General features: G+C 38.9%; 1 non-coding gene across 1 annotated transcript; it reads right to left on the bottom strand.

Moving 5' to 3' along the window:
* Positions 1-35,758: 35,758 nt before the first annotated feature.
* Positions 35,759-35,865, bottom strand: LOC131234167 (small nucleolar RNA R71). The gene has a single exon (XR_009165575.1). It is a non-coding gene; the product is annotated as a small nucleolar RNA R71 (small nucleolar RNA).
* Positions 35,866-72,089: the final 36,224 nt, after the last annotated feature.

Below are 72,089 nucleotides of genomic sequence, written 5' to 3'. Positions count from 1 at the left end.
TTTATAATAGGCTTACTTTTATATATTCTTTGGCTAGTTGTATTGGTTGTAGTTGTACTTGTAGGGTGAGGGGTGTGAGAAGTCTTCGTATTAGAATCGAGAATGGCTCTAAATAAATCTCGGACCTCCTGAGAAGCTTTGCTACATGGTGTGGTGTCTCCTCCTTGACAAGCCAAATGTAATTTGAGTCGATTTGTTTTGTTGACAAACTATTTTACTCACAACTTACATTTTAATTTTATCTTTCCATACTGGGAGTAGGTTTGGACTCCATAATCCCAAATATCGGCCGATACATCATTTTTCGATGACAAATCTAGTGTATATCTGGTTAGCTTAGGACAAAAAAATTAAAATTAAAGTTTTGAATGAACGCAATTACTCAACAATATAATAAGAGATTTAAACAACATTATCCAATTGAATAGTACTAATGAAAAAGGTGAAATATTCATCCACCCATAAGACATAACCATAAAACTTCAATGTAACTATTTTAATAAAATTACAAATAACATGATATAACAAAATTAGAAGGCATCAAAATCATATTACAGCTGCAGGTACTGTCTCATCAATCTTGTCACTCTCCTCTTCATCGAACTCCTCATCAATAGAGGTCTCTTTCCCCCACATCGGACGTAGCCAATCCTAAGTACAAATGAACACTTCAACCGATTCAGGTGTAAGTGAGCTTCTATACTTGCTTACAACCCTACTCCTCGTACTAAAAGTGGATTCTGAAGCCACAATTGAAATTGAAATTGATAATATGTCGTGTGCCATTAACGAGAGCACAAGGTACTGTAACTTACCAGATCTCGTCCTCCATCACTCCAAAATATCAAAATCATCGCCTTTGTTTAGAACTAGAAGATCCTCCTTGAGATAGACTTCAAGTTTTGATCTATGCATCTGTACTTGAGTCCTTTTCAGCTATGCGTAGTAAGACATGAAATCATCTACCGTGTCTTCTTGCGATTTATCAACAATAGAACTAGAACCCACATGAGGAGATTGTTCTTTTGCAGCACACGCATACAAATTGTACAATTTACTGGCTGCACTAGAAATCGTTTCGGCCTCAGCAACACCCATCACACCATACAACTTATTAAATATGAAGCCAACTATAATCTTGTATCGGGGATCAAGAACGACTGCAACACTAATTATCGGACTACACTCAGACCAAACTTGTCAAACTTTACCTGCATACCTATGGTCATGAAGTGTAAAAAAGTCTTGTCCACTACTGCTTTTGCGCAAGGCATCTTTTACCTTCCAAAGTTCAGGCAGAAATATATTTACTGTTGGATACTTGCAGCCTGAAAATTTCTTCGTGCTGTTGTAAAAAATAAAAAGGAAGTTACGAACTGATTCATCTCTTGACCAATCATCTTTAGGAGGCAGCCAAACATACGCACTATCACGCTCTGCATAGTGAGAGAATGCAGGTCTCAAAACTATCGTTAAATCTAACATTTCAAAAGTTGAATTCCAACGTGTCATGACGTCCAACTTCATCGTTCTCTGAGTTGACAAATTCAACCACTTTACGATCTCATTCCATGCATGTAATCGTGAAGGTGACCCTCATATGTACTTCACACTCTCTCTTATATTTTCGATCGTGGTCTCTCTTATGTTTTCGATCGTGGGATCGATTGTTTTAAGGCCTTCTTGTATAATCAAGTTTAAGATGTGGGCACAACACCTAGCATGAAATATCTTTCCACCAAAATACAGGTCACTGGTGACCTTAAACTGGTTGTGCAAATTTATTATCACGCTATCATTTGCAGAGGCATTTTCTAGTGTAATTGTCGAAATCTTCTTCTCAATTCCCCACTCCATTAGACATATGTGTATGTAGTCTGAAATCATCAAACCACTATGAGGAGGTGCAAGATAATGGAAGTTTATTATTCTCTTGCAAAGTCTCCATTCGGCATCAATGTAGTAAGCAGTTAGGGACATATACCCCTTTCGTTGATTGGATGCCGTCCACAAATCTGATGTCAGGCTAATTCGAGAAATCATGGCCAACTCTCTTTTCAACTTGACCTTCTCGCATTCATACATCTTTATACACACCCTCCTGATTGTTGTACGAGAGACCTTCTCGTATCTGGGGTTAAGGCATTTGGCTAGTCCAATAAAAGCAGGACTCTCTACCATCTGAAATGGTCTTTTATCTGAAATAATTAACTTGGCCCTCTACTCATTCACCGACTCTTTGTTATACTTGTAGATGGACACTGACGGACCCCCTGCAGATTACAAAAATGAAAGTGTTTGTTGCCTTGCCGCACTTCTCACTTTTTAAAAACACTTTCCTAGATGTTTCTTCAACGTTGTGGTCGAACTATCTGCTTGCTTAGTGTACTGACTCTTGCAGTGCTTGCATTGTATCTTTACTTGGCCGTTCTTCAGGCTTACTTCTTTAAAATCTTCCCACACTGCTGACCTCTTTTTCGTATTTCTCCCAATATGTGACTGTGTGGTTCCATCGATGGGCACCTCTTTATGTTCAAGACCTAATCCTTCATCTTCAAGGATCATCGGTGATGTAATTGACCAACCACCAAGGGCCGGGGATAGGTTATTGGAAAGACCCTCACTTTTCATCTGATAATTAAAATATACTAAATCATATTAGCATTAACAATCTAATGTTAACAGAGTTATACTAAATCTTAAATTAGTTATCCATCCAAGGTTGGATAGATTGTAATACTTTCATATTCCCATTTAAATGTCCACACCAAAAATCTGGCAGCATCTCCCCATACCTCTCCAGATAAGTTAATCTTACATTACATTCCGATGCCAAATATCGAAAACAATGTATGTTACATTCCGATGCCAAATATCTAAAGTAATGTAATGATATTTGGCATTGGATATGAAATGAAAGAAGCATATCTAGAGAGAAACGAGGAGATGGACTGTGGATCAGGCATGAACATTTAAATAGGTTATATGAAAGCATATTATCCATATAACCTTGAACTGTCCAAAAAGGGACAATTTGAGCGATTTCTATGCTACCAAAAATATACTATATCTATGTATGGCCACATAGAAATCCTCAAACGGGTAACTAATTATCTAACTCATAAATCAAAATCATAACTAAGCTAAGTATACAATGTACAATAATTAACTAAGCAATGCACATATTAAGCTAAGTATACACATTACAATGCACAATAATTAACTAAGCACTGCACATATTAACCTAAGTATACAAATTACAATGCATAATAAGACAATAAACATAAGATAAATGGACAGATTCAAGCTAATTCAAAGCACAAATAATGAATAGAAACAATCACAATTACCAAGCTCTCTAGAGAGAGGACTACAAACACAGAGTGTTTTCAGAAAAATAAAAAATAGAAAATAAAATCAAACAGGTATTGTCCCAGTATGTCGCTGCATTTGAGCAAACCTCACAATCCAATAACATCTCTTTTTTAAGGCATCTCACAAGTTTGGGACTAACCCTTATCCAAGAGGCCAACCATATAGTGTACGGTCTGGATGGATGAACACATCAATAATAACATGGTTCAACAATGTGGCCAACACTACTAAGACTAAATAGACATGCGCACACACTCATAGATAGGTCTCACACACAACTATGGATGATAGTGTAATCTTCCTATAGATCATGATTGTATGACATGCAACCACTCCCACAAGTTGGCCCCAACATGAACATTACTTAGCATGAAAATCAGGTCAATCCACCAACCAGGTTGGCCACATGCATACATCAGGTGATACCAGCGTTGTCCATTGCTTTCTATGGTGTGGCCCACTTGATGAGTGGAATTCCCTAAATTTTACACTAAGTTCTTCATGGTGCAGATAAACTTTCAGACAGGTTTATGTTGTGCAAACTTAACACGTTCAACATTTTGGTGCTTTGGATGATAACACTAGCACACTTACCACGTGGGTCCCAACATGAAGATTACTAAGCACAAAAATCAGGTATATGCACCAATCAGGTTGAACACATAATTCAGGCAAAATGGGCATTTTCATTGTTTTCTATGGAGTGGCTCACTTGGTGAATGGAATGTGCTGATTTTTGCATTTTCATTATATGTTGTGCACACTTGATACATTTAAATTTTGGTGCTTTGGATGATGCACACTAGTACACTTAACAAGTTGGACCCAACAAGAATATTACCTGGCACAAAAAATAGGTCAATCCACACTTAACAACTTTCAGACAGGTTTTTTATGGTGTGGCCCACTTGATGAGTGGAATGCCCTAATTTTTGCACTAGGCTCTTCATATGTAGGCTTTCGGATAGGTTGTATGTTGTGCACACTTAACACATTTAAATTTTGGTGCTTTGGATGATAGCATTATCACCCAACTAATGTTTGAGATTCCATATAAGGGGGATGCTAATCTCCCTACTTCATGGGGATGATGTCCCATTTTTTAGGGTTATATGAGAGGCCTAATGAAAAATGTAAGGCCATTGATTCATTTACACAACTAGGGGAAGTATGCGAGAGGCCTAATTATCATCTTATCCATCATGTTTGTATGACATTGAACTGCTCCAACAAGTTGGCTCCAACATGAAGATTACAGTGGGCCCCAAAAATCAGGTCAATCCACCAATCAGGTGGGCCACACACATGATTTAGGCAATATGGGCGTTATCTAAATCCCACCAATTGAGAGCGCCATCTGCTCGGCAGGACTAGGTCCTGGTCTCCTGGCAATAGCTTTATGGGGCCCACTATAATGTACGTGTTACTGTCCATCCATTTTTTCCTATCACTAATTTAGGATGTGATTCCAAAAACCACGCAGATCCAAAGCTCAAGTGAACCACTTAACAGGAAGTAGTGGATTAAGTTTCTCAGGGCCTTAAGTTTCTGATCAAGCTCATGTTTATTTTCTGCCTTCATCAAGGTATACGTGACCTTATCAGTAGGTTGAATGGCAATTAAACATCATGGTGACCTTATTATCACTACTGCTTCCACGACCTGGCCAATGAGCAAAGGGCAGTGGGCCATGACTGGCCTGGCCGACGATCCACGACTGCATACTGGCATAGCAAGCCATGACTGGCACACCCAACAGTCTATTCTGTACATCCATTGGGATTTGAGCTCTTAACAAAAAAATAAATAAATTTAAATGGAGTGGCCGAGTGGGTCCTACTTGATCGGGATCTGGAGTGGTGTGTCGTGCTGTGGAGTGAAGACTCTGAACTTTGGGTAGAGATCGGGCTCAGGATCGAGATCTTTGGGTAGAGATCAGGATCGGGACGATTTGGGGATTCCGGATCCGGCACGACGAAGGTTCTTTGGGTGCAGGTAAGGACAGGGTAGGGTAAAAACAGGCCGGGTATTAGGGTTTCGAGATCTTCGCGTGGGTGCGGGTAGGGTAGAGAAGGGATTTAGGGATATATATATATATATATATATATATATATATATATATATATATATATATATATATATATATATATATATATATATAAAAGCTACTAGATGACATTTACAAGTGCACTAAAATTGAGGAGGAGATTCCGGATCGGATCAGTTCGGAACATAACATATCCGGATTCGACCCGAAATTATTTCAGATCTGGATGGGGCTACCCGATCTTGACCGATCGTGATCGTTGGTTCTCTTTGAATCGGGTCGCATCCACCGGTTCGGGTCTGAAATGCCCATCTCTAATTGTAATACACTTGGCCCTTTAAGTAATGATCCATATCATGATCAAGGACATGATGACTATGAAATTGCGGTAATGACCGCTTTAATTGAAGTGAGAATATGTCAATATGTCCTAGCGGGGGGTGAATAGGACTTTTTAAATATTTTATAATAATTTAAAATCCTATCAATCTTATCCTGAGAAATTATGCATGCATCAGGATTTCTTCAAAGAAACTCTAATGGCTTCCTAGCCAAATAAAGGATCCAGTTATAAAAACTATTTGAAAGATAAACAAAATGTAAATCATAGTTTATGATGGATATGACTATGTGTGAGGTGTGATCTCAGATAATCAAATATGAAAACATCTAAGGAAATCATACAAGCAATAGAAGACGATAGCAATCTCAAACACAATATTTTTATAGTGGTTCAACTACTTGTCTACTCCACTTCCAGCAGACGCACTCAACCTTTGAGTGTACCAGATCTCATTAAAGGAGGTTTCACAATAGGTTCACCTCAAACCGAAGGTTTTAAATCAGGTTCACCTCAAACCAGTACAACTTACACTAGGCTGACTCTAACGTGTCTACATGACACAGTTTATGCCCCACACAGGAGCAAGGGTAAACACAGTACCTGAATTTTAGGCCACATAGGCCAAGGATCCACACAAGGAACCTCACCAGTTTATGTTCCCATGAGCAAGTGTTAACACACAACACCTGACTTTTAAACCACACAGGTTAAGGACCTACAAAAGGACCTAAGAGTTTATGCTCTCCACAAAGCAAGGGTCAATACAAATCACCCCCATGTACACTCCCGTCGGAGGCCTCATATGAGGACTTGCAAGGGGTGAGAAACACCTTGGACCCAATCCTACACAAGGAATGATCACAAGGGTCCTCTGAACTTTAATGACTTACAAATAAGTAGATGAGGCTCATTCAGCACATTGATGAAGATCTCCTCCTTTGACGACAAAAAATCTTTAGCTCCCATGAATTATAACTCAGATGATGTGCCAATATACATCGATGGGTTGGGTCAAGGTTATGATGGAATTCTACTCTATTGAATGTTTTCCTATAGAGGAGACAGAGCGATTCCAATCATCTATGCATTCAAGGCATCCCAGCTTAATAATTTTCCATTAAGTTGGTAGCTGTAGGATCCTTAAATGTGGAAGTTCATTCCCCAATCCACTCTATTGAATGTCAATGATGAGGGTGGATTGGAGGATGAACTTCCATGAGAGAAAAGGCTTAGGGTATATGATCTAGGGTTAAACACACAAAAGCACTCTCTATTTTCTCTGCCAACAACTAAGGGCAAGCTCTCATTAAATAGGCAAAAGGTTCCAACGGATATAAAACGGTCACATTTTTGATAGAGTTCGATATCATCGAGCAGGGTCAATATCATCTAGCGTATACTCTCGATAGCATCGACTGACCGCTTGATGACACGAACTCAACTATCAAACGCTTTTGAAATATTTTGCCAATTGGTCGAGGAAATCGAACGTGCATCGATGTCATCGGATTATGAACTCCGATTTCATCGACACGAGGTTCGATCCCTCGACATTTGAAAATGTGAGAGCACTTGCCTTTGAAATATTTTAGGTATATAATATGATCGAGCATCACTCGATATCATCGGAATTTGAATATCGATGATATCGAGGGCAGTGTCGATTCATCGATAATTCCAAGGAATTTTCCTATAAGCTTGCTGGACAGTTTATGTCCACTTTCGATGACATCGACCATGCCTCGATATGATCGATATTTGAATATCGATTTTATCGAGTGACCCTCGATCCAAGAAAAGCAACCTGAAAACTTGCTAGATAAATTTATGTCTCAATCCGATATCATCGAATGGCTTCCGATATCATCGATATTTGAATTTTGAGGATATCGAGAAGCCCTTCGATATATCAAGGATTACATGATTTACCTTAGCAGTACTTTGGACACAACAAACCAGATGTCGATTTTATCGAGTCGACTCGATGGACTCGAGATTCAAACTTCGATAATATCGATGAGTCCATCGATCCATCGATAATTTAGTCTAGATATCTTTGTGGTTGCTGGACATTTTAGTTCCTCTTTTTAATAAGATTGAGTGAGCTTCGAGGACATTGACAAGAGGGTCTGATTTCATCGAACCACTTATCGATAAATCGACAAAGGTAGAAAACTTAAGATTTTCCTGAAGTTTGAAAAAGTTTTCTAGCCAAAAACCCTAGGGTGTTCTGTTCATTTTTAAGGGTTTTATTTACCTGGTGTTTTGGGACATGGGATGTGAGGCTAAGATTTACCTATGGTGAGTTCAGGCACACATCCAGTTGAGGCAGACGCTTGATCATTCTTCCGATGGGACTCCTTTGTCTAACTGGATCAACGATCATGCTAATTGACAAACCGGGCACTTTCAATTATATGACTCATGGACTTGTCAGTATTTCTACTTACTTTGTTATCATATGACTCGTGGACTTGCCAATATTTTCGATATTGTATAAAGCTATCTAGTTCATACGCACAAATGACAATGTCGTTCAGTAGCTGCTCCCCCTAACACCTGTACCACCATTCAGAAACAGATACACATAATTTTTCCTTCGGGGTGTGGATTTGTTCTCCCCCTTTTGTCAGTCATTGGCAAAGGATAATATAACAATGGATATTGACTGAAGTTGAAGCATATGGGAGAACCAAGACCCAAATAAAATGCATAAGAGGTAAGACAAATAAAGACAGGTATGCATATTAGGTCAAGGGAGAGTATGAATAGAAGGATCAAACATCATAAACCAATCAAGAAATATGCAGGAGGAGGCATTCTCAGTTAATATCATCATTCAAGCCAGACCAGTAATTATACCAGATAAACAGGGCAGTGAATATGAATTAGAATCAGCCATGAAACAAAATATCCAAAATATGTACTGCCCAAGGTTGGCAGTTTTATAACATCCATCCTAAAATAACAACATAAGTATCTAGCCCATCCATGGGCATAAAAGAAAGTATGTTCCTCACGTAGAGGATATCCCAACCAAAACCAAAAAAAACTTGTCAGACTTTGCAAATTAGTAATCTATCACATACACTCATACGATCGTAGGGCATTCAAAAAGATACTAATGCCGTGAGTCACCTTTCATAGTTGTACAAACGTTCCTCCATACCAGTCATCCCATTAAGAAGGTGACGTTCTAGGTGATGAGCCTGACGATTGCTGATAGACTTTGGACTGAGCAGCGGCGTCCGATTGGATCCCCAAGGTGTAGGAGGATATGAGGGTTGATCATTGTGGTTAGCCGGCTGTATGGGAGGACTATTCTCTGGGAGAGAAGAAGCGAGACACAACTGTTGTGCCTCTTGGACTGCGTCACCATCAAACCATGCCTCTGGATGAATGGCGTCAGATGTGGCACGGAGGCGCACATAATGAGTGATTTACATATGAGTGCAGGAAAGGGTAGTGTATCCCAATGATCGCCTCGGATTATACGAATGAGCTGCCTGAGAAGAAGAGTTAGAAGGCACACTTGGATTTCTTGATACACATCATAAAGAACATTTAGCACAAAGGGAGGAAGGTGATTACCCTTTACATCACATGGATATACATTAGACCCTAGAATGCTATGAAGAATTTTAAAAGAGGGTCCAAGATGATTGATGTGAAGAGAATTTTCATCATTTTGGGGGACAGTGGTGCCATGACATAATGCGCGAGTTATCTCACCCCAAACACCTAACCCATTTAGATTCCGATTTCTTACAGGGATTCGGGTGACTTCGAGGTTTAGAAGACGTGCAAGAATGATGGGGCTAATGAGTTTTGTGTGATGCACAAGCTCTATTCGAATACACGGAGGATTATCACGAATAATATGGCAGTTATTGAAGAATGTATGAATCAATCCAAGTTGATAGGGTCCATCAAGATTAAGTATGTTTTGCCACCTATCACTTCCAAGAGAAGATCCACCCCAAATGGTTCAATGACACTGTTAAGGATAAGGCGTTTAGCTTCTTTAACTGGACCCCCTTCCACCGGATTGAGATGAGACTGACTGGATTCTAGTTGCTTGTTTTTTAATTGGATGATTGAGTAAGATTCTTACCTTTGCTTTTCACCATGGTTTGTCTTGGACAGGAGCTCAAAAAGATAGGTAGAGATAGGGAGAAACAACCAGAGGAGAAGGAATAAGTTGATACAATCGGATGCCCGCTTCTTCTTTTATAGCAGAGTCTTCGATGATATTGATACCTCATCGATGTCATCGGAATCAGGCTCATAAAGGTATCGAAGACTGTGCCAACGACCGTTGGGAAGACGCAAATATTCATCAGATATTGAGGCAGTCTAACTGTTGGGAAGGACCGACGGTTATATCATTACATTCCCAAGAGACGTCGATTTCATCGACATTTGAATATCGATGATATCGAAAACAACTAGATATTATCGAGTATGTGAAGATGTAGCATTTTTGTTCCCATAGCTAACATGGTTAATTCATGAAGTTTAGACTTGTTGCTGATAATTAACCATGAATATCTCAATTTGAAGATTTACCTATTTAGACCATTTTTATCGAGACATCATCAAAGAGCACATATTCCAATTAATTTTTGAAGATCACTAAACCTGTTTGCATCAAGAGGTTTTGTTAGGATATCGGCAAGTTGCTTTTTTGTGGACACATAATCCAACACAATAATCTTATCTTCAACAAGTTCTCGGATAAAATGATGACGGATGTTAATATGTTTGGTCCGAGAGTGTTGAACGGGATTTTTTGAGATGTTGATAGCACTTGTGTTGTCACAGAAAAGACTCATTGTGGGTTGCTTAATCCCATAATCCAACAACATTTGTTTCATCAAAGGAGTTGTACACAGCAACTACCTGCAACAATATATTCAGCCTCGGCAGTGGACAAGGATATTGAATTTTGTTTTTTGCTCTACCAAGAGACCAGACAATTTTCAATATAAAAACATCATCCACTTGTTGATTTGCGATCATCCAAGTTTCCAGCCCAATTGGCGTCAGAGTATCCAGCAATGGTGGTGGATGTTTCAAATGGATACTATAGGCCGAAAGAGGTAGTTCCTGCTATGTATTTGATGATTCTCTTAACAGCCGCTAGGTGGGATTCCTTAAGATCTGCCTGATACCGAGCACACACTCCCACACTAAAAGATATATCTAGACAACTAGCTGTGAGATACAGTAGGCTACCTATCATACTCCGATAGAGATGATGATCCACACTTTTGCCATTAACATCTTTGGAAAGTTTAAGTGTGGTGCTCATAGGAGTATGATAAGTACGACCAAATTCGAGCCCAAATCTTTTCACCAAGTCATTTAGATATTTAGTCTAACATATGAAGATCCCATCATTTAATTGCTTCACTTATAAGCCTAAAAAGAAGTTCAATTCGCCGACCATACTCATTTCAAATTCTGATTTCATGAGATCGGCAAATTTGTATGTAGTATCTTCACATGTTGAACCAAAGACTATATCATCCACATAGATCTGTGCAATGAGCAATGAATTCTTTGTCTTTTGAGTGAAAGTGTTTTATCTACACTTCCCTTACAGAATTTATGAACCAAAAGGAATTTCGTTAATCGTTCATACCAAGCACGTGGTGCTTGTTTGAGACCATAAAGTGCTTTGTTCAGGCGATAGACATGATGAGGATACTTAGGATCTGAAAATCCCTTAGGTCTTCTTCATCAAGATCCCTATTAAGAAATGCACTTTTTACATCCATTTGAAATAGTTTAAATTTCAACGCACATGCAACAGACATGAGAATTCTGATAGACTCAAGACGAGTTACAGGAGCAAATTTTTCATCAAAATCAATGCCTTTTATCTATGAATACCCTTGAGCTACTAGCCTTGCTTTATTTCTAATCACATTACTGGTTCATTGGATTTGTTCTTAAAGACCCATTTGGTTCCAATGACATTTGTATTGAGTGGCCTGGAAACCAATTATTATACCTCATTTCTCTGGAATTGTTGAAGTTCTTCTTGCATAACATTTATCCAATGTTCATCTTGAAGAGCTTCCACAATATTCTTAGGTTCAATCTTTGAGGTAAAGTAGAAATGGCTATAGATATTTTCTATCTGCCGTTGAGTTCTTATACCATCATTAGGATCTCCAATGATTTGCTCTCAAGGGTGATCCTTAATGATGGGTATGTTGGATGACGGTTGTAATTCATTAGATGATGGAGATTTGTTATCTGATTTATCTAGAATACATGAATCTACATTATCTTCTAACTCATTCAAGGGGATATCTTCTTCATGAGGATGGTCATCTATCACCACATTGACTGATTCTTGAAAAATGAGGGTCCTTAAATTGCACACTCTATAAGCACGACTATTCGAGGCATACCCCAGAAAGATACCATCAGCACTTTTAGACTTAAATTTCCCTAGGTGATCTCTGTCTCTTAAGATATAACATTTACTTCTAAAAACATGAAAGTATTTCACACTAGGTTATTTTCCATATCATAGTTCGTAGGGAGTTTTGTTCAGACATGCTCTAAGATAAACTCTATTTATGATGTAGTAGGAAGAGTTGACAGCTTTAGCCCAGAAACTCTTCGCCATATCTTTTCCATTTAACATAACTAACCCCGTTCCCTGCAGCACTTGATTTTTCCTTTCAACGACTCCATTTTGTTGTGGGGTTTTTGGGGCTGAGAATTCATAACGGATTCCTTTCTCATCACAGTACCTTTCAAATCGCTCATTTTCAAATTCGCCACCATGATCACTCCCAATGCGATTTATGCAATATCATTTTTCATTTTGAAGTCGTTTTGCCGAAATTACAAATTCATCACAGGCATCTAAATTCTCTCGAAGAAATGCAACCCAAGTAAATCTGGTGTAATCATCTACTACCACCAGGAAGTATCTTTTCTTGCCATGGCTTTCCACTTTAGTTAGACCAACTAGGTCCATATGTAACAGATCCAAAGGTTTTGTTGTTGCTATGGTGGTTATCTTTTTGTTACTAACTTTTATCTATTTTCCTTTAAGACAATCACCACATATAACTTTTTCTTTTTTTCTAATCTTGGGAAGTCCTCTAACCAAATTTTTTGAACTTAGCTTGGCTAAATTTCGGTAGTGAACATGTCCCAACCTTTGGTGCCATAATTTAGATTCACTCTTTACGGCCATATTACATTATGTGGATACTACACTCTCATTCGTGCTTTCAATAACGTAACAGTTATCACTAGTGCATAAGCCTTTTATGATAGAATTTCTTGTATGGTCTAAGATCCTACACACATCCTTTGAGAAGGTGACCAGATGTTCTCTGTCACAGATTTGGGAGATATTAAGGAGAATATGTTTTAGACCTTCTACACAAAGAACTTGTTTGATTTTTGAAAGACCTAGTACAGTTATTATTCCTTGGCCAATAATTCTGGCGGAGCTACCCTCCAATTGAGACAGATCCACCATCAAAGTCCGAATACTCATAAAAATGAGTTTGATCACCAATCATGTGTCCGGAGCATCCACCTGTCAAGATACCATTTTGAATTGTTGCCGACTTTCAGAGCAATATGGATTACTAGGCAATTATTCGATATTTCACACCCTCTAATATAGTTTTGAACATGATTCCAACTTCAGCAAGATCACTCTCTGGCGGTGAAGCCCTTAAGAGAGACTTGCTTTGATACCAATTGAAATTGCGGTAATGACCACTTTAGTTGAAGTGGGAATATGCCAATATGTCCTTATGGGGGGTGAATAGGACTTTTTAATATTTTATGATAATTTAAAATCCTATCAATCTTATCCTAAGAGAATATATATGTATTAGGATTCCTTCAAAGTAACTCTAATGGCTTCCAAGCCAAATAGAGGATCCAGTCATAAAACTATTTGAAAGATAAACAAGATGTAAATCATAGTTTATGATGGATATGACTGTATGTTAGGTGTGATCTCAGATAAATAAATACGAAAGCATTTAGGGAAATCACACAAGCAATCCAAGAAATATCAATCTCAAACACAGTTCTTTTTATAGTGGTTCGACTACTTGTCTACTCGACTTCCGGTGGACGCACTTAACCCTTGAGTGTACCGGATCTCACTAAAGGAGGTTTCACAACAAGTTCACCTCAAACCGGAGGTTTCAAATCAAGTTCACCTCAAACCGGTACAACCTACACTAGGCTGACTCTAACGTGTCTACACGACATAGTTTATGCCCCACACAGGAGCAAGGGTCAACACACAACACCAAAATTTTAGGTTACATAGGCCAAGGATTCACACAAGGAACCTCACCAGTTTATGCTCCCAAGAGCAAGGGACAAAACATAACACCCGACTTTTAGATCACACAGGTCAAGGACCTACACAAGGACCTAAAAGTTTATGATCTCCACAGAGTAAGGGTCAACACAAAGCACCCCCATGTACACCCCTGCTGGAGGCCTCCTATGAGGACTTGTAAGTGGTAAGAAACACCTTAGACCCAATCCTATATAAGGAATGATCACAAGGGTCCTCTAGACTCTAATGACTTACAGATAAGTAGATGAGCCCCATTCAGCGCGTTGATAAAGATATCCTCCTTTGACGACAAAGAATCTTCAGCTCTCTTGAACCGCAACTCAGATGATTTACCAATGTAAAGCGATGGGTTGGTTCAAGGTTATGATGGAATCCTACTCTATTAAATGTTTTCCTATAAAGGAGACAGAGCGATTCCAATCATCTATGCATTCAAGGCATCCCAGCTTAATAATTTTCCATTAAGTTGGTAGCTGTAGGATCCTTAAATGTGGAAGTTCATTCCCCAATCCACTCTATTGAATGTCAATGATAAGGGTGGATTGGAGGATGAACTTTCATGAGAGAAAAGGCTTAGGGTCTATGATCTAGGGGTTAAAGACTCAAAAACACTCTTTATTTTCTCTACCAACAACCAAGGGCAAGCTCATTAAATAGGCAAAAGGTTCCAACGGATATAAAATGGTCATATTTTTGACAGAGTTCGATATCATCGAGCAGGGTCGATATCATCGAGCGTATACTCTCGATAGCATCGACTGGCCGCTCGATGACATGAACTCAACTGTCAAATGCTTTTGAAACTTTTTGCCAACTGGACGAGGAAATCAAACATGCGTCGATGTCATCGGATTTCGAACTCCGATTTCATTGACACGAGGTTCAATTCCTTGACATTTAAAAATGTGAGAGCACTTGCCTTTGAAACAATCAGGTATATGATATGATCGGGCATCACTCGATATCATCAAAATTTGAATGTCGATAATATCAATGACTGTGTTGATTCATCGTTAATTCGAAGGAATTTTCTTATAAGCTTGCTGGACAGTTTTATGTCCACTTTCGATGACATCGACCCTGCCTCGATATGATCGATATTTGAATATCGATTTTATCGAGTGACCCTCGATCCAATAAGAATTAATCTGAAAACTTGCGAGATAAATTTATGTCCCAAACCAATATCATCGAAGGTCTTCCGATATCATCGAGATTTGAATTTCAAGAATATCGAGGAGCCCTTCGATATTTCAAGGATTACATGATTTTCCTTAGCAGTACTTTGGACACAACAGACCAGATGTTAATTTTATCGAGTCAGCTCGATGGACTTGAGATTCAAATTTCGATGATATCAATAAGTCTATCGATTCATTGATAATTCAGTCCAGATATCTTTGTGGTTGTTGGGCATCTTAGGTCCTTATTTCAATAAGATCAAGTGTGCTTTGAGGACATCGACAACAGGGTTTGATTTCATCGAGCCATGTATCGATAAATCGACAAAGGTAGAAAACTTAAGGATTTTCCTGAGTTTGAAAAAAGATTTTCTAACCAAAAATCCTAGGATATTCTATATAATTTTAAGGGTTTTAATTACCTAGTGTTTTGGGACATGGATGTGAGGCTAAGATTTACCAATGGCGAGTTCAGGTACATATCTTGTTGAGGCAGACGCTTGATTAATCTTCCTATGAGGCTCCTTTGTCTAGCTGACTCAACGCTCACACTAATTGACAAACCAGGGCACTTTCAGACTATGATATACCTAGCCCATTAAGTAATAATAGATATCATAATCGAGGACTCGACGATTGCGATATACTCGACCCTTCAAGTAATGATCAATTTCAAGGAACAACTGACGATTGCAATCTCCAAATCCATTCTGTCAATGACACATCTTTTGATCCCTCTGTGCAGTTCAATTTACAGCTTATAAACTTAAATTTACCCATATTGGTCAATGAAGTTAATGAAGATATTCATAGATCACTGTATACTGTCTTTGTTCCATCTGATGAAGCTTTTATTAATTTAGATCATCAACGATGTCCGGAATGGGTAGAAGATGCAATTGAAATATCTGTCAGACAAGTGTTTAAGGACAAAGGCCGGTTACAACATTTTCTAAGTAAATATGTGATGCACCACATCTTCTAGTATAAGGTCTTGAAATCTAACAAGCTGAGATAGACGATTAGGTGCATTATAGGAAATTGTAGTTGGAGGATGCACGCTTCAAAATTGGACGGCGCATGGATGTTCGAAATAAAGGTTTACAACTCCAAGCATACTTGTAGCATGTCGTTTGAGGCGATACGTCGCTCTGAGTCAATGATTATGGAGGATGGACGTGATATAGTAACTTTAAAGAGGAAGGGAAGAGATCATCGCCAAGCCACCAGTCTTATATGTAGTGAATTTGGCATTAGTCGTATGAGTTCGGGACTAACTTGCACGCCAAAAGAAATTCAATATCAAATGAGTGAGAAGTACGAGGTTGAGATCAGCTACAAGAAAGCATAGAAAGGTAAAGAGATTTCAATGGACTAAGTCTTGGGATCTTACGAGGGTTCTTATAATGAACTTCTGGCCTATCTTCATGAGTTGAGAAATGCCAATTTAGGGCCTGTGGCAGAGTTACAGGTGAATGAAGAAACAAATAGTTTTGAAAGATGCTTAATTACAATTAGACAATGCATTAGAAGCCTATATTTGCATATTAAAAGGGTTTTGTGTGTTGATGCGACACATTTGATAAGAAGGTACAAGGGTTTTCTTTTCATATCTACTACATTGGATGGATATAATCACAACCTCCCTGTAGCATATGGGATCAGAGAATTGGAGAACAATAGTAGATGGAGGTGGTTCCTTGGGAATTTATCCAAAGCAATCAAGATTCTTCCAGGACTAATTATAATGTCAGATCGTCACAAAGGGTTGGTCAGTGAAGTCCCTAAGATCTTCTCCTATGCAATCCATGGATATTGTGCTCATTATATTCTGAGAAACATGAAGAAGGTATATTTGAATGATTCTATGAGGGAATACTTTTGGGTTACTATTAAGATATGCAGGACATCCACGTTTTGGGAGATAATGCGTTGCATTCAAACGGTGAACTCCACAGCATATCAGTTCCTTAATGGTATATAAAAAGGAAAGATGGGCATCCATATTCTTTCCTGACATGAGGTATAACATGGTAACCACTAAAATCATCGAAAGCATGAATGCATTATTCATAGATACATGAGAGTACCCCGTTACAAAATTTCTTGAAGCAATAAGGAGTAAAATCCAAGACTTCTTACTCTGCAGAAGAGACGAGGCCTCGACTTGCAAAGGAATTTTGACTCATTGGGTAGAAAAAAGATTGAGCGAACTTTATCACTTGGAAGTATGAAAGACAATGTATTGCGATTTTAGCGGATGAGTTCTAAGTGATAGCATGGGGAATGGCCGATGTAGTGAAGCTAAGAGGAATGAAGTGTACATACGGTGAGTTTAGTTCTATATTGCTGCCTTGTGTTCATGTGATAACGGCTTGTGATAAGTATCAACTTCATATTTATGAATACTGCTCTCCATTTTACTTAAAAGAATTATTCGTAAAATATACCAAGATTCAGTTTACCCAGTGCTTAATAAGACACAATGGAACATTTCAGATGAAGTGAACATTTTATGTGAGAATATGAAATCTCTACAAATGAGAAGATCTGATAGAAGACTGAAAAAGGTTCGAATTACATCCTAAGGAGAAGATAGGCCAACACCTAAATGCTCAAGATGCAATTGAATAGGTCACAATCGACATTGATGCACTTTCGTTTCTGCAGGCAAAGGCTGATGAGGACTTATTACTTTCCAATTTTTTTTTTGTCATAATGTAATATAATTACACTAATGAGAATTTTGAGCTTTTGAATTGTATCTACTTATTGATGTTGGCATTTAAGTATATGATGCATGTGTATTAACCACGACCCAGTGTGGATGATAATCACGTTCCGTACAAAGGGTCATGGTTCACATGCACAATGGATCGTTGTTGTCATTAACAAAGGATCGTGGATGACAACCACGACCCAATGTCGACGACAAAGGATCGCAGTTTACAACCACGATCCATTGTGGATAACAACCACGACCCATATAACATGACAAACACGACCCATGACAACTGACAACCACGACCCTTATCAAATGACAACCACGACCCTTACCACATTACAACCATGATCCCAAATTATTTGGTATTAGTCGTGGTTGTAATGTGGTAAGGGTCATGCTTGTAATGTAGTAAAGGTCTTGGTTGTAAAGGTTAATGTAATTAATAACATTATTATAATACTAGGATCAGGCTGATATTATGTTCCCTAGCCCTGATATTAATAGTATTATTATAATATTAAGTAATTATGTGGCCCACATTAGCTCTGGATTAGGCTGATATTTGGGCCCTAGCCCTAGGGGTGCACATCGAACTGGTAGAACCATGGAACCCGACCGAAACCGATCTAATGGTCCAATTTTAGACTACTCCGGTTCTGGATCCGGTTTCAAAATTCTAAGAACCCTTGAATACGGTTCGGTTCTGGTTTAGGGGCATGTAGAACTGAATCGAATCGTGAATCGAATTGTAGATCCGATCTGTTGATCCGAACCATGGATCCGAACCATTGATCTGAACCTTGGATTTGAACCATTGATCCGAAATTGAGATTAAAATAAAAAAATAAAAACCCTAATCTATTTCTCCCACCTTCTCCCTCTCTCTCGCCATCTCTCAAGTCTCAGTGAGTGTGTGCGTGCGGCTGCCTAGCCCATATTTAATCTCTTTCTCTCGCTGTCTGCGTGCAATCGCCCAGGGCCTAGGCCCTTGCCCCCCCTCTCTCTCACCGTCTCTCACTCTATCTGGGTACTGCTACCAGTTGCCCTGGCCCCTGCCCTCTCTCTGTATCCCTGTGGCACCGTGATTCACCTCCATAAGCTGACCAGCCCCTGCCCTCACTCTATATCTCTCTCTCTCTCTCTCTCTCTGTTTCTTTCTCTGGCTGTCCCTCTCTCACTGACCGTCCGACCCATCCCTCTCTCACTGGACATCCCTCACTAGCTGTCCCTCTCTAGCCATCCCTCACTAGCCGTCCCTCTATCTCTCTCTCGTCGTTTCTCTCTCTCTCTCTCTCTCTCTCTCTCTCTCTCTCTCGCCATTCACCACCGCAGCACCACCGGTTTGTTACAGCAACTCTCTCTCTCCATCTCTCCATCTTTCTCTCTCAATCTTTATTTTCCACAGTGGCCAGTCGCCATCGGCCCCCTTACCGCTGCTGACTTCTTTGGATCTCTCTATCATCTCGTTGTGAACTTCAACAACAGCTTCATAATTATTCTCTACGACGGTAATTACTAATTATCAATTTTATTGATTTTTTGTAAATATTTTATTGAATGTTGGGTGCTTTATTGATTTTTGCTTTTTTTTTTTCGTATATCGTAATTCTTATTAGATGTCAAGTACTAGAGAGACAAATAATCATCAGGAGCTCTCTATTACTAATTCTCCCTCATATAAATTTAAGTCTTCTTAAAGAAAAGGGTCGTAAATCTGACATTTGGGATCATTTTATCAAAATTGTAAATGACGGGGATGGAAGAGCAAAAGGGTCTAGATGTAACTACTGTAATTCATCCTATGCATGGTTGAGTGAGAATGGGACTAGCTCTTTGAGAAAACATATATCAAAGTGTCCCAAGATTTCCCAAAATAATTATAAGAAATACAAATTTTGTCAATGCATTCAATATCAAAAGATGGTGGTAGTACCCTTGGTGTTTGGAAATTTGACCAAGATCTATATAGAGAAGCACTTGTAAAAATGATAATCGTAGATGAGTTACCTTTTAAGTTTGTTGAGCATGAAGGATTTCGTAACTTTTGTAGCGTGATGCAACCTAATTTTAAAATATTATCACGTACTATAATGGCAAGGGATTGTATAGCATTATATGTGAGTGAGAAAAAAATTGAAGGATTTATTAGTGAACTCAAATCAAAGAATTTGTCTCACTATGGATTCATGGACCTCAGTGCAGAATCTTTCTTACATGTGCCTTACAACTCATTTTATTAAAGACTGGAAATTGCATAAAAGAATTTTAAACTTTTATGTGATTTCTAGTCACAAAGGTGAGGAAATTGGTCTAGCGGTGGAGGCATGTTTGATGGAATGGGGTGTAGAAAAACTATGCATGCTTACTATGGATAACGCAAGTTCCAATGATGTTGTTATTTCATATATGAAGAGAAAGATGTCTAAGAAGAGTGATACTTTCATTTTATACAGTGAATTCTTTCACATGAGGTGTTGTGCACATATTCTTAATTTAATTGTGAAAGATGGATTAATTGAATTAAAAGATTCATTAACTCGAATTCGTGGGGCAGTAAGGTATGTTAGGAGTTCTTCTCAAAGATAACAATGCTTCAAGGCATGTGTAGAGGAAGAGATGATAACATATAAAAGTTCTTTGTGCCTAGATGTTCAAACTAGGTGGAACTCCACATATCTCTTGCCAGATGCTACACAAAAAGCATTTGAGAGATTAGAAGAGGAAGATCCACATTTCACCATAGAACTTCATGATGGACCTCCTCCCACTAGTGATTGGGGTGATGCTCGAATTTTTACAAAATTTTTACAGAAATTCTATGATGCGATTGTTCGCATGTTTGGTTCTTTATACGTCACTTATAATTCATATTTTCATGAAGTTTGTGCCATTGAAAGTTTCTTATCCGAATGGTCAATCGGTATGGATTCTACTTTAAATACCATGGCTAAGAAAATGAAGATTAAATTTGAGAAGTATTGGGGAAATATTGAAAAGGTGAATATGATGTTATTGCTTGTTGTTGTGTTGAATCATCATTATAAATTAAAATATATAAAGTTTTGTTATTCTAAAGTTTACGAACCTACCATGGTGATTGAGCTCACTAAGAAGATAAGAGAGGCATTTAATCCTATTTATGATGAGTATCAAAAGCTTCAGTAAGTTGATTCTTCTTCAAGTCAAACCATTGTTGACATGGATGTTGACCAACCAATTATTTATACAAGTGAGCAATTAATTTCTCTCAAATCAAAGTTTCAAAAACATTTGGAAGAAGAAGAGAGTAATTGAGGCAAATCTGAAGTGGAAAAATATTTGGATGAATCTTGTGAAAAGGATGATCTAAACTTTGAAATTTTGAATTGGTGGAAGGTGAATAACTCAAAGTATAGAGGTCTTTCTCAAGTTGTAGGGGATATTTTAGCCATTCCTGTATCTACGGTTGCTTCTGAATCGGCTTTTAGTACTGGAGGTTGTGTTCTAGATCAATTTCGTAATTCTCTTACCCCTAGGCTTGTGGAATGCTTAATTTGTACACAAGATTGGTTATGTGCTTCGCCTCTCCCGATTCAAGTTAAAGAAAATATGGATAAAATTGAGGCACTTGAATCAGGTAAATATTTATTTGATCAATTTAATTTTACCATATAATTAACTTCTAGTTATTGTGTTCTTATTAATTTTAATAAATATTATATTTTTATAGCCCTAACTTCTATTTGAGGACTTTTATATCGAGTTTACTTAAGTTTATGCATCCAGCAATATTGAATATTTTTTAGTATTGTTAGTTCTTCCTCTCTTCTTGGCTTGCATTGTTTTAGTATTACTATTTTTGATGTGTTGCTGTACTTTTTTATTCTAAGATAAGAGATTGCGTTTAGAGTTCATTGCATAAGATGTAATAAGAGTATAAGTGTAGATGTATTAGAACTTTAGTTCCTTAAATTACATCTTTATGATTGGAATTTTTTGCTACTACGTTTGTTCTTGCTTATTATATTCTTGTGGAATGCTCAAGAACGCTATTCTTGTGTGGAATGCTCAAGAATACTATTCTTGTGATTGGAATGCTACACTGAAAGGAAACAAGTCACCAAATTGAAATAAAACCGAAATGAACCGATACAATTATGGAAATAGAGAGCAAGAGATAGGAGATTCACGAACTGAATGTTTCTTGACTTGAGTTCTCTCCAATTCCTTTTCCTTTTTGGGTTTTGATCGATTAATTGAAGAAAAAGCAGAAAGTTTGTTTTTTATTGTGTTTTCTTACGCTGTGCTTGGTGGAAAATAGAGAAGTAATTGGAGATTTATCCACTTCCTGTTTTTTGATTTAGGTTCTCTCTAATTCCCATTTTGAATCTTGTGTTCGCTTGTTTCTGCATTTCATTTAAGAAACAACTGAAATTTTGATTGGTTTTGCAATTCATTGAAGAAAAAGCTGAAAATTATATTTTATTTTTTTTTGTGTTTTTTATGTTGTGGTTGTTGTCAAATAGAGGAGAAGTGATATTCATGCATTGCATGTTTTCTAATTTGGAACCTCTCGAATTCCCATTTTGAAATATGGGTTCCGATTGATTTTGCATTTCATCAGAGAAAAAGCAGAAATTTTGATTTATTTTGCAATTCATTAAAGAAAAAAGCAGAAATATTGAGATTTCTGTGTTATAGTGTTGTGGTTGTAGAAAAATAGAGGTGAAGTAAATGGAGATTCATGCACTATATATTTCTTGATTTGGGTTCTCTCTAATTCATTTTAAAATCTAGGTTTAGATTGATTCCGCATTTCATTAGAGAAAAAGCCAAAAATTTGATTGATTTGCAATTCACTGATTTTTGTGTTTTTTGTGATGTGGTTGTTGGAAACTAGAGGATAAGTCATTGGAGATTCATCCACTGCATGTTTCTTGATTTGGGTTTTATCCAATTCCCATTTTGAATTTTAGGGTTCTGATTACTTTTCATTTCATTAGAGGAAAAGCTGAAAATTCATGAATCTCCTATCTCTTGCTCTCTATTTAGAAAACTAGGAACTTAGAAGAGTTATGGATTTACTTGATAAGTGATGACTAGTGGGCAAAAATATTACTTTGGTTATTATAATACAATTCCATCATTTCATTGTTACAAGTACCATTATCATCTTAGCCTCTTTTTTGGTTGTTTGGCCCTAGTAAGATTGCTTCATCTTTTAAAAAAAGAAAAAAAGAAGGAAAAAAAAGTAGCTTGGGAGAAGTTTTACAATTGGCTGTACACTGGCATTATGCTTCCTATTTTACACAGGCTCTTGGAACCAGCCATGCCAAACTGGTATGTAAAAAGATTCTGTTGTTCACATTCACGTGATTTCTGTTCTTGTTGAGATCATCCTAGGACATTTCTTTCTTTTAGTACTCTTCTATATGAATGCATTTGTGATGGTGTGTATTGAAAAATGCATGCATCCATGTTTAAGGGTCTAAACAACTGAATGATGACTTTGATTGCATTTTGTAGCTTCTTGCTATTTAGAAGTTGAGAGAATGGCCTCTAGGTGGTGGTGGTGGTGGTGGCTTTGCTGGCATTGTAGCTACTCGTACTCTTCATGATGCGCTTTTCAAGTAACTCAGCATCCTTTTATAGAACTACATCATTCATCTATAGGTTACTTTGGTAATCAGTGTAGCTTTCAGGAGTTACTGTTCATTTTTTCAAGAGATAATAACAATTGTTTGGATAAGAATGACTTGCTTTGGAGTGGGAATTTTTAGTAATAACATCCTTCTTCTGATAATTATAGACCTTTCCAATATTTGCAGGTCTCTGTCGGAGTCTATGCTTGGCTAGGCCAGTTGACCTTGGCCTTTGAACAAGTTGGCATCCATCTTCTCCCTCTGTGTTTGTTGCTTTTAGCCTGTTAACACTTCTTTGACAAATCCATTTGAAACGAATTGAAAGTTCCATCACAACACAACATGCTAGTAGAAAAGAAGACAGAATTGGTAAATTCACAGCGTGCTTAGTAGAAAATAAGAAAGAAATGGAATATCATGTGAAGGCATTCTTATAGAGATCCTTTAATGCTTGTCAACTGCCAGGGAAATCTCTACTCAAGTTGAAGTGCATGCTAAGAAAGAATGCCTGATGCTAGATTTATTTACATTCCAAGAAAGAATGCCTTATGCTGGAAATCTCTACTCAAGTTGAAGTGCACTCCTGGAAAGAGGAACAAACTGATTTCTTTGGGTTCACCCCAAAGATTTCATACCAAAAAGTAATCTGTTTAGTTTATCCAAAGTGCCCTTGATCAAAGTGGAAGACACGCTAATAGGGAGCTTATTTAACAATTTATTTTCTTTCATATCCCTCTCAAAAATAGATTACAAACAAGGTCCAAGCTGTATGAATCCATCTTGTAAGCTATCTGTTGAGCTTTCGAAAGCTAGGTGAATCAGCAGTACTTAAGGCCTACAGGTTGCATTTCATTATAGAAAGAGTTGCATGTCTTTAGCCAATAGTTCCCTAAAGTGGAAGCGAACTAGTAATTACTATTTGGGTGTGATACAAAAGGCAATTGAATTTGAATGTAGCTTCGGACTGACACCATGGACTGAGTACCAATACACTCCCAATTGTATGGTTCCAAGACCTTAATAGTATTGTTAAGAGATTAGGAATATAGTCTCCCAAAAATTAGCTCGATACATTTTGGAAATTGTTTGAAGTTTAGATCTCAGTGCAATTGGGCTGGATTTTAAAAAGCCCAGAACCATGGAACCGGTCCGGAACTGAACCAGTTTTCATGATGTAGTTCTAGTTCGGTTCTAGGGTGCTAACAGTCTGGTTCTGGTTCTGAAAATCCTATAACCGTTAGGAATGGTTTGGTTTCGGTTTCACCCTAAAACCGGACCAAACCGACCCGTGTGCACCCCTACCTAGCCCTAAGATGACATGGCAACAAGGATGGGCGGCATGGATTATACACATGTATTAGTGTGGGCCCCATGAGTTAGGCCCTGCACACGGCCATGACAAGCACGACCCATATAACATGACAAGCATGACCCATATAACATGACGAAGGGTCATGGTTTACATGCACATTGGATTCATGGTTTTCATGAAGAAAGGAACGTGATTTATAACCACGACCCACTATGGATGACAAGCACGATCCATTGTTCATGAAAACCACGACCCACTCTGCATATGAACCACGACCCTTTGAAAGAATCGTGATTGTCACCCTATTGGGTCCTAGTTGTCAACCACGATCCTTTGTTCGTGACAACCACAATCTATTATGCATGTGAACCACGACCCTTCGAAAGGATAGTGATTGTCATCCACATTGGGTCGTGGTTGTCATGTTATATGGGTTGTAGTAATCAAGGATGAGGTTGTCATGTCATATGAGTCGTGGTTGTCATGTTATATGGATCGTGCTTGTCAGGGCCGTGTGCAAGGCCTAACTCGTGGGGCCCACATTGATGCATTGTGGTTGTCATGTTATATATGTAAGGCTCGTATCATAGTCCGTATCGTTTCGTAGGCTTCCGTGGTCCTCCCGGTCGAATTTCGGCAACCCTTGACCTGTATCTGATGTTTACGCCCGATTTTAAGTCGAGTCCTGCATATTGGAGCCGACTCGACTCGAAACTTGTATCTTAGCGACCGTACTGTCGCCGCGGTTCCAACAACCTGATTCATGCAAGTTCATCATCCATACTCCCATGCCACCTCACCTTATCACAAGTACAAGCACCCATTCCCTCTTTTCCCTAAGTCAACTCTCTCTCTCCCCACCCATTCCTCTTTTACCCAAATTTCAACGAAACCCATGCCTTCCTATCCCTATTCCCTACAACACCCATTCCACCATTCTTTATCAATCCATCATTCCTCTCTCTCTCTCTCTCTCATTCTCTAAGCAATCTCCCAACTCCCAAGAGAGCTTCCAACGTCCAAACTCCCCAAGCTTTCCAAAGCCAAGTGTGGCCCACTTTCCTACCCTCTTATCTCCCATCTCAACCCTCCATTCTTCGTCAACCTCCATCAAGATCAAAGACAAGGAGCATAGGAGTCCAAGGAGCTAAAGAAGAAGGCCAATAGGTGGGTGATCCACCATTGATTTTTAATTTGATGGCCCACTTGTGATGGGACCCAATTTGATGTATGAAATCATATGAGGGACCCATAGTGGCGGGGTCCCTCTACTACACCGCTCTCCTTCTCTCTCTCTCTCTCTCTCTCTCTCTCTCTCTCTCTCTCTTTCTTTCTTTTATTCTTGATGATGATGATGATTGTATGGTCCGCTTGATCCACGCCATCCACGGGTGAGACCCACCTTGCTGGACTATCTAGCGGATGGGATTGCTGCCCGTCTGTCTAGACAGGCCGAGATGAAGGAAAACACAAGTATTAGCTTCATCCAAAGACTCTGGTGGGCCACATGTGTGCGACCCACCGTGATGTATGTATTATCATCTACACCGTCCAGCGTCCAGGGTCTGGACGTTGGCCTTTTTTGGTTAAAAAATAATATATATATATATATGTTATATATATAAATATATATCAAATATATATATATATATAATATAATACAAGTGATATATATATATACGTGTGATGGTGGGCCCCACGTGGGAACCCACTGCTGGAGAGGCTAATTAGCTGGCCTACCACATTCACCAGCCATCTATTGCTGATGTGAGACGTCAGTAAGTTCCGTGGGACCCACCTTATTTATGTCTCATCTGCACCATCCATCTGGACACTGCCATGAACGCCCCACCTTGATGTATGTCATTCATCCAAACCGTCCATCCACTTGGCAGTATACTGGCCGTCCATCTGCTGGACGGTTAGCGGCCTCACCATGATGGATGTTTTCCATCCAAACCGTTCATTCATTTGGTGGATGGCCACGTTTGTGGACCCCACCTTGATGTGGTGAGCTTGTCCTAGGGCTCGAGAAGCAGATTCAATGTTATGGTGGGCCACGTATGTGGACCCCACCCTGATGTATATGGTTCATCCAAACCCTCCATCCATTTAGTGAGCCAGTCCTAAGGCTTGGGAAGAAAAATAAGACAGATCTAGTATCAAGGGGACCACACTGCAGAAACAGTGGGTTTGCACGCCCACCATTGAAAACCCTTTGGGTTACAGAAGTTTTGGACCAATATGATATTTGTTTATCCTCTTCATTCAGGTCTTTATGACCTTATGAATAGGTTGGATGGAAAATAAATACTATGGTGGGCCCACTGGAATCTTAATAGTGGAACTCTTTATCACCAATGTCATCTGTGGTATGGTCCAGGTGATCATTTGATATGATATAATTTTAAATAATACTCTAATTGATCTCTAAAAATAGATGAATGGTGTAGTGATATGGCCCACTTGATGTATATAGGGCCCATTGGTGCGGCCCATTGATACGACCCACTTGATGTATATGAAGCTCGTTGGTGCGACCCATTGATACGGCCCACTTGATGTATATGAGGCCCGTTGGTGTGGCCCATTGATATGGCCCACTTGATGTATATGAGACCCATTGGTGTGACCCATTGATACGGCCCACTTGATGTATATGAGGCCCGTTGGTGCGGCCCATGTGATGCGGCCCACTTGATACATATATGAGGCCCATTGTGATGAATTTGAGGCTCATGAGTTGAGGCCCAATGTAATGTATATAAGGACCATGAGTGAGGCCCGATAAGATGTATGTGAGGCCTTTGTGTGGGGCCAAATGTGTTATATATGAGGCCTATCACGATATGAGATTCCTCCATGATGTATGTAATGATGCTTATGGCGGCCATACCTTGGGAGCAATGATGGTTTGATGTCTACATTATAAGAGCCATGATGGTTAAATGTCCGCATTGTAACTCTCCCTAGGGCCCATTATTAGGCCCATACTTATTGTGTGTAGGCCACCTAGGCCCATCTTCGTTATGAATAGAGTCCATCACCATATAACATGCTTAGTATAGCTCCATGATTCATGCTCATATGCATCATATATATGCTTGATATGAGGAATGACTGATTATAACATGTCTTCAGGTAGATTATTTATGGGCTTCTTAATAGGCGGAGTTGCCCCACATGAGCGTGCGGTACATGCAGGATTATTGTATGACTGATAGTATGATTCATGCACTTCTCATTTGTATGACATGATTACTGTACGCCCTAGTGACATTAGGGTTGTGGCCTCCACAGGCACATCGTGGATGGCAAGATCGGACACCGAAAATATTGTTACTAGCATCGGGGCACCATAGATGTCCCTGGGTGAAAATCCCTAAACCTGATGGTACCAGAGGATGACTCCAACGTCGAGACTGAGTAGATACATGAGCGTGCGAGGGCCATATACCAGTAGGCCGCGTCTCCCACTATGTCGTTGTCGGTTGGAAAGGGGTGTGACCTTACCCGCTAGAGTGAGGGGGCAATAACTAGGTTGAGTTTGACCAACTTGAAGAATGGATCCGCTATCGACGAGCTAAGTCCGATATTGGTAGGTAAATAGTGAGGTCTCTTCCACTTACCTAGTTATGTGCTCGGATAGGGCGGCAAGCTGGCGTGGAGTGTACTAGACGCCGGTGATTGTCCAGCGTGAGAACTGTACTGATATTTGATGCTTTAGCAATGAGTTGCATCAACATGTGAATTTGGATGAGGACTGGTGTGCTTGGGTTGCATCTCGCATCGCATGGCCTTGGTATGGCCGACATCATTCACTCCTTGCATCGTATAGCCTTGATATGGCCGATAGCATTCATGTCTTACGTTTCATAACCTTGGTATAGCTGATTGCATTTATAGACTTATTAGTATGATTCTGCTTTACTCTAATATTGCATTCTGAGCATGCTCATATTGCACACACACTTACACCACCCTCTAAACTTCCTATAAACTTATGCACAATTGATGCATGCAGGTGATGCCAGGACGCAGCCGTAGCTTAGTCGCAGTAGGAGCGTACAGTCGAGCTTTAGGAGTTTCCATTATTATCATTATCTTGTATTTTCCTTTATACGCATTGTACTCAAAGTTTTTGATTATAGTGGATTTTGTGATGGTATTCTTATAGTTATTGTTCGTGGGATTATGCTTATAGTTATGCTTATTACAAATCAAAATCATGTTTGAAATCCTCCTTATAGAATCCCAGGATCGGAACCTAGTGTGTGGATGCTGGGAGCCGAGAATAGTGTACTACGGAGGCTGTCGGCGCCGGATTCGGCGATTGAGAATTTTGTGAGCCCAATTTCTGAGTTTGAAGCATGACAATATAGGTCATGGTTGTTAGTTGTTATGGGTCGTGGTTGTCATATAACATGGGTCGTGGTTGTCATGTTATATGGGTCATGGTTGTTATGTTATATGATCGTGCTTTTTAGGGCCATGTGCAAGGCTCAACTCATGGGGCCCACACCGATGCATCAGGGTTGTTATGTTATATGGGTCATGGTTGTTAGTTGTTATGCGTCATGGTTGTCATGTTATATGGGTCGTGGTTGTCATGTTACATGGGTCGTGGTTGTCAGTTGTTATGAGTAATAGTTGTCATGTTATATGGGTCGTGGTTGTCATGTTATATGGATCGTGCTTGTCAAGGCCGTGTGCAAGGCTCAACTCATGGGGCCTACACTGATGCATCATGGTTGTCATGTTATATGGGTTGTGGTTGTCATGTTACATGGGTCGTGGTTGTCAGTTGTTATGGGTCATGGTTGTCATGTTATATGGGTCATGGTTGTCATGTAACATGGGTTGTGGTTGTCAGTTGTTATGGGCCGTGGTTGTCATGTCATATGGGTCATGGTTGTTATGTTATATGGATCGTGCTTTTCAGGGCCGTGTGCAAGGCCCAACTCATGCGGCCCACACTGATGCATCATAGTTGTCACGTTATATGGGTCGTGGTTGTCATGTTATATGGGTCGTGGTTGTCAGTTGTTATGGGTCGTGGTTGTTAGTTGTTATGGGTCGTGGTTATCATGTTATATGGATCGTGCTTTTCAGGACCGTGTGCAACGCCCAACTCATGGGGCCCACACTGATGCATCGTGGTTGTCATGTTATATAGGTCATGCTTGTCATGTTACATAGGTCGTGGTTGTTAGTTGTTATGGGTTGTGGTTGTCATGTTATATGGATCATGCTTTTGCCGTGTGCAAGGCCCAACTCGTGGAGCCCACACCGATGCATCGTGGTTGTCATGTTATATGGGTCGTGGTTGTCATATTACATGGGTCGTGATTGTCAGTTGTTATGAGTCATGGTTGTCATGTTATATGGGTTATGGTTGTCATGTTACATGGGTCGTGGTTGTCATGTTATATGGGTCTTGGTTGTCATGTTATAGATCATGGTTGTCATGTTATATGGGTCGTGGTTGTCATTTTTTGGGACCAAAATGCCCTTTACACGTACAAAGAGGTAATAATGAAGAAGAGAGGTCAATGCAGGAAGTCTTGTGGTGGTTGCTTGTTTGTTTCATATGGCATTAGTTATTTTCCAGTTGTGGGACAACTGTGACATAAGTTTTCAATCTACATGGTTCATAACTTGTATGAGTTCATCATAATCTTTATCCAAAAATATGAATGTTACTTATAGATGAAGTAGACCATGCCATAATAAATAGTGATCAAGTGTTGAAAACTAAGTGGGCCATACACCTTTCTGATAAACATGGTATTTATGCTATCCCTTTATATACGTATATTACACATGATGAATGGTTGGATGACATATACACATCACTTTGGGCCCCACAGATCTTACTTTGTACCATTTCAATTAATCGCAAGTAGGTACAAAAAAATGGTGAGAGAAGGTGGATAGATTCACTCACGATTCTCGATGCCTAAAACCAAGCGTTGATCCTCTTATTATGGTCCCTGGGCCCATCATAAATCAAATCTAATCTGTTAGTATTATTTAAGGCTGATGATTTTCTTATAAATGTGTAATATTGACACCGTATCGAGCTATCAGTGGCCCGCAGTGAGGAAAAAGGACAAATGGTTTGCTTATATAGTACATACTATTTTGAACTATTATGGTCCATCAGATTTGAATATTTTGATCATTCTTTGGACATTTGACTTCCTTAAATTTATTAGGAGAATGGACCAAGCAGATTAGACCAAATACAATTCGATGGGACTTAGAGACATCGTACGGAGGAATGTACATAAGGGAAAATGACCGTTTGGCCCCATACTGAACACCGAATCTTCCACTGACATTTGAAGCTTCTTCTCTGGGACCCTTGCCACTTCTTGCATTTGAATCTTCTTCCTTGGGACACTCCACCATCACTTACCATGTTTATCACTTCTTCAATCTAGCTCTGACATCTTTCCATAGAAATGGGAAAACAAGGTATGTGGATAAGACCTCATGTATGTCAAACTCCACTCTTAGTCCATGCCTCAGTGTATGCCAATCTCGAACCACATGAACAATGGGTCGTGGTTGCCAACCTCCACCCTCACTCCACTCACATGAATAATGGGTCATGGTTGAGAACCACGATCATCAGTTATTCCTACCTTACCAGTCAACATCGTCCCATTGTTAATGTAAACTAAACCCAATGGGTCGTGGTTGACAGATATACAAAAATGGTCATAGTTGATAGCTTGTTGAGAAAGGTTGTGGTTTACCTGAACAAAGGGTCATGGTTTACATGAATAATGGGTCGTGGTTGATAGGCACAATGGATCGTGGTTCACATGAACAATGCATCGTGGTTGTCAACCACGACCCAATGTGGATGACAACCACGATCCAATGTGCAAGTGAACCACGACCCATTATGTACATTGGGTCATGGTTGTGTTCATGGTTGACATGCCTAGTGGATCATGGTTAATAGGCACAATGGATCGTGTTTCACATGTACAATGGATCGTGGTTGTCAACCATGACCCAATGTGGATGACAACCATGATCTAATGTGCAAGTGAACCACGACCATTCTCTACATGCTAGCAACCACGACCCATATAACATGACAACCACGACCCATTATGTATGTGAACCATGACCCATTGTGTACATTGGGTCGTGGTTGTGTTCATGGTTGACATACCTAATGGATCATGGTTAATAGGCACAATGGATTGTGGTTCACATGTACAATGGATCGTGGTTGTCAACCACGACCTATTGTGGATGACAACCACAATCCGATGTGCAAGTGAACCACGACCATTCTCTGTCTGTTAGCAACCATGACCCATATAACATAACAACCACGACCCATTATGTACATTGGGTCGTGGTTGTGTTCGTGGTTAACATGCCCAATGGATCGTGGTTAATAGGCACAATGGATCGTAGTTCACATGTACAATGGATCGTGGTTGTCAACCACGACCTAATGTGGATGACAACTATGATCCAATATGCAAGAAAACCATGACCATTCTCTGTCTGTTAGCAACCATGACCCATATAACATGACAACCATGACCCATTATTCATGTGAACCACGACTTATTGTGTACATTGGGTCGTGGTTGACATGGCCAGTGGATTGTGGTTGATAGACACAATGGATCGTGGTTCACATGTACAATGAATCGTGGTTGCGTTGGTGGTTTATATGCTCAGTGGATCGTGGTTAACATGCACAATGGATCATGGTTGTGTTCGTGGTCGATAGACACAATGGATCGTGGCTCACATGTTATATGGGTCGTGATTGACAATCATGACCTAATGTAGATGACAACCACGATCCTTCTCTATCTGCTATCAACCACGACCCTTTATGGATTACAACCATGATCCACTATGTAATAAACTATGACCCTTGGTAAATTTCAACTCCTCCTATAATTACAAGACCATCTTCTACTCTTATTGCATAATAATCTAGAACCTTATTGGAATGTAGGTCGAAACCAGCCAAGGATGACCACCTACTTAGACTTCAAAAAGGCACAAGTCTCTTCGAAGTGTTCCATCAGTTTTTTGAAAGAGTACATGATAGAAGATTTGGACAAGAATCCTAGTAGAAAGGAATTGTTTAAGAAAAACTATTTTGGATTTCTACTAGACTTTCCGCTGGCTGGGTGGAAGTCCCATGCTTAAATAATATTGAGGGTCAAATATTACATATTATCCCCCATTTATTTCTTGGTTTTACAAACATAATATGGCTTAATTGTATATTTTACATGTGTTTGTGTTACAAGGTGAATTTAAGGGCTTGGATTGAAAAGAATGCTAAAAGCATGGATTTAGTGCTAAAAAGTCACCAAAGCAAAGAAGGGATCTTTGGAGACCAAGATTGAAGATTTCAAGACACCAAGATCCAAGAAAACCAAGTGGAGAAGGAAGGAAGTCGAAAGAACAAGCGTAGAAATCACAAAGACTTTGCCATTGAGAACCGTTCGATGACATTGAAGATCTGTTCGATGACATCGAACACTGGTTGATGACATCAAATTTATGAGGGAAAATTGAGTTGGTTGCTGAACATATTGGGTGCTTTCCTCGATCAATCAAAGATATGTTCGATGACTCGAAGGAAGGTGCTCGATGACATCGAATACTGCTCAATGATATCTAATTTATTGAAGAAATTGAAGCAACTCGCTAGATTGTTTTGGACACATTCTCAATGACTCAAAGACCTGTTCGATGGATCGAAGCTTTACTCAATGACAATGAAGAACGGTTCGATGACACAAAGAATTATGCAGTGCGAAAGAAGAAAAGGCACGACTTCCGGATTCAAACCCCTTCGATAACATCGAAGGGTGTTCGATGACACCGAAGGCGTTACACAGTCTGCGTAAATTCAATCCGATTTTGCGATTTTGTAGAACTTGACTTATAAATAGGGGTTTCTTAAGTCTTTTGAGGGGATCTAGGGTTTGGAGAAGTAAAACAAAAGGGCGAAGCCACTTCCCAAGAGTTCCTCTTCCATTTTCCTTAGTTTTTAGTGCTTTCTTCTAAGGTTTTTAATCCATGTCTATGGTAAACTAGATCCCTTAGGTAGGTCTAAGGGGTGAAGCTTGTAGCATGTTTGTGATGTTTTTCTTGTTTGATTCTTATTATTGTTGAACTCCTTTGATTCTAGTTTGATATTTAAGGAATACTTTTAGCGTTTAATGGTTTGTTGCGACTGAAATTACAATGGATCTGTGATATCTTGAAGTATCTTCTTTTTCTGTTTAGAGTTTGTGAAAATAGGAAATCCTGTTGTTCTCCATCGTCCCTTGGGCATGGCTGAGTGATGGAATCCCATCTATTCTTCACAATTCTCCCATGTTGGTTGTTGGATCAATATATCCTGTTGTCTACCATAGTCTCCCGTGCATAGTTAGGTGATGGAATCACTTTCAATCTTCATAACTTTCATTTGTTGAGAATTAGGTCAATGGAAGTTCAGATCTGATCTTATTAAATATCTTCCGCGGATAGGACAAGATTCCAATTCCAATTGAGTGCCTTGAATCAAATAAGAAAACATCCTAATAGCAGCAAGTGGATCCTTGGAAACCCTAGTTTCCACCTTTAAATTACTTGAGTTTCTAAACGCACACTTCACAATTACTCCCTCTACTTTCCTGATTTAGGTTTGACCTTCTCCTAGTTTTGATTCTAATTACTCTCAGAATAGACACACAAGATTAGTCCCTGTGGATTCGACCTCGATCTTACTGAGATTATTACTACATCGCGAGCCTACACTTGGGGCTGTGAACAAGTTTTTGACACTGTTGCCAAGGACTAACAGTTGCGTTTTTATGAGATTAGCTGGTTTTGGAATTAGTTTAAGATTAGGGTTTTTCTATTTTCTATTTTTAGGATTAGGGTTTTCTGAATTATTTTAGAAACAAACTTACCTTCTAATTTTAGGTTTGGAAACTTTCTTTTTCTGTTTTTAGAAACTAACTCACCTTTTTATTTTTGTTTTTAGAAATGTTCTAATTTTAGAATTTCTATTTTTAGAAACTGACTTGTTTTATTTTGTTTTGCAGGATCTTAATTTAGGAACTTCTAATTTGGTAACTTCTTTCTATTTCACTCCCTTTCTATTTCTAGATTTCTATTTTCTTCTTTCCTTAGGTTTATGTTAGAATCTAAAATTGAGGGCTGAGAGTGTTTCATACCTAAGTGGGTCTGTGACAACACTCGACGTCTTTTGAGTGAATGAGGATTAATTGAGGGGTTATCTATCCATCACAGGATTAGACATCACTCGAGATCCTCAGAGCCAATTGAGATTATGACTGCTAATCAACTGGTCAATCATCCCGGAAGATAATCTCAACCTAGGGTTGACGAAGTCCAGGATGAGAATGAGGTGCATCAAGCACCCCCGCCTCATACTTTACGAGATTACTTACAACCGGCGGGGGTAAGCACCCCTTCTTGTATGGTTTTTCCAGGAAACATGGATATCAAGGCTGGAGTGATCCAACTCCTACAAAAGTTCCTTAGACTTGAATCTAAAAGTCCTTACCTGCACTTGCAAGAGTTTGATGAGGTTATAGCCACTTTATACTTTCCTAATGTGTTTGAGAACACGGTCAAACTGAAACTCTTTCCTTTCTCCTTGAGAGAGAAAGCTAAGACGTGGTTGTACTCACTACGTCCATGATCTATTGACACATGGAATGACATGATGAAGGATTTCATAAAAAAATTCTTTCCATACCATAAGACGAACACCATCAAGAAGTCGATCATGAACTTTGCCCAAAAGGAAGATGAAACATTCTTCCAATGTTGGGAGCGGTTCAAGGATCTCGTCAGTTCATGCCCACAACACGATTTTGAAATGTGGTGCATAACAACTTTCTTCCACAATGGATAGACATCTCCCATGCGCCAATTCATCGAGATGATGTGCAATGGGGAATTCATGAACAAGAATGTCGATGAGGTGTGGGATTACTTTAACAAACTCGCTGAAACCACACAGTGATGGGACATCACCCCAAAACCTAGTACCACATCTAAGCTTACTCAAGCAAAGGAGAGAGGTGGGATATGCTTGCTGAAAGAGGATGATGATATAAATGCTAAAGTGGCCAGACTCGCAAGGAAGGTCAAGGTCATGGAACTTAAGAAGGATAAGGCTAAGGAAGTTGTTTGCGGTATCTGTGCTTGTAACATACATACAACTGAAAATTGCTCGACGATACCTGCTTTTTAAGAGGCACTAAACGAGCAATCGAATGCCGTAAACAACTACCAAAGACCTTTTAGTGGACCCATCTCTAATACATATAATCCTAGTTGGAGAAATCATCCGAACTTTAGTTGGAGGAATGGACAAACTGTTACTTCTTAAGGAATCCCTAACCAATTCTTGAATCAAGGGAAACCTCAAGAGGATCAAGTCTGGAAATATATTTAAAACCAAGAGCTTATCATTCAGAGTATATTGCAAACCCTTCAAGACCTTTCAAAGGCCATACAAGGGTGTGAGGCAAAAATTCAATTGGGGAAAAATGGATTCTTCCAGCTTAACCCTTCCCCAATCCTAAACCACAATATGAAATAAGTGATCCAAGCTCTTCAAATCAAATAGAGTAAGCTAAGTCTATCACCACTCTTAGGAGTGAGAAGATAATTGACAAATCTATTCCATAAGGGCTGAAAAGTCTAACGACCCGAAAGTAGATGAAACTGATAGACTTAGCAACACTCCACAAGAGTTAGAACCGGAACTTCAAGGCAAGCCGATTGCACTATTCCTCCAACAGTTGATAGCACCAAAATCTCTTTCTAACTCTCAGGACATTCTAGAGGCAATTAAGCAAGTGAAGGTCAATATTCCTCTACTAGATGTCATTAAGCAAATACCTTCATATGCTAAATTTTTGAAAGACTTGTGTACGACCAAAAGATGACAAAGTATCCAAAAGAAAATATTTTTAGCTAAAAAAGTGAGTGCCATCCTAAAGCAAGATGTACTACAAAAGTACAAGGATCCCGGTAGCCCAACCATCGCTGGCGTAATTGGGAACTACCAGATTGAGTACACACTTCTTGACTTAGAGCAAGCGTGAATCTGATCCCATACTCGGTGTACGAGCAACTGGGTTTAGGTGAATTAAAACCCATCCAGACCATGTTACACTTGCTGATCGCTCAGTCCGTGTAATGAGAGGGATAATCGAGGATGTGTTGGTTCAGCTTGAAAAATTCTACTATTCGGTGGATTTTATTGTCTTGGATACTCAACCTATCATGGACATGAGCACTTAAATTCCCGTTATTCTTGGTCGACCATTCCCTACCACTTCAAACGCAATCATTAATTGCAGGAATGGAGTCATGGGTATGTCTTTCGGAAATATGACATTGGAGTTGAATATCTTTTTCAACACAGGCAAACAATTAGAGGATGAAGATGATTCTCATGATATTAACTTGATTGATTCTTTCGTAGAAGATAGAACACTTCTAACCTATCTTTTGACCCTCTAGAGACGTGCCTGGCCCACTCCCATGATTTTGACGATAATGTGATTAGGGAGAGGGGGACCATGTTAGATACCATGCAAGTACTTGAAGTTAACTGGTGGAGGCCACGATTTGAAGATTTACCCCAAACTGATGTTGTGCCTCTACCGTCTAACCTTAAGTCACCGAAGCTTGACTTAAAACCTTTGCCCTCTGATTTAAAATATGTCTATTTAGGTTAAGATGAGACATAACCGATGGTGATTTCGTCCCACCTTGAGTAAGAACAATAGAATATGCTCATCTCATCATTAAGCATAAGGGAGCACTTGGATGGTCGATTGCGGACCTCAAGAAAATTGACCCTTTGATTTGTACTCACCACATTTATCTAGAGGATAATGCGAAGTCCTCTAAGAAATCACAATGTAGACTAAATCCAAACACGAAGGAAGTGGTTAAGGTCGAGGTTCTTAAGCTATTAGATGTGGGCATCATATACCCTATATTGGATAGCCAATGGGTGGGTCCAACTTTGGTGGTTCCTAAGAAGTCCATAATCACCATAATAGCTAATGCCAACAATGAACTTGTGCTAACTAGGGTGACTACAGATTGGAGAATGTGCATTGACTACTAGAAATTGAATACTGTCACTAGGAATGACCACTTTCCTTTTCCCATCATTGATCAAATCTTGGAAAGGCTAGTTGGTCACTCATGCTATTGCTTCCTTGATGGGTACTTGGGCTACAACCAGATAGAGATATCCCTTGAAGATCAGGAAAAGACCACGTTCACATGTCCCTTTGGCACCTTTGCTTACTAAAGGATGCCATTTAGACTGTGTAATGCCCTCGCCACTTTTCAGCGACACATGTAAGTATTTTTTTTGACATGGTGGGGCAATATCTAGAGGTCTTCATGAACGACTTCTCTGTCTTTAGTCCATCTTTCAATGATTGTTTGGAAAATTATAAATGTGTGCTGAAAAGATATGAAAAAAAGAATTTGGTACTCAATTGGGAGAAGTGCCATTTCATGATTCGTAAGGGAATTGTTCTTGGAGATATCATCTCATCCAAGGGAATTGAGGTAGATAGAGCTAAGATTGATCTTATCTCTACCCTACCTCCACCCAAAAGCATACGAGACGTGCGATCCTTCTTAGGACACACTGGATTTTACAGAAGATTCATAAAGGACTTCAGTCACATTTCTCATCCTTTATGTAATCTACTTCAAAAAGATATTCCATATGAGTGGACTGAGCAATGCCAAGAAGTTTTCTCTAAGCTCTAGGGCATGTTGACTACCACACCTATCATACAGCCACCCGATTGAGTATCCCTTTTGAACTCATGTGTGACATGTCTGACTATGTTATTGGGGCATTGTTAGGCCAGAGAAAAGAAAAGAAGACATATCTTATTCATTATGCAAGTAAAACCCTAAATTCTGCCCAAGTGAATTACTCTACCACGGAAAAGGAACTCTTAGCCATAGTGTTCGCTTTGGACAAATTTAGGTCCTACTTAATCGGATCCAAGTTCATCATTTACACTGATCATCTGACACTCAACTATCTTCTTTCCAAGAATGATGCCAAGCCCTGCTTGATAAGATGGATCCTCCAATTCCAGGAATTTGATTTGAAAATAAAAGATAAAAAGGGAGTAGAAAACACAGTGGCTAACCATCTTTCGAGACTTGAACTCCTTGATTCCCTTGAGACGACACCCATAAATGACATGTTCCCTGACGAATAATTGTTTAAAGTCTCTCACTCACCTCGGTTCGCTGATATTGCTAATTATCTTGCCACAGGTTTCACGCCGACACATTGGATTGCACAAGATAAGAAGAAATTTTTCACTGAGGTATGCAAATTCTTCTGGAATGATCCGTACTTATTTAAATATTGCCTAGATCAAATTTTAAGAAGGTATGTGCCAGACAATGAACACCACAGTGTTATCTCCTTTTGTCACACTCAGGCCTATGCAGTGTGACTTTTATTGGTCCACTATGTTCAAGGACACTTATGAGTTTTACAAGGCTTCAGCTCGTTGTCAAAAATTGGGGGCATTATCCCATTGAAATATGATGCCTTTGAACCCCATTCTCATAATTAAAGCATTTAATTGTTGGGGCATCGATTTCATTGGACCATTTCCCTAATCTCATGGAAATTTATATATTCTATTAGCCGTAAACTATGTCACTAAATGGGTCGAAGCAATCCCGTGCCGGAACAATGACCATCAGATGGTCATTAAGTTTTTAAAAGACAACATTCTCTCCTGATTCGGAATGCCTCGGGCCATCATTAGTGATGGAGGCTCACATTTTTGAAATAGGCCATTTGCAAATCTAATAAAGAAATATGGCATATCTCACAGGGTGAGCACTTCATACCACCCACAGACTAGTGGGCAAGCTAAGATTTTTAATAGGGAGATTAAACAAATTTTAGAGAAAACGGTTAACCCTGACTGCAAAGATTGCTTAATATGATTGACCGATGCTCTATGGGCTTACCGTACTGCATTTAAAACTCCTATTGGAATGTCTCCCTTTAGACTTGTCTATGGGAAAGCTTGCCACTTACCTGCGGAGTTAGAACATAGAGCCTACTAGGCAATTAAGAATCTAAATTTCACCTTGGACAATGCTGGCTTGCTACGCAAACTACAATTGAATGAACTAGAGGAGATCTGGAATAACGCTTATGAGAACTCGAGAATTTATAAGGATGGGATGAAGGGGTTCCATGAAAAGAACATCTTTCAAAAATCATTCACACCAGGTCACAAAGTCCTCTTGTACAATTCTTGGTTACATCTCTTTCCGGAAAAACTCCAATCTCATTAGACCGACCCTTTCACTATTACTAATGTGTATCCTCATGGGGTTGTCGAGATAAAGAATCCAGAAAATTGCAATGAAGTCAAAGTAAATGGACATCGATCAAAGTCATTTGTTGAAAACTTCGATTCAAAAGACATGTTCATACCTCAGAGTGATCCTATTTATCAGGATTGATCTCCTAGTCTGATGGAGGTATAGGTAGATCTATCACTTTCTTAGGACTAGGGTAGTTTTCTTTCGTTGTTTTAGGATAGTTTGCTTATACTTTGTTGAGTTTTGCTGTGTGTAACCCATTTTTATGCTTAGATCCATGGAAAAGCTTCAAATTTCTTTCTTCTGGGTATTATCTTTCCATCACTATTTCCTTTCTTTTCGTTGCCTCATTTGCATTACATGCTTATTTCTTGTACATTGAGGATAATGTAGATTTTTTTTGGGGGGTGTGGAGGATTAGGTAAACTAATCAGTGTTTTCTTAGTTTTGAGCAAAATTTTTGAAAATTTTTAATGTTTTAAGTTAAAATCTGTTTAGGAAGCAATGACTTGTGTACTTAAGAATGCTTTGAGTATGATAAGATAGAGATTGAAACTTGAATTGTTGAGTCTAATCATCTAAGTAACTTACCACCTATGATCTTGTGTGCAATTATCTTAGAGATAGTTTGAATATCATGATTTTAAATCACAAGATACACTCAAATTGCCTTTTGTAAGATGTACTAGAATTTCTGATTGTTAGTATGTTGATCATTGATAGACAGTGAGAATCGAGTCTGGAGAATTTTATCCACCTTAAAAGAAGAAAAGAACCAGTAAAAAATAGGAGATCGACAAAGAGGTCATGAAAAAGAATTAAAAAATCTAGAAACGAATGAAAAAATAAAGAATGGATAAAAATTGACCATCGATATAAAATCGAAAACTGAAAAAAGAAGGAGAAGGGGATGAGTTCAAAATCAGTACTTGAGTTTAAACTAATCTTGAAGTGATGAGCATGGCTAACATTATGAAATGATAGTATTTGTATGAAAAGTAAGTTGATTTTCACTGAGCACATTGAAAAGTATGGTATATAGACTCATACTTTGATTTGATTGACAAAGAACTTACTTGATTAGTTACCTATGTGATTCGGCTCTAAGGGTTTTAAATCTCACTTTTGTATCTTATCTCGACCCATTCATACTTAAGTAAACAAAAGATTGTCTTCCTAAAAAGTTTTGAACTGAGATTGAAGATTATTTTTTGCATATTTTGCTCGGGACTAGTAAAATGCTGGTTGGGAGTTGTGTTAAGGGTCAAATATTGCATATCATCCCCCATTTATTTCTTGGTTTTACAAACATAATATGGCTTAATGGTATATTTTACATGTGTTTGTGTTGCAAGGGGAATTTAACGGCTTGGATTGAAAAAATGCTAAAAGCATGGATTTAGTGCTCAAAAGTCACCAAAGCAAAGAAGGGATCTTTGGAGACCAAGATTGAAGATTTTAAGACTCCAAGATCCAAGAAAACCAAGTGAAGAAGGAAGGAAGTCGAAAGAACAAGCGTAGAAATCACAAAGACGGTGCCATTGAGAATCGTTCGATGATATCGAACACTGGTCGATGACATCGAATTTATGAGGGAAAATTGAGTTGATTGTTGGACATATTGGGTGCTTTCCTCGATCAATCAAAGATATGTTCGATGACTCGAAGGAAGGTGCTCGATGAGATCAAATACTGCTCGATGACATCGAATTTATTGAAGAAATTAAAGCAACTCGCTAGATTGTTTTGGACACATTCTCGATGACTTGAAGACCTGTTCGATGGATTGAAGCTTTGCTAGATGACATTGAAGGATGGTTCGATGACACAGAGACTTACGTAGTGCGAAAGAAAAAAAGTGCAACTTCCGGATTCAAACCCCTTCGATGATATCGAAGGGTGTTCGATGACATCGAAGGCGTTACATAGTCTACATAAATTCGATTCGGTTATGTGATTTTGCAGAACTTGACTTATAAATAGGGGTTTCCTAAGTCTTTTGAGGGGATCTAGGGTTTGGAGAAGTAGAGCAAAAGGGCGGAGTCACTTCCCTAGATTTCTTCTTCCCTTCTCCTTAGTTTTTAATGCTTTCTTCTAGGTTTTTAATCCAATCATGTCTATGGTTGGCTAAATCCCTAAGCTAGGGCTAAGGGGTGATGCTTGTAGCATGGTTGTGATGTTATTCTTGTTTGATTCTTATTATTGTTGAACTCCTTTGATTTTAGTTTGATATTTAAGGAATGCTTTTAGTGTTTAATGGTTTGTTGTGACTGAAATTACAATAGATCTACGATAGCTTTAAGTATCTTCTTTTTCTGTTTGGAGTTTATGAAAGTAGGAAATCCTGTTGTTCTCCATCGTCCCTTGGGCATGGCTAAGTGATGGAATCCCTTCTATTCTTCATAATTCTCCCATGTTGGTTGTTAGATCGGTATATCCTGTTGTCTACTATAGTCTCCCGGGCATGGTTAGGTGATGGAATCACTTTTAATCTTCACAACTTTCATCTGTTGAGAATTATATCAATGGAAGTTCAGATCTAATCTTATTAAATATCTTTCAATTGGATAAAATAGGATTCCAATTCTAATTGAGTGCCTTGAATCAAATAAGCAAACATCCTAATAACTGCAAGTGGATCTTTGGAAACCCTAGTTCCCACCTTTAAATTACTTGAGCTTTTAAACAAACACTTCACAGTTACTCCCTCTACTTTTCTGATTTAGGTTAGATCTTCCCCTAGTTTTGTTTCTAATTACTCTCAGAATAGACACACAAGATTAGTCCCTATGGATTTGACCTCGGTCTTACCGAGATTATTACTGCATCGCGACCCTACACTTGTGTTGTGAACAAATAATGCACTGCCTAATGCAAAGGCATGTTGGTGGCCTGACCTTCGATGTTCAAGGCACCATAATAAAGTTTAGTGAGCTTGACTTTGCACTAATAATGGGTGTTAGGTTTGGACTAGTTAGGGCAATTGATGATGGAGATGAGGAGAGCACCAAAGTAAAGTCTGGAAAAAGGAATCAGAGAGAGCCACCTAAAAGCAGGTAGTGTGAGTAGGGATGAATTAAAAGAAGCCTATCGGTCACTCGCTGGGAAAAAGCAACATAAATATGTAGTGAAGTTGGCACTAATAATTTGTGTGGAGAATTTCATAGTCAGATCTCTGCAAAAGAATCACTGTGTTGATAAGTTTATTAACATGGTTGATAACTTGGATTATTTTAATAATTACCCCTGGGTAGTGTGGGGTAGGAGTGCTTGATGGATGGGGTTAACACTATAATTGGCAATGTTCGTGAGAATGGTCAGTACCCCAAATCATACAACATTTGCGAATGCGCGTATGTGTTACAAGTTATTCTGGTCCTCAGTCATAGCTTGTGTTTGAATTTTTGTTTCATACATGTTAACCGATATGTAATACATGATAATAGATTTTATACAGATATGGGTATACGAGCGATTTCCTATGCTCACTGGTGACAGGGGGTGGGCCTCTAGTAGAATACCTGTAAGGATTCCTCGAATAATCAATTGGGATCCTTTTAGGGTAGGTCGATATCCCTCAATCTCGGTCATCTTCAAGGCTATGCTGGTAAGAGTGATTCAATTACTAGTGCAATTTAATAATGCATTGTGTGTAATTAATAAATCACTTTTGCTCTTGCAGGTGGTGCTCGTTCTAGAGCTTCAATCAATGGTCGAAGAAGAAGAGACCGAGGTTGTTGAAGAGTGTAATTGATGATACGTATAGGAAGGAAAAGGCTCTGCCGGTTGTAGCCATGACAGAGAGATTGGTCGAGGACATGGTTATAAAACATGTCGCTAGAAGAAAGCTCGAGAGAAGAGAAGTGAGCATTAAAGTAGAAAATGAAGTCAACGAGTTGAAGAGGAATGAAGGAGGAAGTAGTAAGGATAGAGAGGAAAACAGAGAGGAGGAAGTCAAGGTAGTAAGAAGGAAAATTGACGAGGGAAGCAAACTTGAGGCTGACCTTAGAGCCTCCCTCGAGACACTTGTTGGCAAGGTATTCAAACACAATAAGAAATTAAGATTCACTATAAAGAATTTTGATCATCAAATTGAGTTCCTTGCTAAGGAAGTGGAACAAGTAAAGGAGGATATGAAGTATATTGATGGGTTAGAAGGAGAAATCAAGCATCTTGAGGAGGAGAATGCTTCTATACGTGAAGAAGTGAAGCCAGTGAAAGAGGATTTTCATACAAAATATGTACGTGACGGTGCTTTTGGTTTAATTGTTAATAAGGCTTTATGAATGTAATGTCTAATATATGATTTTAATATAGATCACAAGCACAACAACTGTCACGCCCCGAACTCAGAAACCAGGCTGACAAAATTCCCGATCGCCGAATCCGGCACCGACAGCCTCCGTAGTACCCCATTCTTGGTTCCTAGCGTCCATATGCTAGATTCCGATTCTGGAATCCTACAAGGAGAATTTTTTTTTTGTACATTTAACTCATAATAAGTATAACCACAAGATTACCCAATTCATAAAGGCAACATCATCATCATATATCCACTAATATAATCATTTCAGTACAATGCTAAAAAGGAAATACATAAATTGAAAATCAAGCTCCAAAAGACCACTGTACACTCCGAGCTCAACACTGCTGCAACCTAACATCACCTACACGCATCTATCGTGCATAAGCTTATAGAAAGCTTAGAGGGTGGTGTAAGTGTGTGCACAAGGTAAGTGTCAAGTATTCAATACAATGCCATAGTCATACAATATCGAAAATACTGGTAATCCATAAATCCTACAATGTTAGAATAAGCAGAAATACTGACAAGATCATGAATTATCAGAGTAAGCAGGAATACTGACAAGATCAGAAATTATCAGAGTAAACAAAAATACTGACAAGATCACAAATCATAAGATAACAGAGTAAGAGAAAATACTGACAAGTCCATAAGTCATACAATATTAGAATACGCAATACGAATAAACTATGCAAATGAGGAGTCATAGAGTGCTAACTATCAAATGTAGAGGATGCAATGTAATATACATTCCTGATGAGTAACACAAATAGCGTCAGCCGTATCTAGATTATATAAATGCAGAAACACAATAAATTGTCATATGTCGCAGATATAATACAATATGCGGTGCGAATGGAGTGACCATGCTAGAGTGTGAAGTCGGGATGATAGTACGTAGTATCGCAGGCTATGGGGCCCATCACAAGGGACTTCTATCCAAACTAGTCCCTTGCCTAAATTTGAATAATCAGACTTAATGTAGTAAACTCCTGATCTCAGGTTAGTCGTGCACCCCAACCAAAATCCTGGTCATCGTGAATGTACATGTAACAAATAGTCGCGCACCACCAGCCCGAGTGGATAGTGAATGAATGAATGAATGAGTTTGTAACTCCTGCTCAATAAGTCCACGTATCAATACAATTCATCTTTGGGATCATCACCAGGGTTTAGTATACTCCAAATGGCACTACCGCTCTCCCAGCCACACAATTCAAGTGAGCGTAAGAAACCTCACTATCCGCCTGGCCAATAGTCTGCCAATACCTATTCGACACATCGATGGCGGACTTATTCACGAGCTGGTCAAACTTAGTATAGCAATGCCCCCTACTCTCAGGCGAGTAAGGCCACACCCCCTCCTAACCGACTAAGACACAATGGGAGACGTAGCCTCCTGGTATTTGGCACTTGGGTGCTCATGTTCCACTTGGTCTCGACGTTGGGGCGTCCTTTGGTATCAAGAAGGTTTAGGGATTTTCACCCATGGCCATCTATGGCAGCCCGATGCTAGAATAAATTTTCGGTGTCCCGTCTGGCCATCCACGATATGCCTGTGGAGGCTACAACCCTGATGTTGCTAGGGCATACAGTAATCATAATGTAAGATGTATGAGTCATACAATCCAGTCATGCATCAATCCTGCGCATACCGTGCGCTCATGTGAGATAACCTCCGCCAATCAGGGAGTCTCATAGCAACATGCTCAATGACATATGCAATGATCAACCACATCTCATAACAAACATGTAGATGATGCGTATGGGCATGTATCATGATGCTATGCCGTCACATACTCATAATCGATATCAATAACCGGCATCGACAATCGACCTCAACAATGTGGACATTTAACCAACATTGCCCCGAGGGATGGCCCTCATAGATCCTAACATATAGTGGACTCATGACCTCACACAAAGGCTAAATATACAATACCATGGGCCTCACTCAAGGGCTTAATACACATCACGATGGGCCTCTCACATGGGCCTAATATACATCACAATGGGCTCCATCACCTAGCCCTCAAATGCACCATAATGGGCCTCATCACATAGGTCTCACATACCTTACATAGGCCTCAAATGCATCAAGCCGAGGCCTAATACTAATTAGAATCGACCTCGACCTTGATAATTGAAATCGGTAATCGGCAATCGGAATCGACCTCGACTCGATATTCAAAATCAGTAATTGGCAATCGGCAATCGGAATCGGCCTCGACCCGATAATCGAAATCGGTAATCGGCAGTCAGAATCGGCCTCGACACAAGGCAGGGTCCATAGATGGATGACCGATGATGGATCAAGAAATGTCAATGGGGCCCAAGCATTTGGGTTAACCCACTAGAGAATGATGAAAATGGGCCTATCTAGGCTTAAGGGAAGGTCACAATGTGGACATCCAACCATCATTACTCATTAATGTGGCCATTTAACCAACATTGCTCCCAAGGAGTGGCCCATACAAGGGATTCATGCACAACTTAACGGGTTATACATGCATCACACTGGACCTCAATCATGGGCCTTGAATACATCACAATGGGCCTTTCCAAATGGGTCAGAAATACATCACAATGGGCCTTACCAAATGGGTAAAAAATTCATCACAATGGGCCTCCACCCATGAGTTCCAAATACGTTACATCGGGCCTCATCAAATGGGCCCCAAATACATCTAATGGGTTGTAACCGTAGGCCGCAATATACATCAAGTGGGCTGTATCACATGGTCTGCACTAATGGGCCAATATACATCAAGTGGGCAGTATCAATGGGCTGGGCCTCATATACAACAAGTGGGTCGTGTCAGTGGGCCGCACTAATGGGCCTCATGTACATCACAATGGGCTACATTACATCAAGGTGGGCCCCACAGATGGCTACAAATACATCAAAGAAGACCTCATACAATAGGTGGGCCTCATATATATCAAGTGGGCCCGATGGGGTAGCCCAAGGTTTAATAAAACAGGTGGACGGCATGGTTGAAACACATTCATCATGGTGTGCCCCACAACACACACACAAGTGGGCCTCATCTAAGAAAAATGGATGGACAGCGTGGTAGACTCAAGCATTAAGGTGGGCCACTGTACAGACTGCACAGATCCAATACTGCATCATAGTACAAATAACAGTGGTGATAGTGATCAAAAGATCAGTTGGACCACATCATAAATAGCAGTGGAGACAGTGATTTCCACTGTATGAAATCTCATAGGGGCCATCATAACATGTATTTTCCATCCAGTCTATTCATAAGTCACAAGGACCTGAACCAACCTGAGAAGCTAATATCATATTGGTCCAAAACTTTTATGACCCAAAACGGGTTTCAATGGTAGACGTCCAATATCCACTATTTTTGGTAGTGTGGTCCACTTGATAACCAAATCTGTTTTTTATTTTTCATCCCAAGCCCTAGGACGGGCTGATCAAATGGATGGACGGTCTGGATGATCCACATACCTCAGGGGTGGGGTCCACATACGTGGCCCACCAGAGGTGAATCTGCTTCATTTTTAGTCTTAAGCCTATGACGAGCTCGCCAAATGAATAGACAGTATTGATACAGCACATGCATCATAGTGGGTCCCACCGTCTAAGGTCTGGATGGTGTGGATAAGACCCATACTCCATGGTACACTCCACAACAGGGAGTCCACCAGAGATTTGGATCATCCTCACATCCAGATGGACGGTGAGGAGTCCATATATCAAGGTGGGTCCCACACGCGTGGCCCACCAAAAATCATATTAATATATATATTACACACATATATTATATTAATATATATATAACATATATTATATATCCACTCCAACGTCCAGATGGATGGCCTGGACAGTTGGATACAATACATACATTGAGTGCGGGTCCCATGTTCATGGACGGTGTGAATAAGACATACATCAGTGGGTCCCACCAGATGAATGGTCTAAATATATCATGGACCTCTTGATCAGATCCAGAAAACTGGCGTCAATCCAGCAGTTGCATGTTGCTGGGGTCCACATTAGCATTCTGATGATGGACGTCCTAAGATGAAATGCTTATATCACAATGGGATCCAAAGATGGATGGCGTGGACATAAGATACATACCTCATGTAAATGGGCGCTGACGTCAATAAAGCAGCTATATATATAGCTATGTGTGGTACACTACCCAATCTGTTTCCATGCAAGTGGGTCCCACATGGGGCCCACCATAACGTTATTTTCCATTTCATCCGTACATAAGGTCACATGGACTTGGACTAAGAGGAAAAAATAAATTTCATATAGTTCTGAAACTTCTATTGCCCAAAAAGGGTTTCAATGGTGGATGTTCAATCTCCACTGATTTCTATAGTGGTCCACTTGATAGATAGTGTGGATATAAAATACATCAATGGTGGGTCCCCCCATCCAGCCATCTAGACGGTGTGGATAAGACCCAAACATCACAGTGGCCCTCATAGCAAGTGCTTTTATAGGTTAAGCACGTCTTCACATGATTTAAGATGGTGTGGGCCACCTAAGTGCTGTGAACGGCTGATTTTTGGGATGACCCATTGATTAAAGGGGGGTCCATCAAATGCACGGTGTGGATGCACCACATGCATCACAGTGGGGCCCACAGCTGGGGCCATGGGTCTCTGCCCGCCCAGCGTAGGATGCTGTTGTGTTGTGTCCTTGGGTGGTGTCAGTGGCAGCAGCAGAAGCTGCTACCTAATCAATTTTTTTTAAAAAAATTGAAATCCTGCAGTTTTTCCCATGTGGGGCCCGCATCAGACGAATCTGCTCTAACCATTGGATCGCATGACTTAAGACCGACTAAATGAGTCCAATATGCGGCCTGTTTTTGGTGAGTAAAAAGATCCAGGTGGTTTTCAACGGTAAACACCACTGTTTTCTATGGTATGGCCCGTCAAAAAATGGGATCAGCTTCATTTTTCGGCTTAATGCCTAAAATGGGCTGAGAAATGGAATAGACGGCGTGGATTTGCTTCATACATCAAGGTGGGGCTTATATGAAAAATCCACACTTCACTGTTAGCCACCCACCCCTCACGTCAATTCACACTTCACGGTGGAGCCGCGTCTAACGTCCCTGGATGCTGGACAGCGTTGATACAACACATGCACCATGGTGGGTCCCACATGTACATGGCCCACCATGCATGTATATATATTTATATAAAATAAACATAATATATTATATAGCATGTGGGATTTCCCACCATCCCAAAATGGATGGTGGATTTCACCTGAAATGTGGTGGGCCACACCATTTGATGGATGGAGTAGATTTAACACGATTCGGTGGGGCCCACATCATTCTAGGGGAAAGATAGAGATAGAGATAGAGAGAGAGAGAGAATGACGCGTGAAGGGGAGGGACCCCGCCACTATTAGGCCCTCCCAAATACAATGCATACATCAAGTGGGTCCCACAACAAGTGGGCCCTAAAATCGAAAACAACGGTAGATCACCCACCTATTGCACTCTCCTTGATCCCTTAGCCTCCTTAGCTCCTTGCCTTCAATTTTGATGGAGGTTGATGGGGTTTTGATGGTGGGGATGAGAGATGAGAGGGTGGGCCACACTTAGCATTTGGGAGAGAGTTTGGGGAGGCTTGGACGTGTAGATTTTCTTATTGCTTGAGAGAGAGTTTTTAAGAAATGAGAGAAATGGAGAATTAATGGATGAAAGGGATGGATGGAGTGGTGGGTGTAAGGAAAAGAGATGGGGAAGTAAGATTGTGTTTGAAATTTTGTAAAAAGAGGTATGGTGAGGGGAGAGAGAATATTGACTTAAGGGAAAATGAGGGATGAGTGGTTGTACTTGGGGTATGGCTTATACTTGACATTGATTAATTGATTGATGAGATATGTCATAGAGATTCCCTAGAAGTTCGCAACAAGCGGCGTTTCTTCGGAATGAACGCAGGCCCATATCTCCTGGCCTGGGTATCGGACCGGTGTGCGAGTCACGGTGTAAGAACCACGACGATGGTGCGGTTGTAAGAGTATAAGTTTTGAGTTGAGCTGACCCTGATATATGGGACACGACTCATGTTTGCTCGTAAATATTGATAACAGATCACGGGTTGCCAGAATTCGACCAGGAGGACCCCGGAAGCCTACGGAACAGTACGGGCTAGGATACGGGTCTTACAACAACCATGACTGTTGAAGATTGGATGAGTCATCTCACACATTTTGAAGAAGAGATGAGCCATCTCAAGGATGAGAATGCTTCCCTGAGGGAACAGATGAAGCAACTAAGGGAAGAGTTTCAAGCAACGAAGGTATGTGAAATTGCATTTATTTTAATCCTTATTAGGTCATAGCCATGTTCCTTTATGGGTCGTGGTTATCATCCACAGTGGATCATGGTTGTCATCCACATTCGGTCGTGGTTATGAACCATGACCCAATGTGGATAACAACCACGATCCAGACAATGGGTCGTGGTTATCATCCACAGTGGATTGTGGTTGTCATGAACCACGACCCAATGTGAATAACAACCACGATCCAGGCAAATGGGTTGTGGTTGTTATGCACAATGGATCGTGGTTGTCATCTGTATCGAACCACCACCTAATGTGGATGACAACCACGATCCAGAAGAGGGGTCATGGTTATTATGAACAATGGATTGTGGTTATCATCCACGATCCAGACGAAGGGTCGTGATTACTATGAACAATGGGTCATGGTTATTATCCACAGTGGGTTGTGGTTGATCCACGACCCAATATGGATGACAACCACGATCCGGGCGAAGGGTCATGGTTACTGTGAACAATGGGTTGTGGTTATCATCCATAGTGAATCGTGGTTGTCATCCACATTGGGTCGTGGTTGTGAACCATGAGCCACTGTAGATGACAACCATGATCTAAAATAAGGGTCATGGTTATTATTAGCAATGAGTTGTGGTTTTCATCCACATTGGGTCGTGGTTGTCAACCACGATCCGGATGAAGGGTCGTGGTTCACATGCATAATGGATCATGGTTGTCGTCCACATAGGGTTGTGGTTGTGAACTACGATCCAATGTGGATGACAACCATGACCCATTGTTCATAATGACCACGACCCTTATTTTGGATCGTGGTTGTCATCCATAGTGGGTCATGGTTCACTCCCACAAAGGGTCGTGGTTGTATTTCTTAAAAAACATCTTAAAATACATAAATAATATATGATTTTAATAGAGGACAAAATCCCTTCGATGTAAGTTGAAGAAGAAATGAGGCAGTTGAAGGAGGATAATGCTTTACCAAGGCAGGAGATGAAGTTGTTAAGGGATGAAGTTAATACAAAAAATATATGTGAAATCACATTTGTTTTAATCTTTAACAAGACATTATGAACTACATAAATAATGTGTGATTTTAATACAGGTCATCATCACTTTGATGCAAGTTGAAGAGATGAGGCATTTGAAGGAGGATACTGCTTTATGTAGGCAAGAGATGATGCTACTAAGGGAGTAGTTTCAATTAGAAAAGGTATGTGAAATTTCATTTGTTCTAATCTTCAACGAGACATTATATAATGAATTACATAGATAATATATGATTTTAATACAACTCACCATCAATCTGACACATTTGAGAGAGGAAGGGAGAGGACACCCTACGGATACGGGAGATGCGAGTAGGTTAGATGTTACTCTAGTTGTAGATGTCCATAGGCCCCAACACAATGCACCGACTTCGAAATGGGTGTCTTCTCCATATGCGGTTCCAACTTCTTCTCCTATAAAGGAAAGTCGTTAGGGGTTTGTGGATCCACACTGAGTGCTAACTGATGAGGAAGACAATGAGTTGAGACTTGTGAGGGAGTCAGGTGCATATCAATGGTTGAATAACATCTACGACTTAAATTCTTGGGTCGATTCTGAAGTAAGTTTCTATCATTTCTCTTTCTTTATTTACTATGAGTCATTGTATAAATATTATTGACATATTTTCCTCATTACATAGGCCGTCGATATATACATAAGTTATTTATCACAGCATCAAGATAACCAACCACATCATAGACAGGACTGTGCATTCATCCCGTCCATATTTACGGTAATGTGAAATTGCAGACTATAGTTTTCTTTATCGCATTATTAATTATTTATGTTTCTAACACTATCTAATATTGCAATAGCAAAATCATGGAGGTACAACTTGACTTGTTGTGTAATTATGGAGCTGGGAACCATAAGGACCAACAACAAATGAAGCTGAAAAAAGTGAATGATAATCTTGTAACTATAGCCAAAGGTGTTGGTAGACCAAAGCCTTTATGGAAATATGACAAAGTAAGATCTTACTTGCACATGTACTTAGACTTAAATGATATTATTCATTTTAGAAAGGCATGTATTTAACTATTGTCTTATTTGTTGTGCTTGACAGGCATACTTCCCTCTGAATGTAAGACAACAACACTGGTTCATGGGTGTCATTTATCCAAGGAAGAGAGAGGTCATTTTATATGACATCATGAATATTGAATGAAAGGAAAAAATGAGTTGGTCATCACACAGATAACGGACGGTCTCAGGTGATTATTTCACATTCTTGATAGTGGAGCTAATTTTTGGGAGAAGACATGGAATGTGAAGATGATAACTGATAGACTGACGCAACAAAATGGAGATGATTGTGGCGTATTCATGCTAAAATTCATAGACTTCATAAGTAGCATGAATGCAATTGATTTTTAACCTGTAAGTATATATTTTATTCGTCTACATTAAATCTTAATTGCTTTGTGTTTTGTTTTAATATTATTTCAAACTTTTTTTATAGGAGGAAATCCCTAAATTCAGAAAGACAATCGCATACGACTGTTTATAGTACAAGAAAGAATTTGATGTTGCTTTCTTGAAGAAACAACAACAAATAATAGCTAGACCAATGAAAAAAAAAAATCCAAACACTGATAGTTTTTGAATGGATTGTTGTTATATTATTTTTAAAATGGGTTGCTGATGATATATTTTTTTAAATGGATTGGTGTTGATATTGTTTTTCCATATTAATGTCTGTAATGGATTGGTGAATGAAATGGGTCATAATTGTTATGCACAGTGGATCATGGTTGTCATGTTATATGGGTCATGGTTGTCAACATGACCCTTTGTGGATGACAACCACAATCCATTTTACATGTGAACCACGACCCACGAATGGATTGTTGTTGTCATCCACAAAGGGTCGTAGTTGATCCATTTTGCATGTGAACCACAATCCATTCCTTCGTGGACGACAACCATGATCCATATAATATGAGAACCACAACCCATATAGCAGGACAACCTCGACCCATGATAACCACGATCCATATAACATGACAACCACGACCCCGTGTAACATGGCATGGGTCGTGGTTGTAATGTGGTATGGGTCATGGTTGTAGCATAGTAAGGGTCATGGTTGTTGGGTTGATGTAATTAAATAACTTGTTTATTTATAAATAGTAGGAATTGAGGTCATCTGTTCTGTCCACCTTGTCAACCAGCTTGCTGTGGGGACAAAAAGTCCTGCCTTGTGCGGTGTCCACTTCTAACAAACATTAAAGTGAGCCTGGAAAGTATCAACAGTGGGTGACACTATCACCATTATTTTCTATTATGTCACCCACACTATCTCTAGATCAGGCTGATAATTGGGCCCTAGCCTTAAGATGACACGACAAGAAGGATGGGTGGCATGGATTATACACATGCATCAGTGTGGGCCCCACAAGTTGGCCTTGCCCATGATAAAAAAGTCTTTCATCCACGTCACATTCTCAGGATTGAAATAACACGTAACTTCTTCCGCACTCTAAAACTGCACAACTATTGATCTAAGGACAATGACATTTTCGTCCGAAACATTTTATAAAAGTTGTTAGAAGGCCACCCTCAGAATATTTGGAAGGTAGTACCTCTTTAGGGAATTTGACCATACATCGAGGCCAGCACGATCAATTTCCCAAAAAAACCCGAAGTGGTTGGGGCTTTTGGTGCGCATCTGTATGCACAGGACTAGCAGCGTAAGAGGAGTCATGTGCTCGGTTGGTTTCTGAAACCACAAGCTGTTTCTTTGGTCAGTGGGCCACCATCTCTGACGGTCAAAATGATCTGAATTGTCTATCATGTTCAGAGCATGAATCCAATAAAGATCTCAACCTTTCACACGTTTTCTCGCACATGTACATGTGTTAGCTTGGGCTCGAGCAGCGCTGTGTATGAAGTCTTTTTGTTTCTCCTGAAATAGAAGCCATTTCCTCACTAGCCCTCCACTTGGACGAATCCCAACCCTTCATTAAAATAATGTGGTTTAGGGTTTCCTCTATACTAGGGATAAAACAACGGCTGGTTTGGGTTGTGTCCGCTGCCTACAACCATCTCCTAGCAACGAAACAAATCAGGAGCATTTATTTTCAATATGAGGGCTCTAGATGGGTCAGGGTAACACTATAAGGATATTGGGAGTCGAGTTCAATTTGAGTCCTCCTCATTCTTAAAACAACCATAGAAAATGACTAAGCTTTCGTTCGTCAAACTCATCACGAAAATGCAATTGGATCTTCATTTTCTCTCTCCCACAAGCATCGCATGGAAGACCTAGATGCTCCAACATCATCGTATCAAAGAAAGAAGCTTTCGTTGGGAGACCGCCATTAGAGTCGGTCGTCTTCCTTGTCAAGCAAACAGACCAAGCAACCACGGGTAGAGGCTAGGTTCATGATCCATCACATCCAAGAGACAAAGCTCAATGGTGGTGCTAAATCCATGTCAATCAAACATGGTGGTTGGTCATGCGTTACAGCCAGAGACCTAACAAAATCAGTTCCGGACTTGTCTACTTTCGCTATCCAAAACACCAAACCGAGTCAGACTCGGTCTGGGTAAGATACTCTAGGCTCTCTTTACTTGAAAGTTTCTCTAGTTGAGAGAGTGAGAGAAAGAAGAGAGGAAGTGAAAGAAAGAAGAAGACAAGAAGGGGAAGTGTGAGGGTGACCTAGTATCTCGACTCACTGCCAAGTTCGAGTTCGTGTCGAGCTAGCGAGGATTGGTTGGGTCAGACCTACTCTAGGTCTGGCTGGAGTTCTAAAGGGGGGAGAGAGAGAGAGAGATCAAGGAGGAGGAAGATAGAGGAGAGGGAGAGAATCAGGTCAGTGCTTGTTGCACCAACCCGACTCAGTTGAGTCAAGAGTGACTCCGACATTGGTCTGTTCCAGCAGCTGTTGGATGGTGCAGAAAAAAAGGGGAGAAGAGAGAGAGAGAGAGAGAGAGAGAGAGAGAGAGAGAGAGAGAGAGAGGTAGAGAGGGAGAGAAAGATTTGGGCAGTGGTTGCACCAACCGAGTCAACTCGGTTGAGTTGTCGGCCAAGTTTAGGCCTGACTTGAGTTTGGGCCTTGTGAGAGTCTAGAGAGAGTAGAGGGAAAGAAGGATAAAAAATAAGGGAGATGGAGGTGGAGCGGCTGAGTCATGATTGACTCAACTCAGCCACTTACCGAGTGTTGTTATCAAGTTAAGCACTTTAACTCGCTGAGGCTGAGTTTGAGTTACATCAAATAGACTGCACCTCAATGTGAATTAAAACCTTGAATAATAGCCTTTTACACTACAAGAAATACCACTTTTTGCGACAAAAATTTTCATCGCTAAAAGTCAGATTTTCATAGCTAAAACCCTTTAGCGACGAAAATTTTTATCGCTAAATTCGTCGCTAAAAGACCAACGTACAAGGATTTTATCGGCGAAAAATCCAAATCGTCGCTAAAGCAAACTTTTTAGCGACGAAAATTTTCATCGCTAAAAAACTGTACAAGACTTTTAGCAGCGAAAATTTTCGCTGCTAAAAAATTCGTTACACTTTTAGCGACGAAAATTTTCGTCGCTAAAAAACCTGTATAAGACTTTTAGCAGCGAAAATTTTCGCTGTTAAAAAAATTCGTTACACTTTTAGCGACGAAAATTTTTATCGCTAAAAAAACTGTACAAGACTTTTAGCAGCAAAAATTTTCGCTGTTAAAAAATTTGTTGTACTTTCCTAAAAAATTTCCAAGACTTTTAGCAGCGAAAATTTTCGCTGCCAAAAATTTGTTCCACGTTTAGTGACGAAAATTTTCGTCGCTAAAAAACCTTTACATGGCTTTTAGCAGCGAAAATTTTCATTGCCAAAAAATTCGTTATACTTTTAGCAACAAAAATTTTTGTTGCTAAAAAACTTTATAAGACTTTTAGCAGCGAAAATTTTCGGTGCTAAAAATAAATTACAAAACTTTTAGCTACGAAAATTTTCGTCGCTAAAAGTTCATTCTTAAAAAAATATACAGCTCAAAATTTTGCACAAAATTCCTAATATACACCTGTTAACAATATATTTCATCATATTCATCCTGATATACACCTATTATATAATATATTTCATCATATTCACATTCACATCCATCTAAATTAACCCAAACCCAAACATAAACTACATTTATCCAAACACAAACAATCTTATCCGCATCACATTCATTCACGCATAAATACATATAAACTTAACATCATAAACAAATATACAAAAAATCACAAAGATAAAGGGGGAGGTGGTGGGGCATCGGTGGGTAAGCGTGTAGCGATAACCTAAAACATCTCCATCATCCATCGCTCATGCTCCACCCGCATCTCCTCCATCCTCCTCTCCTGCTCCTACCTTTGCCTCGCCAGTTGATCCATCATCTTCCTCTCCTGCTCCTCCCTATGCCTGTCCAGCTGATCTTTGATGTCATCGATGATGACCCGTATCTGCTGAACCTCTCTCTCTCTCTGCAGTATCAGCTCGGCATACGACACTGTCACCAACGACGATGGATCGGCTGGAGGCAGCTCTAGCAGGTGCCATGAGCTTGGTACCATGGCCAAACTCACGCACATATCCAGAATGGGTGCCAAACACCTGACTCAGGATCTCTGGCTCACTCTACTGAGTACGTAAGGTGTCCATCTCCTCCTGTAATGAAAACATATGAATTTTTATAATAAATGACATTATTATAATTTAATGCAAATAAATTTTATAATGTAAGGATCTTTACCTAAATCTCACTGGCTCTAGGATGTACCCAAGATCCTGTCGCCTGCGGACAATGAGTCCCTTTGTAGAAGTCTACTGGTCCGGGCTCCTAGCCAGTGACAGAATCTCGCTGCGCAATCGAAAAGACAATAGAATTAATATAAATGCATGGAAAGAATATATAAATGTAATAATTACTAGTACTTTCTTATTATATCGTGACGAAGTTGTACAAATGACTTTGAACCAGCTACGTGGTTCACTTCTAACTTTCCTCTATTGTCAGAATTTATTTTGCTCCTCTTCTGAACACATTATTCATAATACATTGTTATTAATTACGAATTTAATTATTACGTTAAGATGTCATAGATATGTAAATATTACCTGAAAAGAATCAGACGAAAACCTATCGCAGAGTATCCGCCAGTCCTCATCGGTCACTTACAGCGGTGCGAACTGTACGGCCTCCTCGTGGCTCATGCACCGCTTGTACTACCGGTGTAACTTACTGTGGTAATCCTTGAACTGCTCCTTCATCATATCATCGACGGTATGGGAGATGTGCGGAACACTCAAATTCAAGTCAACTTTATCATGCAGTTTCGTAAATAATAGATTAAGACTACACTTATTAAGAAAATAACTTAACCGTAAATGAACTTTTATAAAATAAATTTTAATTTACTAACATTTACCTGAAGGCGCCGATGGATGAGCTGTCGCACATCATCTGTCACGTCTCCCCAATGGGGGGTGGTGGGGGGATCAGAGATCGGCATAAGACACTGACCTCCGACGTAAACAACATGGCATTGTTCCCAAAAGGTCTAACGCAGTCCTGTGGGAACTCTACTGTCACCCTACGCTCATGCGTAAGTCGCTCTAAAAGTAACCTGCGCGTGGGTCCACGTCCTCGTCGGCTGGTCGACGACGCTGTTGCAAAAGAAATATGTAAGTCTAAACATAAACAGAAAACATTAAAAGAAATATATATCTAGACTACATGCAGTGCCCGATGTATGTGCGACTGAGGGATTAGACGCCTGCGATGCAACATGTGATGGTGATGCTGGTTCCGTCACATCATGGGTAGAAGGGGTAGATCCAGTGCACGAATGATGTACTCTTCTACCTGGTGCCATCACTGAATATGTGTGAGCTACAAACTTATAAATTTAAACAATGTCAATACAAGTGGAATATACTAAAACATTATACAAGTAGTGTTGACGGTACAATGCATTTGTGCTTATGCTTAGAGAGATGATTAAAATATGATTAGACCATTACACTATAATGTAAGCAGAATATAATAAAACTGTAAACTTTAATTTATAACCATTGGAAATTCCGTTATACATTGTCATTCTATATTAAATACGCATATTTCGTTGCAATATGAAATAACTTTGAGGTAAATTATCCGAAGTACTCCCTGCGTAAGCTATCGTATGCTTAAGAAGCATATGTCATTTTGTGTGAAGCACTCGACATATTTACAGCCAACATGCCAGTCATAATAGGAGAAATCTGGTCTCTCAGGACTCCATTCAGATGTGCAAGTGATAAAGTCGCATCTTCCATATCTCGTTTCCCACGGTTATATATCTCCATCAGCCACGAAATTTCTTTGAAATGGCATAATCTTTCCTCTGAGTCATCGTCGATATATTTCACTTTACACTCATCGACCAAACTGGGTATCTCTATGGCCCTACCAGAAGAAGATAGGACCAAAACATCCATCTGCAATAGCTGATGAAGTATGTTGCATGATTCTGCTATGCTCCGGTTTAAGGAGGACATGATCAGAAATTGACTCAACTGTAAATGTGGATTATAAACAAGTCAATAAAAAGAATTAATCATGACCTGTAATTTTCACATATACATGGAATACATAAATTATTCGAATTGAAAAATGACATGTAAATCATGTGTACATTTAATAATCGTCGTCTGTATCACTATCGCTGATCAGTATTTCATCCTCATTGTCTGTAATGTCGTCATCAATGAAACCGCTATCATTTGTAGTAATATCACATATTATTGAGGCATCAACATGATCAGGTGGCACATCATCTCTATCTAATTGCACTACATCAATATCAACACTTGAATCAGTCCTTGTATCCCTAGATGACATGTCTTCTTGATATGCTTCTTCAACCCTAAACATGTCATTTCTCCCATCCTTGCTATCTTCAACTTCTGGTACGGGAACGTCAAATACGTTCTTGGGCTTTATTTTCTGCACCACGTGTCAAGAGCCGCCTAACTTGGTGTCAGTGAGGTAGAATACTTGTTTGGCTTGGCTAGCGAGGACAAATGGATCGTCCTTAAACCACTTCCGAGATAAATTTATGCTTGTAAAGTAGTTGTCAGTCTGTATTCCCAACTTCTTATTTCCAATGTCCCACTAATCACATCTAAATAAGTACACCGGCTTTCTCATACAATAACTCAGCTCCATAATATTTGTCAAAATGCCAGAAAAGTCAATTTCATCCTCCTCATTTGTTCCCTTCACAACCACCTCACTATTTTGTGTGGTCCTGTACTTCTCACGTTCTTTGGTGTGGAACCGAATCCCGTTTACAATACAACCTATATATCTAAATACACGCCTATCAGGGCCACATGCCAGTGAGTATAATGCATCAGACGCATCCGTAGAGTTGCTCGTGCGCAACGTCTTCATCTATTATCATGTACAAAATATAATTGTTTAGGGATTTTCATAAGTTGAAATAATGTGCAATACAACGAAAATGCTAAGTGTGGTGAGATACAACGTGAAATCTTACATGTTTAGCGAACCATTCTGGAAACTAATCCTAATGCATTCGATCATAATTTGTGGGGAATTTGGACTTCATCTCGTTTATGTGTTCGCTACACATAAATGGCATGTCATCAGCAAGAAACATTAAGATCATCATATGTAGAGAAAATAATAATTGAGGGAAGACTTACTCCAAGTACGACTCTATTTCTTCATAATTATGCAACACATACCACCGCGCCTTTGTTAGATCCCCAAGGTCCATATCCTGAAACGTCGGGGATCTTAAAGGACGAACGTTATGTGCAAATATAATATGAGTCCTTATTCATGCTCCTGCCCTTCATCGGCATTCCGATCTTCTCAGTTGAATCTAGTCTCTATGCCACAAAGATACATGGCACAAAATGTAAGGCACTCATTATCAATGTACACTTCAGCTATCGACCTCTCCGGTCGTGCCTTATTCCTCACAAATTGTTTCAGTGTGTAAAGGTATTTATATACAAAACCACTATGTTATACGTATGAAAACATGGATATATGTAGTTTATGGAATGAATAAAAATTTTAACATATTGGTACCACCTTTCGATTGGATACATCCAACGATATTGTACTGGGCCTGCAAGCTTCTCCTCGTGCGGTAAGTGAATCGTTAGGTGTACCATGATATCAAAAAATACAGGTGAAAATATTCTTTCAAGTTTGCAAAGGATCACAGCAATGTCCCTCCCCAGTCATTTAATAACACTACATTCAACGATCTCGAACACAAATCCTTAAAGAATATCCCCAACTCAATCAGTGCCGTACTGATATCCTTGCTCAAGAATCCACGAATCGCAACCGGCAGTAGGCGTTGCAAAAGGATGTGACAATCATGACTTTTCATTCCTGTTACCTTACGGTCCGTAACGTTTACGCACCGAGATATGTTTGACGAATACCCATCGAGAAACTCATCGATCTCAACTATTTACATAAACGCTTTCTCTCTAGTTTTGTCAACGTGTAGCAAGCTACTGGTATAGTATATGAATTTCCACGTGGTTGCAAATGCAACTCTTTCCTTAAACTCATTTCTTGTAGATCTAATCGAGCCTTGAAACTATCTCTTGTTTTCTTCTCTATGTTTGTCAATGTTCCGAAGACATTGTCAGATATATTTTTCTCAATATGCATGACATCTAAGTTGTATCACAATTTCAGATCACTCCAATAGGGTAACTCAAAAAAGATGCTCTTCTTCCTCCAGTTATAGTTTAATACTGTACGTTTCCTCTTCTTCAAGTACGATGCCTTACCAAATCTAACTTCTCCAATGTTACTCAGTTGTTGCATCACGTCTTCTCCAGATAGCTCTTTCAGGCCTATGATCTTATTTGCCATCAAAGATTATCGTCTTCTTACACTAACTATGATCGCTTGGAAGGAAGCGACGATGGCCCATATAACACGTTTTCCTACTATGCTTCAATGACAATGAATAAGTCTCAATACCACATGTAGGACAAGCCAACTTACCCTTCGTGCTCTTCCATACCTGGGAAAGTCATTTATTGTCCACAAGATCGCTGCATGTAATCAAAATATTTGTCCTGCAAATGTATTATGCGTTTGTACACCTTGACTCCACAACTCATTTAACTCGTCTACTAACGGCCGTAAATACACATCAATGTCATTCCCAAGTGACCTGGGTCCAGGAATAAGCAATGACATCATGAAAAATGACTCCTTTATACACAACCAAGGAGGTAAATTGTAGGGCATAAGTACCATTGGCCACATACTATACGAGCTACTCATATTACCAAATGGATTAAAACCATCACTTACAATGCCTAGTCGAACATTGCGAGAATTCTTTACAAATCAGTCATGTTGCTTGTCAAAATTTTGCCAGGCTTCAGAGTCTACAGGGTGCCTCAGTGTACTATCATCATGAACGCGTTTCTCCTTTTACCACCTCATATCTTTAGCTGTCTTACAAGACATAAACAATCTTTGTAATCTGAGTTTCAATGGGAAGTACCTTAACACCTTTTGCGAGATTTTCTTACCCCTGTCTCTGTCATTCTTCCACCTAGACTCTCCACATTCTTGACACTCTTCAGCCTTATCATGCTTTTTTCGATATAATAAACAATCATTTATACATGCATGTATGAGTTCATAACCAAGGCCCAAGTCTCGCATCAAGGATTTTGCCTCGTAATGAGACTTTGGCAATATCTCACCGTTTGGTAATGCTTCTTTTAACAACTCAAGCAACATGTCAAACAATTTGTTACTCCAACGATTTATTATCTTCAAATGAAGTAACTTTGTAAGAAAATTCAACTTGGAGAAGTTCTCACACCCCGGATAAAGTGGACGTTGCGCATCCCTCAACAACCTACTAAACTTTTCTGATTCGACATCACCCATTGGAGGAATATCTTGGCTACTACTTATCGCTGCAAAATTAGTATCCGCAGCTGTTCTCCTGAACACATCCCCTATGATATCTTGCATTTCGTCAACGTCTTCGTCCTCGTCATCTGGCACAATTAGGTCAGCAAGGACTTTAGTGGGCTCAACTCTATAGGTCATATCTTCACAATGATAGATCCACCAAGTATAACCCTGGTCAATCCCAACTATGAACAAATCGTCCTCTACTTTTTCTAAAGTTTTATATATCATGTTCTTACATTTTCGACATGGACACCTAATCCTATTCCTTGAATTTGCCCAATTTCGCACAAATTCCATGAACTTTTGAACCCCTTGTTTATACTCTGGGCCAAACCTGTTCTTAGCTCGCATCAAACTCTTATCCATGTCTACAATGAAAAGACTAAAGTCAGTTTACGGAAATAGCTTTAAGATTAGGCTAGGTTCTAGGTTTAGGTTATATGTTTAGGTTAAGGGAATAGAGACTAGGTATAAGTTTAGGTTTAAGTTTAGGGAATTGGAGTTGACATTAGGATTAAGTGTAGGTTTAGGTTTAGGGATTTGAGTTTAGGTTATAGATTATAGGTTATAGGTTATACGTTTAGGTTAAGGTTATAATTATAGGTTTACGTTATAGGTTAAGGTTTAGGTTTAGGTTATAAGTTTAGGCTTTGGGATTTGAGAATAGATTTAGGTTAATGTTATAAGTATATAAGTACAGGTTATAGGTTAAGGTTATAGTTTAGGTTAAGGTTATAAGTATAGGTTATAGGTTAAGGTTATAGTTTAGGTTAAGGTTATAAGTATAGGTTATAGGTTAAGGTTAAGGTTTAGGTTTCGGCTATAGGTATAAGTTTTGGGATTTGAGAATAGGTTTAGGTTAAGGTTATAAGTATAGGTTAAGGTTATAGGTTTAGGTTAAGGTTAGGTTATAGGTTATAGGTTTGGGTTAAGGTTTAGGTTATAGGTTATAAGTATAGGTCATAGTTTAGGTTAAGGTTATAAGTATAGGTTATAGGTTAAGGTTATAGTTTAGGTAAAGGTTATAAGTATAGGTTATAGGTTAAGGTTAAGGTTTAGGTTTCGGCCATAGGTATAGGTTTTGGGATTTGAGAATAGGTTTAGGTTAAGGTTATAAGTATAGGTTAAGGTTATAGGTTATAGGTTATAGGTTTAGGTTAAGGTTAGGTTATAGGTTATAGGTTTGGGTTAAGGTTAGGTTATAGGTTATAAGTATAGGTTATAGTTTAGGTTAAGGTCTATGTTTAGGCTATAGGTATAGGTTTTGGGACTTGAGAATTGGTTTAGGTTAAGTTTATAAGTTTAGGTTAAGGTTATGGGTTATAGGGTTAGGTTATGGTTTAGGTTATAAGTGTAGGCTATAGGTTTAGGAAAATGTTAGGTTTAGGTTATAGGTTATAGGTTATAGGTTTAGGTTAAGGTTAGGTTATAGGTTATAGGTTTAGGTTAAGGTTTAGGTTATAGGTTATAGGTTATAGGTTAAGGTTAAGGTCTAGGTTTAGGCTATAAGTATAGGTTTAGGTTATAGGTTTTGGTTTTAGGTTATAGGTTTAAGTAAAGGTTTAGGTTTAGGTTATGGGTTTTGGGATTTGAGAATAGGTTTAGATGATAAGTATAGGTTTAGGTTGGGTTATAGGTTAAGGTTTAGGGATTTGAGAATCCATTTAGGTTTCAGGTTTAGGTTATAGGTTTTGGGATTTGAGAATAGGTTTAGGTTAAAAGTTTAGGTTTAGGTTTAGGTTATACGTTTAGGTTAAGGTCTAGGTTTAGGTTAAGGTTATAAGTATAGGTTATAGGTTAAGGTTTAGGTTTATGAAATCGGATTTGGGTTCGGGGTCAGGTTTAGGTTATAGGTTTAGGTTTAGGTTATAGGTTATAGGTTTAGGTCTAGGTTTATGTTATAAGTTTAGGTTTTGGGATTTGAGAATAGATTTAGGTTAAGGTTATAAGTTTAGGTTAAGGTTATAAGTATAGGTTAAGGTTATAGGTTATAGGTTTAGGTTAAGGTTAGGTTATAGGTTATAGGTTTAGGTTAAGGTTTAGGTTATAGGTTATAAGTATAGGTTATAGGTTAAGGTTAAGGTCTAGGTTTAGGCTATAAGTATAGGTTTAGGTTATAGGTTTCGGTTTTAGGTTATAGGTTTAGGTAAAGGTTTAGGTTTAGGTTATGGGTTTTGGAATTTGAGAATAGGTTTAGATGATAAGTTTATGTTTAGGTTGGGTTATAGGTTAAGGTTTAGGGATTTGAGAATCCATTTAGGTTTTAGGTTTAGGTTATAGGTTTTGGGATTTGAGAATAGGTTTAGGTTATAAGTTTAGGTTTAGGTTTAGGTTATAGATTTAGGCTAAGGTCTAGGTTTAGGTTAAGGTTATAAGTATAGGTTATAGGTTAAGGATTTGGTTTATGAAATCGGATTCGGGTTCGGGGTTGGGTTCAAGTTATAGGTTTAGGTTTAGGTTTAAGGTTATAGGTTTAGGTCTAGGTTTATGTTATAAGTTTAGGTTTTGGGATTTGAGAATAGATTTAGGTTAAGGTTATAAGTTTAGGTTAAGGTTATAAGTATAGGTTAAGGTTATAGGTTATAGGTTTAGGTTAAGGTAAGGTTATAGGTTATAGGTTTAGGTTAAGGTTAAGGTTTAGGTTATAGGTTATAGGTTATAAGTAGAGGTTATAGGTTAAGGTTAAGGTCTAGGTTTAGGCTATAAGTATAGGTTTAGGTTATAGGTTTCAGTTTTAAGTTATAGGTTTAGGTTTAGGTTATGGGTTTTGGGATTTGAGAATAGGTTTAGATGATAATTATAGGTTTAGGTTGGGTTATAGGTTAAGGTTTAGGGATTTGAGAATCCATTTAGGTTTTAGGTTTATGTTATAGGTTTTGGGATTTGAGAATAGGTTTAGGTTATAAGTTTAGGTTTAGGTTAAAGTCTAGGTTTAGGTTAAGGTTATAAGTATAGGTTATAGGTTAAGGTTAAGGTCTAGTTTTAGGTTATAAGTATAGGTTAAGGTTATAAGTTATAGGTTATAGGTTTAGGTTAAGGTTAGGTTATAGGTTATAGGTTTAGGTTAAGGTTTAGGTTATAGGTTATAAGTATAGGTTATATTTTAGGTTAAGGTTATAAGTATAGGTTATAGGTTAAGGTTATAGTTTAGGTTAAGGTTATATGTATAGGTTATAGGTTAAGATTAAGGTTTAGGTTTGAGCTATAAGTATAGATTTTGGGATTTGAGAATAGGTTTAGGTTAAGGTTATAAGTTTAGATTAAGGTTATAGGTTATAAGTTATAGGTTTAGGTTAAGGTTAGGTTATAGGTTATAGGTTTAGGTTAAGGTTTAGGTTAAAGGTTATAAGTATAGGTTATAGTTTAGGTTAAGGTCTAGGTTTAGGTTATAGCTATAGGTTTTAGGATTTGAGAATAGGTTTATGTTAAGGTTAAGGTTATGGGTTATAGGGTTAGGTTATGGTTTAGGTTATAAGTGTAGGTTATAGGTTTAGGGAAATGTTAGGTTTAGGTTATAAGTTATAAGTTTAGGTTAAGGTTTAGGTTATAGGTTATAAGTATAGGTTATAGTTTAGATTAAGGTTATAAGTATAGGTTATAGGTTAAGGTTATAGTTTAGGTTAAGGTTATAAGTATAGGTTATAGGTTAAGGTTAAGGTTTAGGTTTCAGCTATAGGTATAGGTTTTGGGATTTGAGAATAGGTTTAGGTTAAGGTTATAAGTATACGTTATATGTTAAGGTTTAAGTTTATGAAATCGGGTTCAGGTTCGGGATCGGGTTTAGGTTATAGGTTTAGGTTTAGGTTTTAGGTTATAGGTTTAAGTCTAGGTTTATGTTATAAGTTTAGGTTTTGGGATTTGAGAATAGGTTTAGGTTAAGGTTATAAGTTTAGGTTAAGGTTATAGGTTAAGGTTATAGTTTAGGTTAAGGTTATAAGTATAGGTTATAGGTTAAGGTTAAGGTTTAGGTTTCGGCTATAGGTATAGATTTTGGGATTTGAGAATAAGTTTAGGTTAAGGTTATAAGTATAGGTTATATGTTAAGGTTTAGGTTTATGAAATCGGGTTCGGGTTCGGGATCGAGTTTAGGTTATAGGTTTAGGTTTAGGTTTTAGGTTTTAGGTTTAGGTTTAGGTTTATGTTATAAGTTTAGGTTTTGGGATTTGAGAATAGGTTTAGGTTAAGGTTATAAGTTTAGGTTAAGGTTATAGGTTAATGTTATAGTTTAGGTTATAGGTTAAGGTTAAGGTTTAGGGTTCAGCTATAGGTATAGGTTTTGGGATTTGAGAATAGGTTTAGGTTAAGGTTATAAGTATAGGTTAAAGTTATAGTTTAGGTTAAGGTTATAAGCATAGGTTATAGGTTAAGGTTAAGGTTTAGGTTTTGGCTATAGGTATAGGTTTTGGGATTTGAGAATAGGTTTAGGTTAAGGTTATAAGTATAGGTTATATGTTAAGGTTTAGGTTTATGAAATTGGGTTTGGGTTCGGGATCAGGTTTAGGTTATAGGTTTAGGTTTAGGTTATAGGTTATAGGTTTAGGTCTAGGTTTATGTTATAAGTTTAGATTTTGAGATTTGAGAATAGGTTTAGGTTAAGGTTATAAGTTTAGGTTAAGGTTATAGTTTAGGTTAAGGTTATAAGTATAGGTTATAGGTTAAGGTTAAGGTTTAGGTTTTGGCTATAGGTATAAGTTTTAGGATTTGAGAATAGGTTTAGGTTAGGGTTATAAGTATAGGTTGAGGTTATAGGTTTAGGTTAAGGTTAGATTATAGGTTATAAGTTAAGGGTTTAGGGTTTAAGGTTATAGGTTATAGGTTATAGGTTAAGGTTTAGGTTATAGGTTAACGTTTAGGTTATAGGTTTTGGTTAAGGTTTATGTTTAGGTTTAGGTTATAGGTTATAGCTTTAGGGAATTGAGAATAGGTTAAGGTTTAGGTTTAGGAAATTGGATTCGGGTTCAGGATCGGGTTTAGGTTTGTGTTTTCAAGTTTAGGTTTAGGTTTAGGCTAGGGACTTGAGATTAGGTTAGGTGTAGGTTTAAGTTTAGGGATTTGAGAATACATTTAGGTTTTAGGTTTGGGTTATAGGTTTTGGAATTTGAGAATAGGTTTAGGTTATAAGTTTAGGTTTAGGTTTAGGTTATAGGTTTAGGTTAAGGTCTAGGTTTAGATTAAGGTTATAAGTGTAGGTTATAGGTTAAGGTTAAGGTCTAGGTTTAGGTTATAAGTATAGGTTAAGGTTATAGGTTATAGGTTATAGGTTTCGGTTAAGGTTAGGTTATAGGTTATAGGTTTAGGTTAAGGTTTAGGTTATAGGTTATAAGTAGAGGTTATAGTTTCGGTTAAGGTTATAAGTATAGGTTATAGGTTAAGGTTATAGTTTAGGTTAAGGTTATAAGTATAGGTTATAGGTTAAGGTTAAGGTTAAGGTTTAGGTTTCGGTTATAGGTATATGTTTTGGGATTTGAGAATAGGTTTAGGTTAAAGTTATAAGTATATGTTATATGTTAAGGTTTAGGTTCATGAAATCGGGTTCGGGTTCGGGATCGGGTTTAGGTTATATGTTTAGGTTTAAGTTTTAGGTTATAGGTTTAGGTCTAAGTTTATGTTATAAGTTTAGATTTTGGAATTTAAGAATAGATTTAGGTTAAGGTTATAAGTTTAGGTTAAGGTTATAGTTTAGGTTAAGGTTATAAGTATAGGTTATAGGTTAAGGTTAAGGTTTAGGTTTCGACTATAGGTATAGGTTCTGAGACTTGAGAATAGGTTAAGGTTAGGGTTATAAGTATAGGTTATAGGTTATAGGTTTAGGTTAAGGATAGGTTATAGGTTATTGGTTTAGGTTAAGGTTTAGGTTATAGGTTATAAGTATAGGTTATAGTTTAGGTTAAGGTTAGGTTATAGGTTATAGGTTTAGGTTAAGATTTAGGTTATAGGTTATAAGTATAGGTTATAGTTTAGGTTGAGGTCTAGGTTTAGGTTATAGGTATAGGTTTTGGGATTTGAGAATAGGTTTAGGTTAAGGTTATAAGTTTATGTTAAGGTTATGGGTTATAGGTTAAGGTTAGGGTTTAGGTTATAGATTTAGGTTTAGGTTATAAGTGTAGGTTATAGGTTTTGGGAATTGAGAATAGGTTGTAGGTTTAGGGTGTGGTTTAGGTTAAGGTTGTGGTCCCTGCAAATATAGATATAAATACGGCCTGCTCCAATTGGCTAAGCCCCTCCAATGCTGTCCATAGGAAATGGACAGCTTCATCATGGTCATAACAGCGGTTGTTCAACATTTAGATAGCTCCGACGCACATCCGGATCTACTCCATTAATTTCAAGCAAATACAGATATAAACACGGCTTACTCCAATTGGCCAGGCTCCTCCAATGCTATCCATAGGAATTGAAAATTTATATCATGGTCATAACAATGGTTCCCATCTTCCAGGGACCCCCGCTCAACATCCGGATAGCTCCGAGACACATTCAGGTCTACTCCATTAAATTCAAGTAAATATAGATATAAACACGGCTTGCTCCAATTGGCCACGCCCCTCCAATGCTGTCCATAGGAAATGAACAGCTTTATCATGGTCATAACAGCGGTTCCCACCTTTCAGAAACTCCCGCTCAACATCCGGATAGCTCCGACACACATCTGGGTCTACTCCATCAATTTCGAGATGATACTATTAAATCCTAAATTAGTTACTCATCCAAGGTTGGATAGATTGTAATACTTTCATATTCCCACTTAAACATCCACGCTGAAAATCCGGCCGCATCTCCCCATGCCTCTCCAGATAAGTTGATCTTACGTTACATTCCGATGCCAAATATCTAAAACAATGTAAAGATATTTGACATTGGATACGGAACGGAAGAAACATATTTAAAGAGAAACGAGAAGATGGACCGCGGATCAGGCATGACCAAATAGATTATATGAAAGCATACTATCCATCTAACCTTGAACTGTCCAAAATGGGACAATTTGAGTGATTTGTATGCCACCAAAAACACACCATATCTATGTATGACCCCATAGAAATCCTCAAACGAGTAACTAATTATCTAACTTACAAATCTATAAATTACAACATAGGCACCATACACCCATGCTCAAGTGAACCAAGTCATGCATTATTCACACATGTTCAAGTGAACCAAGTCAAGCATCATTCGCACATTTTCAAGTGAACCAAGTTGAGCATCATTCACACATGTTCAAGTGAACTAAGTCAAGCATCATTCATACATGTTCAAGTGGATTGATTTAAGCATCATAAGAAAATGTTCCAGGGGGCTGATCTTAACATCATTACCACACATCTAGGTCAATTTATTTAAGCATCATAAACACATGTTCTTGCCAAATATCTTAGCATCATTACCACACATCCGAGTTGATTGATTTAAGCATCATAAACACATGTTCCAGTGGACTGATTTAATCATCGTAAACACATGTTCAAGTGGACTGATTCAAGCATTGTAAACACATGTCCAAGTGGACTGATTTAAGCATTATAAGCATTATTCAAACAATTAAAACTATCTCTATCAAACACAACATCATTTTACACTTGTATAGAGGTTATGTATGCATGGTCTTGTTTGCCCGAATCCAACTAACTTGAAAGCAGACATATGCCAGTGTTGGAAACAATGTCATACAAACTTGAAACCTTGAAAAACATGATGGTATTAAATTGTCTAAGAAATTTCTCAAAATGTGATCAAATAGCAACTTGCATGGAAGCTGAATCATGGAGGATTTCTTTATTCCAGGACTTAGATCTAGGGGAAGCATCTTGTTATTTTCATACTGTTAGAGAAGGTGATGAGAATTCTGACATTCTAGTAAAATGGGTATCAAAATTGGCTACTTATATTGGGGATTTTTCCCTCTTTCTCAATCAATGTCCTGTCCCTTTTATTTAATGTAGTTTTTGAGCACACATAACTACTTAAGTACATCCAAGAAATCATGAAAAAAATACACAGCAAGCACAAGACTCGTACTGACAGGTTCTCCTGACCTAACTAGAAAGAGAAATAAACGAGTACAGTTCTCACATTGGCTGAATCATGGAGGATTTCCAGTAGTCTGCTAGTCTATTCAACTAGAAAGAGAAGATAGAAATAACTAATATGTACCTGCATATCATATAATTTGTAAACGAGTATAGTTCTCACATTTGCAAATAAATAGATGGAGACATGATGGTTAACTTGAGATATAGAATTTTCCTCTGTTCTTTGCCATCCATATACTACAAATAAATAGATTAAGGAGAAAACAAGTACAAATTCGTTGGAAATCATGTGGCATTGGAGATTAGCATTAAGTTGACCAGAGATTAGCATCGGGTTGGACTAAGTTAGGACTAATCCGAAGATGCCTAACCCAACCTGAGTCTGGGTCTAACCTAGACTAATCCGAACCGAGTCCAATCCGAACACAAGTACTGAGTCAAGTCGAGTCGGCACCAAGTCAAGTCACGTGTAGCAGGTAGCCACGGGTTGAAATCACAGCTCAAAACCTGCGTGCGCCTGCTGGAATTGCAGCCTCTCCATCAACTATATGGCATCTCATATTTGAAACATTAATTCTGATTTTTTTAATCTTTTATATATATATATATATATATATATATATATATATATATATATATTGAAACAAATCAAAAGCTAAATTCAGGGTCCACATTCAAATATCTAAGCCCTAAAATCCTTAATTTGTAAAATCAGAAAAACCCCAATTCGGGGTCCACATTCAAATCTGTAAGCCCTAAAATCCCCAAATCCCTAAATGAGGGTCCACATCAAATCAAAAATCCATAAATTACTAAATCCCCAAATTCATAAATCGACATTGAGAGAGAGAGAGAGACTACCCGTTGTTTTGAGGAGCTAGAGATCGTAGATGGTTCACAGGATTTCCTCTCCTCCTTCTTCTTCTTCTTCTTTTGAGTGCGGGGATTTCAAAACCCTACTGAGAGAGAGAGAGAGAGAGAGAAGTGTTGGGAAACAGAGGGCCGGGCGCATTTGCTTGTGGG

Source organism: Magnolia sinica, chromosome 18 (genome assembly GCF_029962835.1).
Source record: "Magnolia sinica isolate HGM2019 chromosome 18, MsV1, whole genome shotgun sequence".
NCBI lineage: Eukaryota > Viridiplantae > Streptophyta > Magnoliopsida > Magnoliales > Magnoliaceae > Magnolia > Magnolia sinica.
This window is presented reverse-complemented; position numbering and strand designations above follow the sequence as displayed.